This window comes from Hibiscus syriacus, unplaced genomic scaffold (assembly GCF_006381635.1).
Source record: "Hibiscus syriacus cultivar Baekdansim isolate YM2019G1 unplaced genomic scaffold, ASM638163v2 tig00113725_pilon, whole genome shotgun sequence".
In the NCBI taxonomy this organism is placed as follows: domain Eukaryota; kingdom Viridiplantae; phylum Streptophyta; class Magnoliopsida; order Malvales; family Malvaceae; genus Hibiscus; species Hibiscus syriacus.
The window spans coordinates 19,605,773-19,677,861 of NW_024063471.1; the positions used below are offsets into that span (position 1 = coordinate 19,605,773).

At 33.7% G+C, this 72,089-nt stretch overlaps 3 pseudogenes; 1 reads left to right on the forward strand and 2 right to left on the reverse strand.

Annotated features, from left to right (window-relative positions):
• The first annotated feature begins 17,172 nt into the window (after positions 1-17,172).
• Positions 17,173-34,542, forward strand: LOC120187441 (annotated as a pseudogene).
• A 278-nt stretch (positions 34,543-34,820) lies between these two features.
• Positions 34,821-36,900, reverse strand: LOC120187463 (annotated as a pseudogene).
• Positions 36,901-43,702: 6,802 nt separating this feature from the next.
• On the reverse strand, positions 43,703-45,782 carry LOC120187460 (annotated as a pseudogene).
• Positions 45,783-72,089: the final 26,307 nt, after the last annotated feature.

The following is a 72,089-nucleotide window of genomic DNA, read 5'->3' on the forward strand; positions in this document are numbered from 1 at the left end:
CTTGTATACACATTTTATTTCTTTTTATAAAATGGAAGTGGTTCTAGCTAAGCCTTTGAAAAGCTAGGGAGTGTAATGGTTATCTCTTAATCCTGCAAAAAGAAAGAACAAATTAGTGAATTTGTTAGAAAATCCTTAGTATACTTAGTTGAGAAGTCAAACCACTATAAATCATTGTGGCAACTTCCGATCTCTTTTTACTCCTTACTCCCTATACTCAAAAGCAAATTCACCCCACTTGGTAAACCATTCGGTTAATCGAATGAGCTTCACTGTAAATCTCAACACATCTCAAGTGTATCCACCAAAGATTAAAAGGGAGTTTATCAATTTATTCATCGATACATTAACATCTTCATATATCAACCACATGTTAGGGGCTACCACTAAGAGTTTCTATGGCATCATCATATATGGAGAAACGATTGAATGGGTGATCAATAATAGTAAACTGAGGAATACAAACAACACTGACACCGAGGAGGAAGCTGGAATTAGTATGGTGGGAGCCTATTCGGTTGGTCATAAGGCTGAGCGTTATCGGATGATCCGAGAAAAGAGTCAATTTGACCCAATTCCAATAAAGTATGAGGAATAATTCCAATACTGATTGAGAAGAACTTGGTCACTCCAGTCCAATCCAAGCCGAAGGAACCACCATATCCTGAAGGCTACGATGTCAATGTCGTATGTAGCTAACACATAGGAAGTTTAGGGTATTCCACTGAGAATTATGGGGTATTGAAACGGAAGGTCTAGAATCTGATTGATTTGGGGGCTTGAACATTCGAAGAATGATGGGGCATTCTGATATGGATTGAGAAGTCATTGCATATATCATGAAGCTTTCTTGCACTTGCATTAAGAGCATTGTTTTGTGTGAACTCATTTTTGTTTTGTCTTTAATATTTGCTTAAATATTTTTTAAATCTTTTGATAATTGAACTTATGCTACCTTATAAGGTTATGACCAATTGAACGAGTTTTAATCTTGTAATTTTTTTAATATCATTTGAATTAAAAGCTCTGCTGAGAATTAAGGTTATGACCTCTGGGCAAGTGACAAGATTGAACCTTCGTAAAACAAGAACCCTTACTTACTCCAGAAGATACACCAGAACATACCCTTCTCTTGCAGTGACCATGCTAGCCTTCTCCTCTCATGAAGAGAGAATTAAGGGCTTGACATTCAGGTATGTAAGGATGTGGAAAAAATGAGGCATCTTACACATGAGACTGCAAAGTTGATTGGTTTCCACTTCTATTAATGACGTTCAATGATGATCATGATCTTCACAGATGAAATAGTACAGTGGGTGAATTTAGTTTAGGTCAGTTGTTAGAAATTGAACTCTAAGGATAATATTTTATGGTTGAATCAGTATACCCAAAATCTAATTATATATGTATACAATAAAGCTTGAGCTATCCCTCTAGAGCAATTGGTTAAACACCCTGACTTTATGGATAAATTTTTCTAGCCAAATAAAGGCAATCATAAAATATATATGCATAATAAAGTTGATCTCAGCTAGCCAAACAACGACAATTAAATCAAATTTACTAAATAAGAAGTTTCAGTGAAGATAGACTAAGGGAGCTAAGGAACACCTGTTATAGTTAATTTCACACGAGCACTCAAGAATTTCATTTTTAGATCGATATTTCTGTACTGCCTTTGTTAGAGGAGTCTACAAAGCTTGAACAAATGGAAGATTTCAGAGAACTGAAATAAAAGTGTTCTAAAAGGTTTAGCAATTGATTATGCTAGTTGCAATATTTTGTTTGCACCCAATCAAATGCCAAGTCAAAAATAAGAGGCATGTATAACGTTCCAAAGAGTAGGGACAATAAGAATGACTCGATGGCTAAAACCTTAGAAAATAGGAAGCTAACCTAAAACCAATCCCTACTCCTGACACTTGTCAAATACCTATAAGTTTGAAGGATTAAGAGAGTAATTAATTTTTTGATATCCAATGAACTCTTGTTTTATGATTTGCCTCAATTGTGAAACCTAGAAAAAACAATTTTTTTTCAAATTTTTTTATTAAACATTTTTCAAAATTCTTTTAATTGATCTTTTTCAAAATTTGAATATAAAATAAGAAGAAAAACATTTTTAAATAATAAAATCTATCTGGAATAAAGCTTGAAATTTGGCACACATCTCCCAAACATATAAACTCATGCTTAGAATCAGTACTGAAGCATGAAATGATAAATGTTGGGGCATTATTGAAGGCCCATATCATCCAGGAATACAATATCATTGAATTGAGCATACATTTATTTTCAATGAGACAAAAATATGTGAAGACTGAAAATGGTGAAGCAAAGACAGTGGTGCTTACTATATATGATTGTTTTGTCAAACATCACAATATACAGTTGTATCATGCTTATGATTTGCCATGCCTTAATGTTGGCAGGAGCCACGAGAAATGATGAATGTTTCACGTATTAGTAATTATGATACTGAACAAATGACTCGATCTTGTGGGGGTTCTACATTTTGATTTCATCCAAGTGGATGGCCATGTTATGCTTGTACAAATATTAAAAGCGATGAAGTTTTCTTGCCACAGAATGGGCAATGAAATTTTAACAGCAAGAAACTAGTGGAGCCAATTAAACAATGAGTTATCGTTAACTTCTCAACACGATGTGATACAAATAACCTCATTTGAGATTCAATTCTGATAGACCATTTATCCAAGTATGAAGAACCGTACAGAGTTTGGCATAGTTACATGGTGTATTGAATTTGATGTTAGGAATTAAGCAAACATCTTCAATTTTGATTTCAATCGCCTTTAAGGCTCCAAGTACCATCATTGGCATAGATGTATCATAGAGCTTGTCGAGGACATGGATGTCCCATCGATTACTGTGGTGGCTAGCTCTAGATAACGACTATTGATTTTTAGTCATAAAGTAGCAGCACATACACAATCTCCAAAGATTAAAATGTTAGATTATCTTTTAAAAGTAAGGATGAAAGCTCTATTGGATTTCTACACAAGTTCAAACAGGGGAAGCCAAATTTATCAGGGGGAAAATTTGATGGGGCAAGAAGAAATTGACATGAGTCAAGAATTGCAAGTATGCACACTGGTGCAAACAAAGAGTGAAGATAACCGAATCAGGGATAGAATGAAGACTGTTCATGCAACTATTCCATCACAGATAAAGAAAACAAGCATCAACATAAACATATACGTCACATGAATTTACACCTTTGCATCATACATTCATCATCGCATGCAATAAGAAAGGTTTTTCCCCTCTCGTAAGGATGCCTTTATAATTGCTTTTGAGAAACGAATTTCATATTTCTCAAGAATGCTCATCTAAGAACATTAATCTAGCCTTTCTTAATACTGTTTTCCCCTGAAATCCTTATTTCATTTTTCTTAAAGTTCATTTTTCTCCTCTCACGAAGACATCATCTAATTTTTCCTTTCTAAATGTCATTTTCTCTTCTCGTGAGGACAAATTCAAAAAGTAATTTTTTATTAAAATAAAAATCAAATCAAATACATTAAATAAACTTCATCTTGACATCCATAAAAACATCCAAGTAGTCATTCATAAATGCATCATTTTTATAGATATTTTAGGAAAGAAAGGATTGGTGACAACTAGATTTCCTCAACACGAGATAGCAAAATCCCCATCATATTTGACATTGAACAATTCACCCAAAGCGACCCGATCTCTTCAACACGTAGGAGAAGTGTCATTTCCAAAACCAAATTATCTTTAGACAATCAGACTTTCTCAATGCGAAATAACATTGTTGTCTCTATTATCCAAATCCGACCAGATCTCTTCAATGGAAAGGTACAGTGTCATCCAGATAACCACACTTCCTCAAGGAACAAAGTTATCTCCAAATACGGCTAAACATCCTCAAAATGAAGGAACAATACCACCCACCAACCAGATCTCCTCAATGCAAAGGAGCAGTTTCATCCTCAAACAATCAGACTTCCTCAACACGAAGGAACCGTGTTGTCTGCAAATTATCCAAATACGTCTAGACATCCTCAATACGAAGAAACAATGTTTTCCATCGACCAAATCTCCTCAATGCGAAGGAGAATTGTCATCCTCAAACAATCAGACTTCCACAACACGAAGGAACCATGTTATCTTTAAATTATCCAGATTGACCCAACTTCCTCAATGAGAAGGAACAACATCATATGAAAGTGGTCAAAACTCTTCAACATGGATGAGCAGTGTCGTCTTCAACCCTAGATTATCTCCAAATTGACTCGACTTCCTCAACAAGAAGGAACAACGTCATCTAAAAGCGGCCAGAACTCTTCAACATGGATGAGCAGTGTCATATTCAACACCAGATTATCTTCAGATTGACCCGACTTCCTTAACGAGAAGGAACATCGTCATCTTCAACAAACAATTTACCTAAAAGCAGCCACATCTCTTCAGCATGAATGAGCATTTTCGTTTTTAACCTCAAAATTACCTCCAAAAAGAATGTCGTCAACAAACAATGATTATTTGAAGAAATGGGTTAATCGAAGAGAGAGAATAACTCGTCTGAACATAAGAGTGAAAAGTTCATAATAAGAAGAATTCAGAGCTCAAGACTTGTTGACAGTCCAAAAAAATTGATGAATTATGCATTTGCTCTATTTCTGTTCCACATTAACAAGCAAAGAGGGGCAGCTGTAATCACCATTTTTTGTCCCATCACCACGCCATAGCTGTTGCAACACCCATGCCCTGCTACAACAATTGCAACACCATACCCTATTGCCCCATTCAACATGCTTTGTCATATGTCTGCTTCACGCCATGCTCCTCACCAAATCAGCAGATTACATACAGAGAAAAAAACAAAAAAAAATATAATATGATTTATAAAACCCCAAATCAAATTATAAATTTTGGGAAATGAATACAACAACAAGAAAGAAACATTTCTAAAGTATCATTTTCCATTTTCCTTCCAGCAATATCTTTTCGTTTTCGAAGCAAAAAAAAAAGGAAAATGAGGGGGTTCGTACCTTTAGCCTTGGTCGTAGGTGGGGGCACCTCGTCAGTCCGAAGCATCACCAGGGTGGAGCTTCGTCAAGTTCATGAGTCGGAGAGGTCATGGTTTGACTTTAGGCATCAGGGGCTGCTTAGTTGGGTTTTGACTCATTAGATGTCGTCGACCACCTTTGTTGGTGGCCCGTGAGGGGAGAGGCATCGTGGTTCGATGGTGATTGGGGTATGAGTTGGTCAATTTATGGCGTCAATAAGGTTTTTGGTACATTTGGATTTCGCTTAGGCTCACCTGGACTTCTCTTGGTCGTCGATCGAAGCGTGAGGTGGCCGGCCGCGTCACTTGGTTGAGAGCCTTGGAGAGGCGTCGTTTGTGAGGTGTGAGAGATGATGAGTGTTTTTTAGTTTAATTTAGGGTTTTAGTTAAAAATAGAAATGATATATATTAGGGTGTAAAAAAGGTCAAATCATAGTTTAGTCCCTACAATTTAGGCGTGTATTTGCATTTTGGTCACTAGGTTAATCACTCTTAGTAACTTGTAATTTATGGTTTAAATCAATTTAATCCCCTTGGCTTGGCCTTTTGAACTTCCATTCTATTTGTTTTATAATTAATGCATCTGGTTTATAGTTTATTTCAATTTAGTACATTTTTAATTACTTTTGTTTATATTTATGCCTTGCTTTTTAGTTTTTGTTCATTTTCGTCGATAAACTTATTGTTTATTTATTTTTCATTTATTTGCACATTTGTCCTTTATTTTTCAAGTTTATGTTTTAGGCATCTATTATGTTTATTTATTTATTTATTTTGTTTGTTATTGACCATTGATAACCATTTTATCTTTTACCTTGCTTTGATTATGTTATTTCTACCTAGTTTTATCGTAGTCCTTACTAATTTAATTCTTGCATAGTTAGGTCTTGTTTCCTTTCATTTTTACCATGTATGTACATTTTATATTTGTTTAGTGTTATTTATGTATGTATATATATATATATTATGTTATAGATATATATGTATATATTTATGTAATATCCTTACTCTTGTGTATATATATATATATATTACTAATGTTTATTTTGTTTTGTTTGATCTTATTTATTTATTTCATTTTATAAAATGCCCAATTATCAATATTTTATATCACTTGTATTTTGATGTTAATTTTCATTTTAAATATTTTATTTGAATATTTTCAAGAACACTCTATCATAGAATGGGTGTGAAAAGCACTGCCCTATATAGGTAGTGCAATTTAATACAATATTCGAGCAAAGGGAGAACTTGAAATAAATCGAATGATTTTATGATAGCAATATTTTAATTTGTTTTTTTTTATTGTTTTATTATTATTTTATTTTAATTTAAGTATTGACGATTATGATTTTAGAAAAAAAAGTAATGGATTATTTCATGCAAGTCCTGATATTAATTTCTTATTCAATTTAGTATTTTTAAACAATTCAAGGAGGGAACATTCTTTTACAGATAAAAAATAGATGAGATAGTTTTCCCGATGGATGATTGCGAATCTCGATATTTCTTTTTCAGGTTAAAGAATTTCCTCTAATGGTTAATTCGAAACAAATTATTTAATGTTCAATAAAAGGATCGTACTTTAAATATTGATACGAATTCACGATATCCACCATTTATGACAATGTGTAAGCGGCTAAGTACCAAATTTTGGGAGTTTTGGGGTGCTAACGACTCCCGAACCTAAAAGGAATCTTTGACAAGCACAAATCAATTTTTTAACTTAAAAATGATTTTTCTTAAAATTGTTTAAAAAAACGTTTTTAGGTATTCGACCTACCTAATCCAAAGGTCGATGGCGATTCCAAACCAATTTAGTTAAAATAAACAAAAAAATCATTTTTTTTCAAAAAATTCGTAAATTTGAAGTTTTTATCGAAAATTATTCGTACGTAAAAAAACATTACGACAATTGTTTTATTAAGTTTTGGTCACTCAGATGTTGAGTGATGTTAATTTAGTTATGTGACAACTTAATAAAATGGCTTAATTTTTATTTTAACCCCTAAATTTTAGATAAAATATTACTTATGGACTGTTTGTAAATTCAAAGTAGTGTAGGGACAAAATTTCAATTTGCCCTTTTTTAATGTTTTTCTTTCAAAACCCACCTGCGCCGCACATTTTCTCTGATCACCCAAATCTATAACTAGAAACAACTTTTCTTTTGTTCATTCTAAAATTGTAAACAATGACCTATCTACAACGATCATGGGATGATACATCATAACCTGAGAAATATAGGCTGCTGTTTGATCAACATTCAAAGGCTCCAAAGATAAAAATCCCCTCATCGAACCCTGCCCGCATGTTTGGGACTGCAGAGTCCAGATTCAGAATAAATCTCGCATTTGGTTAAGGGGTTTTATATTTTGGTCTGCATCTATGCCATCCTCAACATAACTAAAACATATTAGATGAATAGTTTATCCTACAAATTTACACAATTAGATGATAAAGAAACTAAAATAACATTGCAAGACCTGCGGTCCGTACAAAAATAAGAAGTAGCACGTACACACCTAGTGGAAAGTTAAAAGAAAAACTCTGGGCATTGTTAAAAATATATTAGTATATTGCATCACTTGCATGCAATAGAGACCAGCCCGAATCGCTTCTGCCTCTGCGCAGACAAACAAAAATAACAACCTCTCCATTAACAAAAGCTCTGTTTCTTCATTTCTCCTCTCTCTCTCTCTCTCTCTTTAAATCTTCTCTTCCATTGATCTTTTTTTTGAAAGAAACCGAAGAACACTATGTTTTACTCCATTAACAAATGAACAATAAGCTCTCTCTCTGTTTGGCTTTCTTGTACATGTGATCTGGAGTAATCTGTATTTTGGGGTTTTGTTTTTCTCAAGGTTACTTGGTACTAGGCAAGCTAAGCTCGATCGAAGGAAAGCTAACAAGCTCGACATTGATCGACTCTGGTTTCTATTTCCTTTTCGGTCACTTCAATTTATTTCTGGTGCCCTATTTTTCTTTTTAATTTATATTTGAAGTAATTTTAACAGTGAAGAGATCCTAAATCCTCCAGTTCCCATGGCTCTTCGACTCTCTAGCATTCTCATGGGTAAATCAATTTTATAGGAGCATTGTTTTCTCATTTTTCCATCATTATCCTGTCTTTTCTAAAACAAGTTTTTACTTTTATTTTCTAATTTTCTCGTTATGCTCTTTAGGTAGGGATGGTAATGGGTCGGGTCGGGTCGGGTCGGGTTTTTGGGTCACCCGACTTGACCCGAGAAGAAAGGGCCCTTCACCCGTGACCCGACCTGACCCGACAAAATTAAGGTTTCACCCGACCCGAGTCGAATATATGACTTAGAAACCCGATTCGACCCGACCCGATCCGAAATAAAAAAAATATTTTTATTCAATAAAAACAGTGACTTAATTGAAAACAAATTATATATAGAGGGGTAATATTGTAATTATCCTTAAATATATAAGGTAAAATTATATATATTTTTCGGGTCGTGTCGGGTCGGATTTTTTTCACCCTAAACCCGACCCAACCCGAACAGTGCATTTTATAAAAACCATACCCGACCCAAACCCGAACCATAAATGTTTTTAAAAAAATCCGACCCGATCGGGTCGGAACCCGTCGGGTTTGGGTTGAGTTGTCATCCCTATCTTTAGGTGGTGTTTGTAAAGTAAAAAAAGGGACACCGCCTAAATGGATTTCAACAAAGGGGCACTGAATTTGGTGTACAATTTTGTTGAAAATGATAATAAGGATAATTACAATTTAGTCCCTACATTTTAGGATGTTTTCAAGATTAGACCTTACGCTTCAACTATAAATACCCTTACCCATTTAGCTTCAAAATCATCCCAAATCATTTCTTTCTCTCAATACTATAGAGCTTTATTGTGAGTGTTTTGTAAACACCTATAAATTTTCTCTCTTTAAAAAAAGATCTGCAGCAGTCCGGAGACGTAGACAAAATTTGCTAAACTCCGTTATCAATTTCTGGTATTATTTTTTCGTTTTTATTTCGCATTCTCGCTAATCTGGTTATAGGAAAATTACTCGTTTATTTCCCAACAACTGATATCAAGAGCTTTTGGTGGTTAATTTTGTCAGTTTTTTCTGTGAGGTTACTATTCATGTGAATAGTAAATTTTGTGAATAGTAAAATTTGGTCTGCAATACGAATTTGTCGACGGAGGTGTACTAATACACGGTGGTTCGTAAAAATTATCATAAACGATCCAAAAGAAGCCATATTCGAGTGGGAGCGATGGCTGCAGACGGAGGGAAGGTGAAAATTTAGAAGTTCGATGGTGCGGACTTTGGCTTTTGGAAGATGCAGATTGAAGATTTTCTATACCATAAAAATCTATATCAACCTCTCTCAGGAAAGCAACCAGAGGGCATGAAGAATGAAGACTGGGCTCTTTTCGACAGACAAGCCCTCGGAGTTGTCCGACTGACATTATCTCGCAATATTGCTTTCAACATAGCAAAGGAAAAGACCACGGCGGGTCTTATGGCGGCTCTGTCCAGTATGTATAAGTAGCCATCAGCCTCAAACAAAGTTCACTTGATGAGGTGATTATTCAACTTGCGGATGGCGAAAGGGGCATCAGTGGCTCAACACCTAAATGAACTCAACACAATCACAACCCAGTTGACTTCCGTGGAAACTGAATTCGACGATGAAATACGAGCTTTAATTCTCTTATCATCTCTACCAGACAGTTGGAATGCTACTGTTACAACAGTCAGCAGCTCGTCGGGGAACAGTAAATTGAAATTCGACGATGTTCAGGATCTGGTATTGAGTGAAGAAATTCGACAGAGAGAATCGGGTGAAGCATCAAGCTCCTCAGCCTTGCACACAGAGTCTAGAGGGAGAACTTCGAAAAGAAATTTAAATCGTGGCAGATCAAAATCTAGAAGGGGAAAATCAATAACGGAAAAGAAAGATTTTAACTATTATAATTGTGACAAGAAGAGTCACTTTAAAAGAGATTGCCGAGCACCGAAGAAAGATACCGGTGCACAGGAATCTGCCAACATAACAGAAGAGACAGGTGATGTCATGATTCTAAGCGTCAACAGTCCGATTGAATCATGGATCTTGGATTCAGTGGCATCTTTCCACTCCACCCCATGCCGAGAAATCATGGAGAACTATATCAGTGGTGATTTTGAGAAGGTTCATCTTGCTGATGATGAAACTTTGAAGATCGTCGAAAAAGGAGACATCCGATTAAAGTTGCCAAACCAGACCACCTGGAAGCTGAAAGGAGTGAGACATATTCTTGGCCTCAAAAGAAATTTGATTTTTGTAGAAAAGCTTGATAGAGAAGGATATAGGACAACCTTTTCAGGCTGTGAATGGAAGATTACCAAATGAGCACTCGTCATTGCTCGTGGTAAGAAGACTGACACTCTCTATGTAACCTCAAACTTAGAGAATATCATTACAGTAGCAGATGCTGATGGAAAATCAATCCTATGGCACCAAAGGCTTGGCCATATGAGCGAGAAAGGGATGAAGACACTTTTGTCAAAAGGGAAGCTGTCGGATCTAAAGAATATAGATGTTGGACTATGTGAGGATTGCATCTTTGGAAAACAAAAGAAAGTCAGTTTTGCAAAGATTGGCAAGACACCCAAGGCAGAAAAATTAGAGTTGGTTCATACTGATGTATGGGGACCATCTCCAATTCCATCTCTTTCAGGCTCACTATATTATGTCACATTCATCGATGATTCTACAAGAAAGGTGTGGGTTTATTTTTTGAAGAAGAAATGAAAAGTCTTTGATGCCTTCAAAAAATGGAAGGCCATGGTGGAAAATGAGACTGATTTGAAAGTCAAACGGTTGAGGTCTGATAATGGAGGAGAGTACAGAAATAACAGATTCAGAGATTTCTGCGCAAACAATTAGATCAAGATGGAGACAATAGTTCCTATGACACCGCAGCAGAATGGCGTAGCAGAGCGAATGAACAGAACTCTGAATGAACGTGACAAAAGTATGAGGATATATGTCGGATTGCCCAAATTGCTATGCGCTGAAGCATCAACACTACAGCTTACCTGATCAACCGTGGGCCCTCAGTTCCCTTGGATGGTAGAATAACAGAGGAAGTTTGGAGCAAGAAAAAATAAATCTTTCACACTTAAGAGTGTTTGGTTATATTTCTTATGTACACATAAATTCTGCTAAAAGAAGTAAACTTGATGTTAAGTCCAACAAATGTGTCTTTGTTGGTTATGGTGGTGATGAGTTTGGTTACCAGTTTTGGGACTAAGAAAATCGAAAGATCATCAGAAGCAGAGATGTCGTTTTCAATGAGAATGTGATGTACAAAGATAGGTTAACCATAGAATCAAGTAGCTCCAATACCGAAGCTGAAACAAAGAAATTGGTTGAGTTCGAGGAGATTTCTAGAAATGATGTTCAGATCAGTCCTGAAGCAGTTCAAGAAGAACCAGGCATACCAGAACTCAGACGCTCCTCCATAATTCCTAAACCAACCAACGTTATTCACCTTCTTTGCACTACTTGTTGCTGACTGACAATGGTGAACTAGAGTGCTATGATGAAGCAATGCAGGTGGAGGATTCAGTCAAGGAGTCTTCCATAAAAGATGAGATGGACTCACTTATGTTAAATCAGATGTGAGAATTAGCTGAATTACCGCCAGGCAAGAAAGCGCTCCATAACAAGTGGATTTACAGGATCAAAGAAGAGCACGATGGGAGCAAATGCTACAAAAAAAGATTGGTTGTCAAAGGTTTCAACAAAAGGAAGATATTGACTATAATGAAATTTTCTCTCCAGTTGTGAAGCTGTCTACAATCAGACTGGTGTTGAAAATTGTAGCTGCAGAGAATCTACATCTTGAGCAGTTAGATGTGAAGGCAGCTTTCCTCCATGGTGATTTGGAGGAAGAAATCTATATGAGGCAGCTAAGAAAAACCTGGTATGCAGGTTGAATAAGAGCTTGTATGGTTTAAAACAAACTCCTAAACAGTGGTACAAGAAGTTTGATAGTTTCATGAGTAGTAATAGTTTTACTATATGCCAAGCAGATCATTGTTGCTACATCAAGAAGTTTGATAACAACTTCATTATTTTATTGTTGTATGTTGATGACATGCTCGTTGCAGGCTCAGACATGCAAGAGATTATAAACTTGAAGCAAAAATTGTCGAAGCAGTTTGCAATGAAAGATCTCGGCGCTGCAAAGCAGATTCTTGGGAGTGAGGATTAAGAGAGACACAAAGTTGGGGACTTTGATGTTATCACAGGCTGAGTACATCAACAAAGTACTATTCAGGTTCAACTTGCAAGATGTTAAACCAGTAAGTACACATTTAGGTGTTCATTTTAAACTCTCCAAAGAACAGTCACTAAAAACGGAGGAAGAACGTGCACACATGGTGAAGGTGTCGTATGCCTCATTAATTGGAAGTCTGATGTATGTCATAGTTTGTACTAGACCCGATATTTCTCATGCAGTGGGAGTTGTTAGCAGGTACATGAATAATCCGGGCAAGGTACACTGGGAAGCAGTCAAATGGATCCTCAGATATCTGCGGGGTACTACAAACAAAACACTTTATTTCAAAGGTGGAGATACGATACTGACAGGATATGTAGATGCTGACTTAGCCAGAAATATTGACATTAGAAGAAGCAATGTAGGTTATGTTTATACTCTAAGAGGTACCGCAATGAGTTTGGTTTCTCAACTACAGAAGATAGTTGCTCTTTTCACAACTGAAGTAGAATATGTCGCTGTTACGGAAGCCAGCAAGGAGATGGTTTGGCTCCAAAGTTTCTTGGAAATGTTAGGCAAGAAACAAGAAAATAATACCTTGTATTGCGATAGCCAAAGTGTTATCCATCTAGCGAAGAATCTGTCTTTTCATTCTAGGACAAAGCACATACAATTGCGATATCATTTTATCTGGTCTCTTTTGGAAGATGGGATTTTGAAACTTGAAAAGATTAGTAGAGCTCAAAATCCGGCAGACATGTTAACAAAGACGGTGACTACGGACAAACTGAAGTTGTGTTCAGCTTCAGTTGGCATGCTAGAGTAACAAGACCAGAAATGTTGTTGCATTGATCGATGTATGAAGACAGATTAAAATCAGTCTTCAAGTGGGAGATTATAAAGTCAAAAACGGGGGGCACCGCCTAAATGAATTTCAACAAAAGGGGCACTGAATTCAGTGCCCAATTTTGTTGAAAATTATAATAGGAATAATTACAATTTAGTCCATGTACTTTAGGATATTTTCAAGATTAGTCATTAAGCTTCAACAATAAATACCCTTACCCATTTAGCATCAAAATTGTCCCAAATCATTTATTTCTCTCAATACTAGAGAGCTTTATTGTGAGTGTTTTGGAAACACCTGTAAATTTTCTCTCTTTAGTAAAAGATCTGCAGCAGTTCGGAGACGTAGGTAAAATTGGCTGAACTCCATTATCAATTTCGGGTATTATTTTTCCGTTTTTATTTCACATTCTCACTAATCTGATTATAGGAAAATTACTCGTTTATTTTCCAACAGTATTGTGATTCTTTACTAGAAAAAAGTGACGTTCCTTCATGGTAAATTAATTTCGGACCCTTCGTTTTTATAAGTTTAGTATTTAGCCTTCCACTTTTTACCGGGATTTTAATGCCCCTCTGATGATGCTAATCGGTTTCTGGTCATTTCCTTTCCTTTTTGTTTTAATTGTCTTCATAAATGAGCGTATTTGATTCTGTTGATTCAACTGTATTAGATATTTTAAAAAAGGAACAAGAAAAACGGTTTGATTTTTCTTTTGGGGGTGTTTTGAGGTTGAAATGAGGAACGCATGGCAGGTAATGGAAGAGCGAACTCTACTCCGAAAGGAAAATCAAAAGCCAAGTAAAATCTCTTTTATTTATGTGCCATTCCTTCTTTACGCGTCCTGAAAATGAAGAAACCTCCATGGGGTTCACTAATGCTGTAGAACCTGAAGAAGAAGAAATCTCTATGGGGTTTAAGCAAAACAATCTTAATATGGTAAAGTTTTTTTTATATAAACTCTCCACTCTCCCCCTCATTCTTCATGGTAAGGGCATTTTATTTTATATTTTGATGTGGTTAACTCCTCCCTTGTATTTCAAATGAATTCACTGCTGTTTTCTTTTGAAATGAAGTGGCAAATTGGCTGTTAGGATCTTCAAATCGAAGATACAGTTAATTATTATTTTTCATTAATTTTATTACATATCATCTACCTGAATAAATTCACTGCAAAGCCATACTTATAAACTGTGGTATTAGTTATATATTATAAAATAATAAACTCAAACACAATAAAGAGGAGCCGACCCCTTGAAAGCATGGCTAAATAAGCTTCCCATAATTCATGGGGGTTTAACAATACTCTGTTTTCCAAGATTTTACTAGGCCTGTTAACTCGTTTTCCGGTTGGGTTGGCTTGGCTTTGGTGAAGCTTAAAACAAGTGTGGAGTGCCGACTTTTCCAATCCAGACGGAGCTTACAATTTTGTCCTATAGATTCGCAATGCAATGCTGATAATAAGTGTGGACATTTTCCCTATTTCTGAAGCTCATTTCTCACATTTTGTTCTTCATGTTGATTTCTTCCTTTTGGGGCAAAGTCCAATTTTGCAGTTTATGTATATCATTTTAGTAAATTGGTCCGGTAATCTATCCTATCTTTTTTTATCATTTGGTCAAAGTACCATTCTGATGACTACCAGCCATGTTGGGTGTTCATATCTTTAATTAGATAGCAAAGGAAGAGAACTTTTCTATAAAAATAAGTTGTATTGAAATTCCTTTGAAATTCTGTTTTGGACACTAATCTTGTCACCTTTACTGATGTACAGCAACTTGACCAAGTCGGTGAATACTACATTACCAGCGATCCCATTGAGGATAATATTGCCAATGACCACCATCAAGGTTTTCTTTCATACCTGATTTTACAGTATTTGGTAGTTTTGAACATGTACATCAAGCTCATAATGTTTATCATAACACTATGCTGTACACTAATATGGCTTTCTTCTTTACAGCTACTGACAAAAACATCACCTTACCGATTTATTTCAGCCTAGAACTAGTACTCATGGCCATTTTGAAAGGTAACTTTAAAAGCTTGGTTCCATGCATTGCTGGTAAAGGTTTTAGTTAATAATTCATTAAAGCGTCTGTGGATGTCTAACAATTGTGTCAGATTTGAAGGTGACGAGGGAACACAAGTAAACTTCACTTTAGATGGGCATATTGAGATGCCATCTATTCCTATTCCTTCCCCAGCCCGGCAAGTTGAGTCTCAAAGAGGTTAGAAGTCCTATAATAGCTTTACATATTCAAGACTATCGCAACTCAAGTTTTGTAAGCGTTTAGTTTTTTATATTCTAAAGGAAATAATTTGAGAAATATGGAAAAGATAATGAAGCTTTCAGTTCAAGTTTTAAACATTTCAAGCAGAACTGAATAATCTTTCCAGGTGAACATTTCCACTTAATTTGGCACATGAAAGTTTTCTGAGCATTTATTGTTAAGTAGACAAGAATACTGGAACTCAAGTTTTGTATGCTTTTAGGCTTTATATTCTGAAAGAAATAATTTGAGAAATATGGAAAAGATAATGAAGCTTTCATAAGTTTTCTGAGCATTTGTTGTCATAGGTAACTGCTGTCAAACATGAATTGGGAGTTAAAATGAAGTCCTCATAATATAAGCCTAAGATTTGGCTTTTGTCTTATGAACCCATCAGAAAGTGGAAAAAGAAAATAAAAAGAAACTAAGAACGAGAATGAGCTTAATATTGATGCTAATTTACTGCAGCTGGAGGAAGCCAAGAGCAGTTTCGAGAGAACGAGTTAGGTCAACAATTTAAAAGAAACAAAGTAGCCAGAGTATGCATTAATGATTTTTTTTTCCTAACAGTTATTCCAAAAATCAGATTAAAATACAAATTTTGCTGACCTTAATCTCCTTGAGAAAGGAGGATCAACAGAGGCAGGAGACAATAAAACAAAAAACAAGAAAGCCTAAAGGAATTATCACGGATGAGGAGCGAACTGTTATTTCTAATTATGTTTACCATTCCTGGCTTGAGGAAACTTCAGATATTGCATCAAGAAATCGAGGGAAGAAAAGGGCATGTCTTGAATATTTACAATTTATCTCATTCATATTGAGCATGATAATGGTGTATGTTATGTTGGACACCCGATTTACTTGTTAGCCACTAAACTTACGCAGTAGGTGAATATTTGGAATACATTATTCTAAAGCAAACATCAGAAGATTTCATGGGGGAAACAAATTATATCCCAGGAAAACAATCATTTCAATCATTAGTGATCAAACATAAGGTTTATTTGATATAAATTTTGCAGCGGCCTGCAAGCATTCTGTCTGCTTTGAAGATAGCAAAGCTCGTGGAACTCCCATCTATGGTGCTAATGGATGATATGTTTGTGAAAGGAAACCAAGAAATCCCTTACCCAGAACCGCTTTTGGACATGTGAAAGAAAAGCAATCAACCTCACCATAAATCAGCTGGTTGAATTTCACTTATTCTTGCTTTTTTAAGTCCTTGAGGAAATAATGCAGGGAAGTTAATTCATCTTATACGTGAGCAGTGAGAACCTTACCACATCAACCACAACCTCATGAACCATCTTCTACGGAGAGAGTAGTTTCTGATAATCAAATGGATTATGTAAGTCTTCCTTAGTTTGCTACCTTGAAATGCATATGTATGCCCTATGTCTGACTGATTTTGGAACGTGAAGCCTTTTGAAGATCTTCACAGTGGATTCGGTTCCCCATCTCATGTAGCTGGGTACGAGTTACAGCGAAATAAGGAAACTAAAAGACACCCCACTTTGTCTCGTCAGGAAATTCTGGTATGAAAAATCTCTTGTTTACATGTTTTATCTCTTCTGTTTGGAGACTTAATGTAGTATCAATTAAGCTTCATATACATTTTGCAGGAGATGCAGTAAGATCCAATGGTAGCTCAGTATCCGTAGATGGAACCCCCTTGGGTAACTTAGAAGAAAATATAGAAAGGTAAGTAAAAATTCATCTGCCATAATAAACCAAGAAGAAGAACGTGGAAACAATAGTGGTCTTGACACAGTGCATGAAGCAGCATTCGGTGAAGCGATACCAATTACAAGTTAACATCTGATCCAGGTAATTAAGTCGTCAGCTTCTATTTTGTCCATAACAGTCATTTTAATTGGTTCATCATCTAATATGGTCTTTAACAAATAACAATCCAATTACCTTTTTTTTGGGTCAGATTTCATGGTGATAACTCAACTTACAAGGGAAACTCCTGCGAATGATCCTCCTCCGGACATAATGACTCAGAACATCAAGACGTATGTTGTGTATATGTTGATCGTTTATATAAATTTGAAGTCCAAAATTAACTATTGGGGGGGTGGATGCGGGGATATGAAAATACATTTTGAAACGCCTGGAGCTCCGAATCCCTACATAACTTGGCAGCAGCTTAGCTCTTCTATCAGACGTGGTAAGCAAATACAAATACAAATACAAATCCCTCTGCCTCTGATTGGAATTGCCTTAATTGTATGAAATTTGTTTGCAGTTATTGCTTCTCAAGGTTTCTTGAAAGTGAAACAAGGGGAGCCGTTTGGAGACATTTCCATCTCTAAAGGAGAAAAGATGTGAGGCAGGGATGGATTATTAGTTTTCTGTTTTAATTTTATTTTTGTACAAGCTCCTTTTTTATCCTACAACTTGCAGGCTTTTACTCCTGATTCTGTTGTTTGGATTATTAGGCTCTATAAACCCTAACTTTGAATTTATATATGGTTTTATCCGCTCTCTCTTTTCCTTCTGTTTGCCATAATTTATATTCCATTAGTGAAGTAAATTATAATAATTATATGTGATTTTAAAAACCAATGTCAAGGCTGCAGTAGAAGAAAAATTACGCTTAGACGAATGATAAACGTTTTTCTGAAAACAACACAAAAAATAAATCTAAAAGTCAGATATAGTTAATTCGACGTTTTTTCCAATAAATCACCGGTGATCGGTATATATATCGATCTAACACCGGTTAGTTTATATTTTCCGATTTAACACCCGTAACAGTAAAGCGTGCCCCCTGAACTGCGCTCTAAGCTGATTTGGCGTCACGTGGGTATAGCACGCCCCCTGTCCTGCGATATACGGTGATTTGGCGTCACTTGAGTATAGCGCGCCCCCTGATCCGCGCTATACCTGGGTATCTAACACGTGGGGTATAGCGCGGTGCAGGGGATGCGCTATACCCCTAAATACTCGCCCCTCCACATCCCAATCCTCCCTATAAATACCCCCATCCTCAATCACTTTTATCACACCAAATTCTCTCAAATACTCTCTTTTTAAGGTATATTTTATAATATTTTTACTATTATGTATTTAATTTATTTAAGTATTTTACTTTATTTAATATTTTACTAATATAATTCTTTTGCAGATATATAATGGAAGGCAGTCTACTTCGCTCGGATGGAAATCATATATCTCTACACTTTGCTGATACGATAACATTTTAACGTTTTAATTTAATTTAAATTATTAGTAATATTTAGTTTATTTATTTAATGCATGATTATTAGATTAAAAATTAAATATCTCGACACTTTGCTGATACGGTAACATTTTAAAGTTTTAATTTAATTTAAATTATTAGTAATAATTAGTTGATTTATTTAATGCATGATTATTTGATTAAGAATTAAATATCTTGACACTTTGCTGATACGGTAATATTTTAACGTTTTAATTTAATTTAAATTATTAGTAATAATTAGTTGATTTATTTAATGCATGATTATTAGATTAAGAATTAATTTTTGTAATTATTTATTTTTAGGAGAATGACCGTGTATTAGATCCTTTTATTAGGAATCTTAAGTTAGTGATACCCAGCCGTGTCTTGTCGTATTTAGTAGAGGCTGGATTCGGTTACATAGGTAGATATCAGGGTCACTGTAAGATAGAGCCAGACCTGATTTCTGCCTTAGTAGAGCGGTGGAGGCCAGAGACCCACACATTCCATCTTCCGTGCGGAGAGTGTACGATCACGCTTGAGGATGTTTCTATGCACCTAAGGCTTCCGGTGGATGGAGATGTGATATCGGGGATAACTTCCGGTTCTTGGACTACTTTGTGTCGGGATAGTCTAGGACGTGTCCCGGAAAATTTTATCTGAGGTAAGATACCGTTAAATTGGTTAGATGCCAATTTTTGGGAGTTGAGCGTAGACGCCTCTGAGGATGAGGTTAAGATGTATGCATGGGCATGCATACTGCAGCTAATAGGAGGGTTGCTGATGCCGGACAAATTGCGCAACCTAGTTCAATGCATGTGGTTGCGACATCTTAGCGACTTTCTTCTTGCCGGATCATTCAGTTGGGGCTCGGCAGTTTTGGCTTTGCTGTACAGGGAGATGTGTGGAGCCACTGACTACAGGCGTAATGCTATCGGCGGATGTCTCCTGCTGCTGCAGTCTTGGGCATGGTATCGATTACCCTTTTTATGTCCCTTTGTGAAGAACCCATTCGTATTTCCACTACTTCTGAGGTAATTATAAAACTGATTTTGTATATTAATAATTTTATACAGCGTATAACAAAATTTTTTTCCTTGAATAGGTGATCTACTGATAGGAAAAATCATCAGGAGCTACCTGATGATTTAGAAAAAATTAGGGTGTTAATCGATCAGAAGGTTGGCACACAGGTATGAATTTTAATGTTTAAAAATTGATTTTAGATTATAGTTATATAATTAGATTATTATTTTGATAAAAATTATATATTATTTGTTTTAGTTTGAATGGGTGCCATATTCTACTGATGATGTGAGGGCGGTGATCCCACCTGAGTTGAGGGGTCCATCAGATGTTTGGATGGTGATGGTCCCTTTGATCTGTTATGCGACAGTCGAGTGGCACTCCACTGATCGTGTGCTCTGGCAGTTTGGTTGTTTTCAACCAATTCTGGAAGCACCTAGCAATATGGACGAGTTGCATAGCTTAGATAGACGCGGCAAGACAGATACAGATTGGCTGGTGAGGCATCATGGGTGGGTCATGTTGTGGGACGATCGACATCGATGTCTTCCCCGTAGAGAGCCCATTTTTGATGACCTCTTGATGTATGCTGAGGATTATTATGAGTGGTTCAACAGTAACGGGAAACCGTTTCTACTTCCCGAGGATGCACAAGGGAAGACCTTTCCACGACGTCAACAGAGACGTTCACCGACACAGTACCATCGTCCCCCGACTCGTGGACGGAGAGCAGGTGCTTCCGGTTCATCCTCAGCCGCACCAGCAGGACCTTCCCAGCAGCCACCGGAGCCATATATGATGACGTAACCATATATGATGCCACCATCGCCTTTCCATTACCAGATGCCGCCGCCGCCGCCTTCACCTGGTTTTATGACCCCGCCACCGTCACAGATAACCCCTCATGGAGGCTATTATGGGTCTATGTTTGCAGATCTGACTTGGGGTTTATATGCTAGATATTTGGCAGGTTCAGCCTCATCACCCATGGCCGCAGCACAGACACCTCCTGTACAGTTTTCACACTCAGTGATGCCTGGGTTTTCCCAGTTTTCGCAGGCCTGTGGGATAGTCAGTCATACATCTCCAGGGTCCTTATTCTATGGAGGTGCCTAATCGTCATCAGCTCCTCATCAACCTAATGTACCTGCTCAGGATGATGACGATGACGACGATGACGATGGTGACGACGACGACGACGATGATGATGACAGCGAGGAGTCAGAACCAGTGATACGAAGAAATCCTCCTCGAGATCGACAGCCACCGCCCTGCGAAACACATTCGTGACGCATGCATCGATAGATTTTTTTATTATATTTGTATTTACTTTATTTTGTTTACTTGTAATTTTTTATTATTTCTCATTTAATACTTACTTTATTTTGTTAAATTTATTGGACTTTTTTTTAATATATTTCAGTTAATTTTGTTTATTACCATTTAATATCAGTTATTGTAATTTGGTTATCATTTACCATTTAATTCTTATTGTAAGTTTGTTGTATTTAAATACCAAATTGTTATTAGTTTGATAAAATTTAATTATTGTGTTCGTTTTTTTAATCTTCATCAGCGATTATCAAATGACATTAACTTGAAGTAAATGCAAATTAAAATACAAGAATTATTATTTGATAAACAAATACATCATTTCCTCATCAATTGTTACTTGATGACAACAGAAGTTGACATGTTTTTCTAGTGTGTCATGGGTTTCTACAATGGCCACATCTTCTGTCTTGTCTAGATCTTTCTCGAATATCCATATCGCAATGAATTCGATTGGATTTTGGACGACCACGCTCCCTCAAAAAACTTGGATTTGGTACAATCGAAAGCCAATCTTGAACCTCATCAGGGTCTTTGTCATTACCTATGGGGGAAACTCAAATTCGTATACCTTAAAAACTTCATATAGTAGGTATACAGGATCCACAAAATGGTTATAGTCTTGACGTGTATGCGAGAAAGCTTATATCACATGAGAGCATGGATACTTCAGAGCTTGAAAAAACCCGTAGTCGCACGTTATGTCCCTTAAATTTACTCTTAGCGACACAGCTTCAATCCTTTGAAGAGGTCGCGGTAACTCTGTGACACGAAACATTTCATGCCTTCTAGAGAAGCTTGTTACAGACATTCCATTTGATGCAACAATTTTTTTCTGTAGATCTGTAACTAATCTAGGGTGATAGACATGACCGCCTTGTATCCAGGTTTGAGCTTTTCCCCCGAGCTTCGCAAAAAGCACCCCCAAACGAAAATATGTAGTTTTTACCAAAGCCGCTACAGGTAAGTGACGTGCACCCTTTAAGGTTGAATTGATTGCCTCAACCAAGTTGGTCGTCATGTGTCCATATCGATATCCACCATCATATGTGTTCGTCCACATTTCTTTATCGATGAGGCTGATGTAATTGTATCCTTCCTCGTTCTTCGCCCGCAAATCTTGAAGCATTGATTCAAACGTTTAAGGAAGTAGTTCGTAACATGATCAAAAAATGTATAACTTAAAAACTTGCTTTCTTTGCCAGGACAGGTGAGTTACTACTCCCTTCTAGTCTATCATCTCCCGCTTCACTTCAAGAGCTCTCGTGTTCAGACATCTAATAAGACATAACCATATAACTCTATTAGCAAGACAACATACTCGTTACTCTATCATATCATAAGTTCTTACTATTTTATTAGCATGTATACTTTTAAAAACAGTCTTAACTTCGGTTTATGCCTAGAATCGTCTAAACCTTAGATTTGATACCATTAAATGTAACACCTTAACCCGTACCCAACCCGGATACGAGTTTGAAGTGTCACATTGACTTTTCAAAACTTTTACTCTTACAAAAATCATGAAAAAATTAAACTTTCATTAAAATAAAGTTAACTAATTTACATAAGTATAACCAAAATATTACAAAATAGATCAGAGCATATGTAATTCACAACTTTGTCTACATGCCAACATAATTATTACAATAAATACATACATTATAAATTACTTCTGATTTGATCTTCTGGTAAAGGTATGTTGTCTTGGTAAATCCTAATTCTAATCTTAATGCTTCTTGGTACCTACGTGTGGAACACTCACATGCTAAGTCACAGACTTAGTGAGGCAGAATCTACAATAATGCAATAGTGAACTCATGGAACATGCAATCCCATAATATCATCATATAATAACAATCATCATATATCTATTCAATAATAACATATAAGATCATGCATTGAATAAATAGTAACATGTCATTTCATAATATCAATAATTCTTTTTATATTTTTTATTAGCCCATGTACATTGCTGAGAACATAAGGTATGTGAGTACATTGAGGTTGTACACATATGCTGTCACCACAACTCGTATAAATTTCCACCGAATGACATATAAAATTGTTCTGAAGGACCTCATATATGTCCCGAAGGACCACATATATGTCTTGAATGACCATATATAACCCTCGACTCTTGGCATACCAATTATACCCACAGTTATCATCTCACATAACATGGACTTAAATATTACGTGTTTCATATGTTCATATTATCAACTAATTCATCATATATATAGATGTACTCATATAACTCATATCATTTTTCATGACATTTAATCACTTATCTCATATCATATAGTTTATGTTTTGTTCTCTTATGTTCACATAACCTATTTCATAACATATAAACATATGTCAATTATGCATGTGCTCAAAATGATCACAACCTATGCATGTTCAGAACTATAGAACCATGAAATCAAACCTAGAAAATAGACATATCACAAGTCTTGTTTCCATAAAACAACATCTATACTATGGTATGCACTCACCTTAGCCTCACTGAGTTTGATCTACTCCTATAAGTTTTATCCCTCTTTTGATCGTTCCTAACTCTTCAATTGTTCTAGAAGTTGTTTAGGTTCGATATCTACACCAATGTACATTTGATACGAATATTAGAATTCTAAACTTTATGAATCAATCATCAATAACCTAAGCTAAAATAAGTGTCTAATTCACATTTTTCACTTTGTGTAGTATCGGTACACAAGGTATGGTACCGATACTTCCTTTACTGTGGTATCGATACTGTGCTTTGGTATCGATACTCTTTCCCAATTCTGGAATTCTATTTCAAAAATAGTATCGATACTTGCCTAATGGTATCGGTACCCTTGGTATCGATACTACCCCTTAGGTATCGATACTCATTGAATAACTTATCATATTTTGGTTTATGGTATCGATATTGTTCATACAGTATCGAACCCTACCCCAAATATCACCCATTTCTCTTTCAAGTGTCGATAGTGGATGAATCAGTACCGATACTCTTGCCCAGAAATCACTCATTTAGCTCAAACATTTCCAACACTTCACTTAAACTTCACTTTTAAAACTTCTTTCATACCATTAAACTCAACTATATTCACTTTAACCCTCTTTTATCCCTGTAACACATCATTATCTTCAATTTCTCACCTTAATTCTTTAAACTAAGAACCTTATTAAATTTTCAACATGCTTTAAACTCATTTCTAACACTTAATACTTCTTTTTCTAACTGATGACAAGTCAATTTCAAATTCAGAATCCATTTTGTTTCCTCTTATTCCCAATTTTACTTAGAAACCTCTTATATTCAATCTCTCCTAACTCATCCCTCTTTGAGTTTTAAACCACTTTAAACTTTCCTTAAGCTTTCCTAACCCATCAAGAATCAAAATCTTATCTAAAATGCAAAGATTAACCAACTAAAAACTTTCTTACCTTAACAAATGAGCTCACGAGGAAGAAGAAGAAAGGAATGATGAAGAACAAGAGAAGTCTATGGATATGTTTTCTCTAATAACTCCTTCCCACGTGTATATAAAACACTTAAAATGAATTTTAAATTCATTTACTTGTTAAAATACCTTTTCCCCTTCCTTCTTTCATTTCTTTGCTAAAAAGTCCTGCACAAACAATTTTCTAATTAAGTCCTTGAACTTTTCAATTTATCTAATTTGGTCACGAAATCTTAAAATTTTATAATTTGTTCACTAACCCGGTGTTTGAGATGTTACATAATTTCACTAAAATAAATATGTATTTTGACATATTCTATGTAAAAAAAATTATGAGATGATGAATAGTAATTTATGTTAGACCATATATAATGTTTCTATTATGGACGTGACATCTCTTACTCGGTTATATATATGGATTGGGTAACGTGTGTTACATACACTTTCACCATGTACATGAACACTTTCTTTTTATCTCATAATCTTTCTAGTAAATTTCTCTGTCGAATTCAAGTATCCTTAACATGATCAACACATCACTCCACGACTAACCTTCACCAAAACATTTACTGTCTTAATCATTATTATTCGATAAACTATTTCTTTATGATGTCCTATACATGCAACATGATATTGGTGGTATAGTTTTTCACTGACAGTCACTTATCAATCATATCATTGAGGTATGAGGGTTGACACTTATTAGATTTTGAACTTATAAAATTGGGATGAGAATGATTCAAAAAATTCTCCAATTTAGTTCATTGATACTGAACTTAGGGGAAATCACCTTGTGAGAACTTGGACAAAATACCTTTCTTTTCAATTCACTTAAGTAATTGTCCTTTAAGAATTTTAGGATTGAATCCATCTCAACTTGAAATATTTCTAGAATCTGGCAGACTTCGTCATCTTACATAATCGAACATTTATCTTAAGTTGGAACAACTTGAGTAATAGTACTTTATTCATATTCGAATCCAGCATATCAATCCAAAATTATCAGTGATCATAACCCTTATGCTTCTCATTGGTTCATGACAACTATCAAACCATTAAAACATAAACCAATAAAGATAAAATTCCAGAATGCATCCACAACCATTTATCTAATTAACAACACCAACAAAAATCCATCCATTCCTTAAAAGTATTAATTGATAATGCTTCAGTACCAATAAGTAACTCTAACGTTACTAGAGAGGACTCGATTGAGCCCTAACAAATAAAATATTGAGGTATACTTATTACAAAAGGAGGACTACTCATCATTAGAGTTTCGGTTCATAAGAGTACAATTATAATCTTGGAGCATGTATACACCAAACATTCTATGGCAGTCGAACTACCCAGAAAGGCTTAACCTAAGCTCTGATATCACTAAATGTAACACCGTAAGACAAATACGAATTATCCTATTTGATCTAAGGTGTCACATTAGAACAACCAAAATAACTTACACTAAGAATATGAGAAAAGTTAAATTTTATTAAACAAAATTAAAAACCATAAAATAATTTCTAAAATTAAAATATAAGTACATATGTCATTCGATGATTAAAACAAAATTCGAAAGTACATGTTATAAAAACGAGTTTCAGGCTCTAATATAAAACCTAATGTGACCTACATGCCCCTTGATTACCCTTATTCTGTACTCTGCAAGTGACTCTTAAAAAACTCTTATTACTGATGTCAATAATTATACATGATTGATTCTTTTTACAATAAACTCCCATTATGAATCTTCATATATTTATTTGAAGATCAGAGGGTTTAATTATTTTGCATTTTCAAAGGTTAGAAACCTATTACTAAGACTTTCCAAATAGAACAAAGTTATAATATATGAATCGATAGCTTTATCGAGTCAAGTTTGAGTTCTTAGGTTAATCTCAATATCAAGGGCGATCCTTTTAATTTTTTACACTATAAGGATATTTTTATAATTTCATATCCAGTTATTTCTAGCATTAAATATTTTCATAGGAATAATCAGAGTTGAAGGTTTTGAGGTTGGCTATTTTACCAATTCATCACTAAGCTCAAAATTTCCTATTGGTTAACCAATTTCTTATTAAGTCATCTAAGTCATAATCAATTTACTATCATTTTAACGTAATCTAAGTGGGTTTAAAATAATCAGCCGTAACACATGTCCAAATCATATTCATTCATACGTTGACTAATTACCAACTTGTACCGTAAAGCATGCATATAGTATTAAAGTATTACCTTGACTTCGAGCTATACTGGTCGGTCATTTAAACTCTATTCAATCTTCCTTGAACTTGAATTCGACGTCCTATAATCTATGATACATGGGAAAACGAATTACATCAAACATAAAACTTAAACACAAAAATTGAATTGAATTAGAAGGTCAACTAGTGGAAAATAGTTTACTGAGTTCGAATTTTGTGAAATGAACCTAAAAAATGAACTCAAACGTCAAAAAATATAAGGATATGTGTTTTCGAAAAAAGTAAATGATAATCAACGGTTAACGAAGGCTCAGCTCAGCTCAACGGCTTGACTCGACTCAAGTTGGACTGGATAATTCGATTGGACAGAACTGATTCGAGAAGTCTAGATCGGTTCAGACCAGTCTCGAAGACTTCTTAGATGGCAGTTGATGCCTACGCGTAAGGGGCGGCGCGTGCGGCGATTTTGCTAACTGGAATCTCACCAAAATTTCCAAAAAAATAATTCAAGGGCTCCAGAGTCTTACCTTTGTTATTTCACGACTAAGAGTGATTGAGAGATGTTTTTCCAAATGGTCGAAACTTCCTTAGCCTAACCTTTATACACTCCGGTGACGACTATAGTTTTGAGGACACGATCGACTCAGAAAATGACGATAAATGCGATAATGTCGGTGGTGTAGGTTACTGGCTACTGATTGGCGATAAATCAGAGGTGTAAACCCCTCGGATAAAGAGAAACTTAACATAAAGAAAGAAAGATGATGACGAATTTTTCTATTTTAGGAAAGTGTGTAATGAGTGTTCCAACAAGTGAGGGGTTTATATCCACTTAAAAAATGTATAATTAGTCTTTAAGTCCTCCAATTCTCACCGTATTTGGTTCAAACTTTTTAATGAAACATCAATTAGTCCCTATTTCAAATAAGAAAAATTTTAACCCCTAAATTGGGGTGTGAAAATTACTCATATATTTTATTGGGTTAACTACACTGATGATCCCTTTTCCTTTTAGCATATCTTATTTTGGTCATTGATTTTGAAAAGCTACATTTTGGTCAGTAGCTATTGGCTCGCATTAGTTTGTTGATCTGACATGTTAATAAAAATTGTTTAATTTTAACTTAACTCCTAAATTTTAAACAAATACTAGTTTCAACCTAAACTTTAGATAAAATATTAATTTAACCATTGACTTTAGATAAAATATTAATTTGACCACTAATCAATAGGAAAAATAATCTCTAACTGAATTCAAGAGTCAAATTTATATTTTATCTAAAATCTATGGATTAAATTAATATTTTATCTAAAATTTAAGAGTTAAATTAATATTTTATTTTATGTAAAGTTTAGGGTTAAAGTCCTAAGCCTACATATGCCCCCGCCCTTCAATAACATCATCCAAATCTTGAAATAATGAAATATGAATTCATTAAAAGCAATGCTACACCGTAAGGACAAGTTTAGTGGTAGATAATGGGTATTTCCATGGTTTTTCTAACCCCTCTTATTTAATTTAAAAGTTCTGAACGAACATGAGATGTTATATTTGAAATTCGAAACATAAACAAAACTAAATTAATGATTCAAAGCGTAACTAAATATATAATATAATATATTATTCAGATAGTTTTTTAGCAACTTAAAATTTGAAATAATAACATGTATATTTGGTTGGTTAGTCAAGATTTTCATCTTTATTCTCTCGTGTTCTCTTAAGTTATAAATTCTAGACTTATTAGGAGCATTCACATTCTTTCTCTTACCGTCTTTATTCTCTCTCCCCTCTAAATAAAATTAAAATTAAATTTAGAATTTATAAAAAAAATCGAAAGAATTAATCACTGAATTTGAGAAATAATAATCTATTGGGTTTACTTTACTTGCTTCCATCAAAGTTTTCAATATTTGCTAACATAAGCATCAGAGTTTCTAAGGCAACGTGGCTCTCATCTCATTAAATATCACCCAAGTATTTTTTTCAAAAGAGTTATGTTTTAATTATCTACGAATTGAAACATTAACAACAATTGCTAATTTATGAATTCAATAGGAAAATTAAAGAAATAATACGCATCATACACTTAAAAATCGTAGGTTAGACGCTATATTTCTATCTTTATTTTCTTGATTTATTAAAAAATTATTCATAATTACAAGCAGTTGGAAAATCTCTTAATCCTGAATATGATATGAACATAATATAAAATCATATTATAATTTTTTATATAAATATATCATTTATAAACCGCGTGGCATATAACAAAATATAAAAATATGTATACATAAATTCATATTGGGAGGTAGGTTGGGTGGTTAATGAAAACCAATCAATCTTTTCCACGTACAACTTATGTTATAATATGTTGTTTTTTTCTATCAAACGATTTTAATAATAATATGTATTTGAAATATCAAATTTAAATAGATATTTTTATTTTTATTTTAATTATTTAATATGTTATTTTTTCTATCAAGCATTTTAATGATAAAAATATTTAAAATATTATATTTGAATATATATATATATATATACATACATATTATTATTAATGATTAAAAATAATTTTAAACAGAATCATATATTTTTTTAAAAAAAATAGTGGATGAAAAGGGACACATGGCCTCACCCATGTTCTTACTAGACACTCAACTTTCTTTTTTTCTTCCTTATCACAAAACAAAATATATTAATGTCTGATGTTAACAAATCATTTCTTCAATTTAATGTTTTTATTCATTTCTATTACCGGTTTCGAACTATTAATAATAAATGAGTCATTTACACAATTAATCTTTTTATAAAATTAAAACATTTGACATCAAATTGAAAACCTTATTGAGTAATTTCAAACAATGTCTTAATTTGAATTTTGAATTTTAAAATCGGAGCTGCTTTTAATAAAAAAGGGTAAAGTGCATAAATAACCCCCTAACTATAGGATGACACTTTATCGAGTCCTCTAACTATTAAAAGTTTCAAAATAGTAATCAATAATAGGAGTCTGTTTCGTTGAGTTCTTTAATTATCAAAAGTTACAAAATGGTTATTCAACTGTTTATATGTTCCAAACTCGTAATTTTTCATTGAAAATTTGACGATTGTTTAAGCTGAACGTTAATCTACTGAATGAGATATGATAAATCTGATCACAGAATCATTTGAATTGTATAGTTGTTTGAGATTAGATTTTATCATATCTCATACAACGTGTTGACATCCAGCTCAGACGACCATTAATTTTTAACAGAAAATGATGAGTTTGAAACATATGAATAGTCAAGTGATCATTTTGTAACTTTTAATAGTCATGAGACTCAACAAAACAAAGTCCTATAGTTATGAGATTATTTTGTAACCTTTAATAACCAAAGAACTCAACAAAGTAGTTAGGGGACCATTTGTATTCTTTACCCAATAATAAAATAAAAATATAGGGGTAGATGATGACAAGTAAGCATGGACCCACCTAAACCCATCTTTCTAAGAAATACGTAAACGACCATAAATGCAAAATGCTTGAGGATGGAAGAGTCTCCGCCGGCATCGCCTTCTCCTACACAAAGGCCTCTACCTCCTCACCTCTTTACTTTCTTTTCCCAATCAATAAAGTGCTCAACTCTTTAGTATTACCCATTTAAGGACTTTACTTAATTTATTTATTTATAAATAATATTTTCATGCGTTGGTAATTAAGATTTTAAAAATGAATAATAAAATTGAAAAAAAAAAGTTCCCCACAAATCAAATATCCACATGCATTTAAGACCATTAAATTTCTTAATCATATTCACAATTTATTAGGATCTAAAATGTAAATGGAAACAGATACAAAAAGTTAATTATATTTTACTTGGGTTGAAAATAAGGAGAAAGTTGAAACAGGCAAGACAAAAGGATTGGTTCAGTCTTTCTAGTGTAAGCGTTTTCGCCCTTTTTCTTTCTTTCTTTCATATCTGTAAAAAGTTTCCGAGTTAAGCTCTCTCAAAGAAGAAGATGATCGTGAACAAGAACTGGAAGTTTGTAAGATTAAGACAAGACTTTCAAGTTGTTGCTTTGCTGGTTTTATCATGTCAAAGTTTGGTTTGTTGGTCGTTGAATGAAGAAGGTAAGCTTCTCTTCTCTTCTTTTCAAGTTTTGGGTTTTGTTTGTTTCTGGGGAAATGGAGGAAAGTTGATTGTTTGACAATGAATATGCAGGGTTGGCTTTGTTGAGATTAAGAGAGAAAGTGGTGAATGATCCTTTTGGTGCTTTGTCGGATTGGAAAGACCAAGATGGAGAGATTGACCATTGTTCTTGGTTTGGTGTCGAGTGCTCTGATGGCAAAGTTATTGCTTTGTAAGTTTTCCTTCTCTTTTTATCTCCCTTACTTTTCTCTTGTGATGATGTTTGGTTTCCGAGAAAAGAAAGGGAAAAATTTGAAATCTTATGTCTTAGTAATTCCTTTCTACCTTTTTTTGTTGGGAAAGTTTAATTTAGAATTTTGATGTATGATTGTAAGCATCAATAGAACTTCGATTTCCAATTTAGCAACTCTTTTCTTGTGTTCTTTTTTATTTGTGAAATGGGGATTGAAGTAGATTTGTCGGTCCATGTTTGCAGATATAGACACTTTATGATGGGCTAGTTCTGATAGATTATTTCCTTTAATTTGTAATGGATTTAATAAAAATTGCAGGAACTTGAAAGATCTGTCTTGAAGCATCTTATGACATTCTTCGGATTGTTGATATCGAAATCAATGCGCCATTTCACATTTTACTTTTGTCTACATCCTATTCTGACTGAAGCCATTGTTTTCCTCCACAGTATTTTGCGGAACAACTCTTTTACTGGAACTATCCCCGAAGGGATCAGAGAACTGAAGGAATTAGAGCTGTTAGACTTGGGATACAATAACTTCAGCAAACTACTTCCATCCGAACTCGGCAGCAATCTGTCACTAACAATCAAGTAAGTTGACAATCTCGAATACCTTTGGAGGCTTTCTTTCTCTCGTGCAGTATGATAATTTAATTAGAAATGTTCTGTTTCTTTCTAGTCTTCTTCTTATTTAACCTTTCTTTATGCCTCTAGTAGGAATGTTGGCCAATCTGATGGTGCAGTACAAAGGGGATTGCTGCAACAAACACCTACCAGTCCTGCAATGTCACCTGAAACACCCTTTGTTAATTTTAGTATGCCTCCATCTCCTCATGGACTTCTAGATCCAACTCCTCCCGCGTCTTCTGAACCTCCTGCAAGTAATACATATCTAAGAGATGCTCCTCCTGTTCCACGACCTTCCTCCGCTCCAGCATCTAAACCTTCTCAAAATAATACAGTACTACCTAATGCTTCCGATCCACCGCCATCAATAATCAATCCTTCAAGTTCTCACTCTAGTTCAAATCATCGAGCCGCAATACTGGGCGGAAGCATAGGGGGTGCTGTATTGCTTCTGATAGTAATAATCATTGTGTATCTCTTAAAAACGTATAAGGTATCTACCGTGAAACCTTGGGCCACAGGGTTAAGTGGACAACTTCAGAAAGCTTTTGTAACTGGTAAATTCTTCTTCTCTATTAGATGGTAGATAACATTTAAATCTTTCTTGATTTTCAGACCATATTAATATGTTCAATTGAATTTAATATTGTTGCTGAAAACGGGACTAAGAGCAGTAGTTGAGATTTAGATTTAACTCATCATCCCTAAACACAGTTTTCTTAGAATGAGAAATTGTTTGGCCAAGAGACACTGTTCGTTTTTTATTAGTAGCCTTACATTCTGCTAAATATTTATTAACATATTTTCAATGACTTGAGTTTCAGGTGTACTAAAGCTGAAGAGATCAGAGCTTGAAGCAGCCTGTGAAGATTTCAGCAACGTAATTGGTTCTTCAGCAATCGGGACTGTGTACAAAGGGACAGTCTACCGGAGTTGAAATAGCTGTGGTCTCTGTCCCAGTTAAATCTGCCAAAGATTGGTCGAAGAACTTAAAAACACAGTTCAGGAAGAAGGTACTGTACCGAAAATTTCCATCTAGATGTTCGTATTTGATGTGTTCTTATGGTCTGCTTAACTATTTTTACATTTATGGTTTCAGATTGACTCGTTATCAAAAGTAAACCACAAAAATTTTCTCAATCTTCTTGGATATTCCGAGGAAGACAAGCCTTTCACTAGGATGATGGTTTTTGAATATGCTCCAAATGGCACACTCTTTAAGCATTTACATAGTAAGTACCAGATTCAAGTTTTTGGTTTCCTTTTTGGAAAGACCTCTAACTTATATTGTTCATCGCCAATAATTTTATTTTTTTTTGCTCAGGAGGTTTGTCATATATCTAACAGACTTTTTGCTTTTAGCCTAAAGAAGGCAACCACCAAATTCTGCCACTTTGCATAGAATCTGAAACTGAGTTTCCTTATTAATGTGTTCACAATATATAATTTTTCATTTTCATTAATTTATTATTCTTTTATGTTGGATCATCCTTTCTAGTTTGATCTTCTTCATAAGAAGTGACTTGGTCAGTCCGTGCAACTTGTTGCTTTTAACAAAGAGAAAGGAAACTCATCCCACTCTTTTGACTTCTGGGGTATGAATGCTGTGCTGTTGACTTTGATATGGAATGTTTTAAACAGGATTTGTATGAACGAGCTGTTTGTTTGAAACCAGATATGCTGGAATCCCCTTATATCAGTGGCATTAAGCCTATTAACTTAGTATAGAAAAAACAATGGAAAAGGAACAGGAATAGAAACAATAGTTACCTTCTATATTCATGCTAATGACTTTCGAGATGAACGGTTAATCAAGCATATGGTTTCAAGTTTCCTTTATGCTTAAAATTATGCATGATAGTTTGCCATAGAATTCCTGCCATTAGAAAATCATATGTTTCCTGACTTACCATGAAGAAGCAAATTTTATGTTTTTCAGTTGTAGCAAACATTTTCCATTTATCTTTTCCTTTGAGATTAAAACATCGAAGTAAACGTTTTAGCTTTTCCATCGATGTCGCAGTTAAAGAATCTGAGCACTTGGACTGGGCTATGAGGATGAGAATTGCAATGGGCATGGCTTACTGCCTCGAGCATATGCACCAGCTAAACCCACCTGTACCCCATAACAACCTGTCCTCCTCAGCTGTCAATCTAACAGAAGATTATGCAGCCAAAATCTCGGATCCATGTTTCTGGAATGAGTTGACTTCATTGGAGAGGGAAGCAGACAGAACAAACCTTTCTGATACCACAGTAGCAAGCCTAGAAAGTAACGTTTATACCTTTGGTGTATTATTATTTGAAATAGTAATGGGTAGGATGCCTTACCTGGTGGATGATGGTTCATCTGACGATGGGGCATCGGACTATTTGAGAAGGGAGCAAGCCCTCATAGAGATGGTTGATCCTACACTTAACTCCTTTGACAGGGATCAACTTGACAAGATTGGGGAGGTCATAAAATCTTGTGTCAACCCTGAGCCTGGACATAGACCAGATATGAGACAAGTCAGTGCAAGATTGAGAGAGATTACTGCAATTGCACCTGATAATGCAATCCCGAAACTCTCTCCTCTTTGGTGGGCGGAGCTTGAGATCATGCCGCTGAAGCAAACTAGAGGATGAACATGATTTTGTAAGTACAACGTGGATATTTTCCCGATCTTGTGTCGGTTGAGGCAAAAAGAGGTTTGCCTTGTCAGCATTGGTTGTATTTATTTTAAAGTAATGGAAAGTTTGCTGTATATATTTGAGAGAGAGAAAACCTGGGTCCTTGTTTGGGTTTAAGTGTGAATATACATTAAAGAAAACATAAAGGCGATATTGCAATCCTCTTGATTTCATATTGTTCATTGTTACCATCATTTTTTGCACTGATCAATCAATTTATTGTCCAATCTTGCTGGCTTTCTCTCCGACCTGAAAATGATGCTTGTAACAGAACAAATTATTGTTCATATTGAGAAACAAGATCAAAGCCTTCTTAAACCTGCAACCTCAATAAGTTAGTCAACATCACGCATGTCACTTCAGCTAGTACTCGGTTGGATACTTAAGGCTGTTACATTAAAAAATATATATGCCAAGTAAGCATATATGCACAAGCAAGTTGCTACACCATAGCAATATATCCAAGCTATCAAACACAATAAATTTCTTTATCCTAGAACTCCAGTGGCATTCCAAACATCTTATTTATATCGTCAATTGCTTCTTTGGTAAACACAGTTGGCTCAAATAAATCACTATCATTTAATTTCCCAGACGATTTTGCAGGGGCTCAGGTTCATGATTTTCCAACTCATCAGGAAGTATAGAAAACCCACCAAAATCTTGTTTCTCAACGGCTGCTTTGTCCTGCTTCTTTGTTGCCCTTACAAAATCTATTGGCTTTCCAAACATGTTATTGATATCTTGCATAGCCTCCTTCAAGTTAATTGTAGGGTCTACTAAGCCATGGTGGCAAACATTTCTACCACTGGCTCATCAGAAATTGTCGAACCAACGAACCTGTGAACCACTTTATCCTCTCGAATCTTCGGTCGACATGCACTTTGTGCATCAATATCATCTGAACTTTCAGAAGAAAAATCATTAGGACTTGGAAACACAAAGGCGTTGCAACCTTTTCCTAAATTTTGAACCTTCGACAGTTCTAAGTTTTCTTTATCATTCCCCTCTCCAACCTCACCATTTTCTTCATCATCATCAACGTATATTTCAAATGCTTCCTCCTTAGGCTGGCAAATTCGTGCTTTACTCTGTAATCCCTTTTCTTCATGTTGAACTGATGAGTTGCTTCCTCTTTCTAAATTTTCATCAAACACCTTAAATCCTATGTTCAAACTATGATCTTCTTTCAGCTGCATCTGAGATGATCTCCTCCCAATAGGAGCTATCTCTATAGGTTCTCGAAACATGCTATTGATTGCATTCATTGCCTCTTTCATGGTTATTGTAGGATCAACTAGTCCATGATGGCAGGCATCTTCAGCTTCAGATTTACCAACAATGGCAGTATCAACAAACTTCACGACCACCGTATCATCATTCCTGACCTTCCTGGGTTCATCAGACACCCTTTCCATCAAAGCTCTCCCCCTTTTGCTCTCCACTTTTTTACCATTATGTAATGATGAAGACCTCTTATGACTATTTTCAACTATGCATATTGCTTCACTGTTTTCTTTCGACCCTTTGCATTGGAGAGGCTTTCTAGCTTCTCTTCCTTCCTGGCACCGTGGCACACCAAAGCAATCGTCAGATTGTGAAAAACAAAACAAAGGCAATGAAAAGAAGCATATTAGATGAGCAACAAATGCACAACCTGCATTTTCTTCTTCTTCTTGCGTCTCTCCATACGATACAGGAATTGCTCATATGATTTTTGTAACTCATCAACCGGCTCTGCAAGGCTGTTCAACAATTGAAGGAGATTAAATAAAACACCAGTTCAGGTTTCCAAAGGTATTTCATTGAAAGAAAGGAAAACTTTAACTTCATAATCAAGCAAGAAAATTCCAACCTTCCACACTGAGCAACAAACAAACTTTAAGCGGATTGGTAGATTAATCATTGCAACCATAAAGAAAACTGATAAGAGGAAGAAAAAAAAACCTTACTTTTGAACACCCAAATGGTACATTTTTTCAGCCTCGTCAAATTTCTTGATCTTCTCATAGTAAAGTGCATATGCTTGGTAGAACAATGAACGTTTTGCTCCTATTTGACTCCTCTACATTCTTCTCAACAGCACCCTTGGATCATCCATAAAATCCATCTAACAAATCAACCCAAACAAACAAACAAATAAATAAAACCCAGAAACCAAATTCCATAAAGAATGAACATCGAAGATTCGTTTCGTTAAGGGCAGATTGGCTGTTTACCAACTGTATCCAAACCCGGAGGTAGCGTAGATCGTCGTGGTAACGGCGGTCGGATTCGAACGTTTGCGTACATTTTTGCATAAAGCGAGGTAGCTTCTCTTTTAAAATATGGGGCGGAACCGAATCTTTTATTTTCTTTATCCCTCTGTGGAAACAATGAGTTGATATTAATAGTTCAAAAGAAAGAAAAATGGTAAATAAATAAAGGAGAGGAGAAAAGAGAGTACCGCAGCCAAGGGAGAAGAGGGTCTTTGCCAGAATAAGATTTGATTTCAGATATTATTGAAGAAAATAGATTGCCGTTCATTGTCTCGCTTTTTCTCCCATTTTTGTTTTCCTTTTGCAGTGAGGAAAAGAAGGTTTTTAGCCCTTGATTCTGGGACGATGGTTTTTTTTTTAATTTATGTTGAGGCGCGTATCGGTTCGGGTCATTTTGTGAGACTTGATTGTCGGATCTGAATCATGGTTCGGTTCATCTTTAATGATTTATGATTACCGTGAAAATAACATAGGGTAATTACGAACTTAGTATATAAACTATCGTTTTTAATCCGTTTTGGTATCTAAACTTTTAATTTTTTAAAATCATATCTAAAGTTTAGTTTTTATTTCATTTTAGTACTCATTCGAAATTTAACATTAAGGGTGTGTTTGATAGCTAAAAATTATTTTCTGAAAAATGTTTTCCTCAGTTTCCTGTGTTGATAGCAATAATTGGTTTTATGAAAAACATTTCTAGTGTTTGATAGCTATAATTTATTTTCCTAATATAATTCATTTTCCTAGTTCATTTGTATTTTCTGTAAATTGTTTTACCATCTGGTTTTTTGTAAAATATTTTCCTAATTTTTCACTTCATAGTATAAGCACTCAAAAAAATATTTTTTATACATTTAATATTAAATTAATATTTTTATATCATTTTAACAAAAATATTAATTACAAAAATATTTAATATAAATATAATATAATTTTAATAAAATTATATTTTTAATATATTATTAGTATATACTCATATATATTATAATAATATATGATATTATATTTTTAAATAAATTATTAATATTTATCTATTATTTTTATAATAATATTATATTAAATTATTAATAATGAGTAATATTAATTTATATATTTCATGTTAATATAATAATTTAGTATTATGTTAATAAAATACTTATAATTAAAAATTAAGGGTGTTCAAATGATTAATTCAACCACCTATCGAATTGAATTACCATTAACCAAAAAACTAATTTTTTTTCTTTAATCGTTAATCGAGTCAAATATTTTTGAAAATATTAAAAAAATCGAACTTTATTCCTTTTACGTAAATAATTTTCTATAAAATTAATTATAGTGTATCAAACAATTGAAAATGATTTACACAATAACATCAAAACACAATAAAATAGTTTCCGAAAACTATTTCCCGAAAAATGTAATTTATTTTACATAAAACAGTTTTAGGTAATTCATTTTTTTTAAAATAGTTTTCATATAATTCATTTTACGTAAAACAGTTTTTAGGTAATCTATTTTACGCAAATTATTTTTCAGAAAACCAATTACAGTCTATCAAACAAACTCTAAATTTAAAAAAATTAAAAGTTTAGGCGCTAAAAAAGACTAAAATTGATAGTTTATGTACTAAATATGTAATTTACTCTAAAACATATTTATAACACCTCATTCAAATTATTTATAGAACTTCTAAAAAAGGGTAAACTATGCCAATAGTCATTAATGTTTGGGTTAGTAATCGTTTTTACCACTGATGTTTCAAAAGTCAAAAATCGGTCACTAATGTTATCATGTGTTACAAATCAGTCACTCCACGTTAACAGGCGTTAATAGGCGTAACAGAAATAACAGGTGGATCGTTTTATGATGACCTGGACTATAATGGTGGACCATTTTATGCCTCTAACGGTCAACTCTTCCCTTTAAATAAATACCCAATTTCTAGACCTAATTTTTAACATTTGCATTCATACTTATTCTGTTTAAAATTTCTCACAATATCCCTAGGAGAAAATCTAGCTAAGGTGAAGATAGAAGACTCCATTGATGTTCCACTTTGCGATGTTTCACTTTGCAATTGTGGACAACAAGCTAATGTGGTCATGGCTTAGACGAACGAAAATTATTGGAAGAGGTTATATGGTTATCGAAATTATGGGGGAAAATGACGAAAAAAAATAATTTTTTTTGGATAGATCCTCCGATTACGCCCGAGCCAAAAATGCTTGCTCATGATGCTAAAAAACTTAGGAAAGTGGAAGAGGAAAGAAAAAATGAGAGGATTTTTTGGTTTTTTCTCTTGATTTTACGTCTCTATAAACTTTGGATTAGCAAATGAAGAATGGTATGAATGGTGGATGAACACTTCTTGTGATTTCTAGATGTAAGCTTGTAATGGCATAAAAGTAATTGTGGATGTAAGCTTTGATTTCTAGATAAATTATTAGGGTGTTATGTTTAGGGTTGGTAGTTTTTCTTGCAATGGCAGTTTTTGTAATGGTTGATGAATTATGTATTATGTAATGGTTGACGAATTCTTAGCAAATGAAAAATGAGTTCTTGTAATTGAAGTTTTTCTTTTGCTTTAAAGTAAAAGAATTATGTAATGGTGGATGCAAGATTTGACATCCTTTTACATTAAAAAGTTATCACATAAGAATTTTCCTTTTCCATTGAACTACAAGAATAACCAAAATAACTTCCCATTAACTTTAAATCAATTGTCAAACTGATACAATTTTGGTATAAGTTAAAATAATAAATTTTTGAACATGTTGTAATTCAATATCACATTAAGCCAAAGTGTAATCCAAGTCAAAATACGAACAAAAGAATGACTACACATCAAAGCCAATAAGTAGCAGGTATATGAAAAAATAACTCAAGTTATCAAGTATGGCTAAACTTCAAGATTCTTGAGTGGGAGGGTTAGAAACATAAGATTCTTAACTAGCATACATCACATGTACTACTATAGGTGGTGGAGAGTTTGGTCTTATTTGTTGTCTTATTTGTGTCTTATTTGTTGTTGCCTTGGAGTTGGCTGTTGGAGAGTTTGGTTAGGAGCATGTTGAGGTTGTTGCTACCTTAGAGTTGGTTGTTGGGATGGTTGGTTAGGTGCACGTCGAGCTTCATGTTGGTTTAGTCTCATATTACCACCACCTTCTCCTCTGCTTATTGTGGCCATGTTTCCCACACTTGAAGCAGTTTCTGAGCGAACCTTTATTGGTTAGTTTAGGTCATTGTTTCCTTCTTCAGCTTCATTCCTCTCTTTTTTTAGTTGACCTTTCAGGATGTCGTCTCAATTTTGGAGGCTAATCATGTTCACTAGCATGAACAATTATAACCACATGTTCACTAGCATGCAAACAAGTATAACATGTTCACCAACATGCAAACAATTATAACATTTTACCTTGTTGCTTGTTTAATTATAATGTTCACCTTATTCTAGATATTTGTACTTAATGGTACATTGACCTTTTAGTTGTTTCATATCTACAAACAATTCTCCTCATAATTTCGGTTCTGATCAACTCCATCATAGTAAGGATGGGCTTATCCCTTACTTCCAAAATGATTTACAGAACATCATATTAGTTAGTAGTTATGGAAAAGTAATATATATAAACACTTTTATTGTATGATTACCTTGTTAAAACATTTACAAAGGTTATTGAGGAGCATATCAGACTTGGTAGTGGTGGAAAAGTGTGCTTTGGACCACTGTTGAGGGTTAAGATCCTTGAACCACTCAAATGCATCATTTGATAAAACTTTCAATTCATTTAGTGCATCTTGGAATTATCTTTTGTAAGTTTCTCTAGCAGATTTCCACAATGCATCCTTAAGAGTTTTTCCTTTGTGAACTTTCTTTAAGTTTGCATAAATATGTCTTACTCACCATTAGGGAATAGGTCTGTCACAACTTCAACAAGTCCCTACAAAATAAGGGGAGAAATAAATAAATAATTATGATAAATATGGAAGAAATTTATAATAAATTAAAAGGTTAAGAACATAATCTTCTATCAATCAAACATGAAACACCATCCGTATGAGTTCTCAATCTCCAAGTCTCTTATGAGAATTTCCAAAAAACCATAACCAAGAATACTGGTTCTCACTCTCCACAACAACATAGGTTATGGAATAAATGCCACCATTGGCATCGATACCAACTGCTGATAATAAGTAACCTACATAATAACCCTTCAAGAAGCAACCATCAAGGTTGATAATATTTCTACAACATGCTTTGAACCCCTCTTTGCAAGCTTGAAGATAAAATACTTTCTTTGAAACAATCTATTTGTCTACTTTGCAAATAGTTGTAGTTCCAAAATTGATGTTTCTTAATTCAAGAAAATATTCATAGATCTTTCCATATTGTTCTTTCATTTTACCTTGAATTAGTTCTAAGGCATGATCCCTATCCCTACCACATTTAGTTAAAGAAAAATATGTTCCATAATCATTCATCACATCTTGTTCTAGGGAAGTCAAAGAATAATTCATATCAGATATGAATTTTTGAATATATATAAACCCAATGAACCTATAAGTGACATTCTTATTTTTAACAACTTAGCACAAATGTGTTTAGACTCATAAATCTTGATCTTCCAAGTGTTTCGATCAAAATCATTATAGGAGCATGGGAAGCCCATAATTTCTATGGACAATCATCCCTACCAACTGCTTGTAATAAAATCATTAACCCATAATTACCATTCACCCTCCCATATTTCCTAACTACCCCTTTTAAAATCTGTTTACTAGAAAACAACATACCCTTTCGAAATGTAAGGTTCTCCATATCAATTTGTTTGTTGAATATAGAAAAAGTATGAGTATCCAAGTTAGATTCTTTGTCGCTGTTTAATTCATCTAAATTAACTGTGTCAGAGTCAAACATTTCTTCATGTCTACCCATGTCCCCTAAGTTATTTAAAACATCATCCTCTACTATACTAGGTAATGCCTCTTCTTCATCAAAGGAAGTTTCACCATAAGTTTTCACAAAATCAAAATATGATTCATCGGATCCATTGTTTTCATCTTCTATCACAATTTCTTCAACACCATCACTTTCTGCCCCTATATCTTTTTCACTATCAGACTTATCCATTTCAGTAGCACAACTTTCAACATTATTTATTTTAGCAGCACCACTTTCAACTTTATTCATTTCAGCAGCACCACTTTCAGCTTTATTCATTTCAGCAGCATCACTTTCAGTACTACCCAAACCTAGTGCATAGATATGGATATATTTATTCCTATGTAAACTATGTACCATTGTCATTACATCATTTTCATTTGATAAAGTCTTAATAGAAGATTCATTTAATTTTGCACCTGGTTATAACCAAAATAACTATAGTGGACTAGGGACACATATCTACTCCATCATTTCACAAAAGTCAAGCAAAGAAATTGTATCACAATCATAGAGGTCAAAGAAAGCAATTTTCCCCAGTGAACTTCAATCTAGGTGAATGAATAAATACTCCACCATAATGACACACAACAGTAAATTTTTCATCTTTAGAATAGATTTTTTTTAATTTAATTAGTTTAACTCAAATTTAATTAATAAATTCAACATTAGAAACATTGAGAATATTTTATTATTCAAACAGTACAATATGCATCAGAACATTATAACATTGAGAATATTTTATTACACTAGAAGGTCCCCAATTTTCAAAATATTTTTTTATGATGAGTGGTTCACAACAGTACAATATGCATCATAACAGAACAATACATATTTTTTCATGCTGAGTGGTCCCAAAAAATATACACTCACAATATCATATATCACATATAATTATCATAGAGTCAATATATCACTCATAAAGTCAATATATCATACATATAAACATACACAGTACCATATCAAATATACTTATCATAACATAACAACATGCATGATATCATTTTGGTTATCATTTTGTTAACAGAGCATCCATGACTCAGTTTAAGTTACAAGACAAAATGAATGAAAAATGAAAATCCATACAATCAGCGGTGAATCAACACATACAATGAAAACCCATAGAACAATATGAAAGAAAATTTAATAAAAAAATCCAATCAATTTTATGTCAAAACCCTAGGTTTTTGACATTTCTCTTTAACCCAAAAGAATCTTACCATAAAGCATAGTGTTGTCTCCACTTTGTCGTACCTTTCATGTAAGAACCATCTTCTCTTTAAATCATAGTTTTTCACTCAAGAGAAGTATTATTTGTTTCTCTTAATCCTTCAATCCGTAAAGCAATTTCTTGGGTTCCCTATTTTTCCTCATGATTTCCCTTTTTCTCTTAAACCCTAAAAGTATTTTCTCAAACCCTCTCTGAGATTGATTCATTTGATAGAGGAATAGAAGAAGAAAAGGGTTTAGAACTCTAACTTTTGGGTGAGAAATAAGAACGACAAAACTCATCCTTTTTCATCTTTAATCGATTTAATAATTAAATATTCATTAAATATGAAATTTTATTATAATATTAGATAAAAAGTCGGTCAAAGGTATTTCAACGGTTGTCCACCACTGCAGTAGACAGTCCAGGTCATTATAAAATGGTGCACCTGTCATTTCTGTTACGCATTTTTATGGTTGTTAACGTAGAGTGACCGATTTGTAACACACGATAACGTTAGTGATCGATTTGTGACTTTTAAAACATCAATACTAAAAACAATTACTAACCCAAACATTAGTGACCATTGACATAAATTACCCTTAAAAAATCGATCATTAGATAATAATTTTTACAATAAATGGTTAAAAACTCTCAATTAATAATTTCATTCTCTTCTATGTTGTGACTTCAATATCCAAAAATTCCCTTACCCTTCCCATAGATGAAAAATTATTCAAAAAAATTGATAATTAATATATTAAAATAATAATTCACCCAAATGAAACAAGATCAAAGCCTTCTTAAACCTGCAACCTCAATAAGTTAGTCAACATCACGCATGTCACTTCAGCTAGTACTCGGTTGGATACTTAAGGCTGTTACATTAAAAAATATATATGCCAAGTAAGCATATATGCACAAGCAAGTTGCTACACCATAGCAATATATCCAAGCTATCAAACACAATAAATTTCTTTATCCTAGAACTCCAGTGGCATTCCAAACATCTTATTTATATCGTCAATTGCTTCTTTGGTAAACACAGTTGGCTCAAATAAATCACTATCATTTAATTTCCCAGACGATTTTGCAGGGGCTCAGGTTCATGATTTTCCAACTCATCAGGAAGTATAGAAAACCCACCAAAATCTTGTTTCTCAACGGCTGCTTTGTCCTGCTTCTTTGTTGCCCTTACAAAATCTATTGGCTTTCCAAACATGTTATTGATATCTTGCATAGCCTCCTTCAAGTTAATTGTAGGGTCTACTAAGCCATGGTGGCAAACATTTCTACCACTGGCTCATCAGAAATTGTCGAACCAACGAACCTGTGAACCACTTTATCCTCTCGAATCTTCGGTCGACATGCACTTTGTGCATCAATATCATCTGAACTTTCAGAAGAAAAATCATTAGGACTTGGAAACACAAAGGCGTTGCAACCTTTTCCTAAATTTTGAACCTTCGACAGTTCTAAGTTTTCTTTATCATTCCCCTCTCCAACCTCACCATTTTCTTCATCATCATCAACGTATATTTCAAATGCTTCCTCCTTAGGCTGGCAAATTCGTGCTTTACTCTGTAATCCCTTTTCTTCATGTTGAACTGATGAGTTGCTTCCTCTTTCTAAATTTTCATCAAACACCTTAAATCCTATGTTCAAACTATGATCTTCTTTCAGCTGCATCTGAGATGATCTCCTCCCAATAGGAGCTATCTCTATAGGTTCTCGAAACATGCTATTGATTGCATTCATTGCCTCTTTCATGGTTATTGTAGGATCAACTAGTCCATGATGGCAGGCATCTTCAGCTTCAGATTTACCAACAATGGCAGTATCAACAAACTTCACGACCACCGTATCATCATTCCTGACCTTCCTGGGTTCATCAGACACCCTTTCCATCAAAGCTCTCCCCCTTTTGCTCTCCACTTTTTTACCATTATGTAATGATGAAGACCTCTTATGACTATTTTCAACTATGCATATTGCTTCACTGTTTTCTTTCGACCCTTTGCATTGGAGAGGCTTTCTAGCTTCTCTTCCTTCCTGGCACCGTGGCACACCAAAGCAATCGTCAGATTGTGAAAAACAAAACAAAGGCAATGAAAAGAAGCATATTAGATGAGCAACAAATGCACAACCTGCATTTTCTTCTTCTTCTTGCGTCTCTCCATACGATACAGGAATTGCTCATATGATTTTTGTAACTCATCAACCGGCTCTGCAAGGCTGTTCAACAATTGAAGGAGATTAAATAAAACACCAGTTCAGGTTTCCAAAGGTATTTCATTGAAAGAAAGGAAAACTTTAACTTCATAATCAAGCAAGAAAATTCCAACCTTCCACACTGAGCAACAAACAAACTTTAAGCGGATTGGTAGATTAATCATTGCAACCATAAAGAAAACTGATAAGAGGAAGAAAAAAAAACCTTACTTTTGAACACCCAAATGGTACATTTTTTCAGCCTCGTCAAATTTCTTGATCTTCTCATAGTAAAGTGCATATGCTTGGTAGAACAATGAACGTTTTGCTCCTATTTGACTCCTCTACATTCTTCTCAACAGCACCCTTGGATCATCCATAAAATCCATCTAACAAATCAACCCAAACAAACAAACAAATAAATAAAACCCAGAAACCAAATTCCATAAAGAATGAACATCGAAGATTCGTTTCGTTAAGGGCAGATTGGCTGTTTACCAACTGTATCCAAACCCGGAGGTAGCGTAGATCGTCGTGGTAACGGCGGTCGGATTCGAACGTTTGCGTACATTTTTGCATAAAGCGAGGTAGCTTCTCTTTTAAAATATGGGGCGGAACCGAATCTTTTATTTTCTTTATCCCTCTGTGGAAACAATGAGTTGATATTAATAGTTCAAAAGAAAGAAAAATGGTAAATAAATAAAGGAGAGGAGAAAAGAGAGTACCGCAGCCAAGGGAGAAGAGGGTCTTTGCCAGAATAAGATTTGATTTCAGATATTATTGAAGAAAATAGATTGCCGTTCATTGTCTCGCTTTTTCTCCCATTTTTGTTTTCCTTTTGCAGTGAGGAAAAGAAGGTTTTTAGCCCTTGATTCTGGGACGATGGTTTTTTTTTTAATTTATGTTGAGGCGCGTATCGGTTCGGGTCATTTTGTGAGACTTGATTGTCGGATCTGAATCATGGTTCGGTTCATCTTTAATGATTTATGATTACCGTGAAAATAACATAGGGTAATTACGAACTTAGTATATAAACTATCGTTTTTAATCCGTTTTGGTATCTAAACTTTTAATTTTTTAAAATCATATCTAAAGTTTAGTTTTTATTTCATTTTAGTACTCATTCGAAATTTAACATTAAGGGTGTGTTTGATAGCTAAAAATTATTTTCTGAAAATGTTTTCCTCAGTTTCCTGTGTTGATAGCAATAATTGGTTTTATGAAAAACATTTCTAGTGTTTGATAGCTATAATTTATTTTCCTAATATAATTCATTTTCCTAGTTCATTTGTATTTTCTGTAAATTGTTTTACCATCTGGTTTTTTGTAAAATATTTTCCTAATTTTTCACTTCATAGTATAAGCACTCAAAAAAATATTTTTTATACATTTAATATTAAATTAATATTTTTATATCATTTTAACAAAAATATTAATTACAAAAATATTTAATATAAATATAATATAATTTTAATAAAATTATATTTTTAATATATTATTAGTATATACTCATATATTATAATATATATGATTATATTTTTAAATAAATTATTAATATTTATCTATTATTTTTATAATAATATTATATTAAATTATTAATAATGAGTAATATTAATTTATATATTTCATGTTAATATAATAATTTAGTATTATGTTAATAAAATACTTATAATTAAAAATTAAGGGTGTTCAAATGATTAATTCAACCACCTATCGAATTGAATTACCATTAACCAAAAAACTAATTTTTTTCTTTAATCGTTAATCGAGTCAAATATTTTTGAAAATATTAAAAAAATCGAACTTTATTCCTTTTACGTAAATAATTTTCTATAAAAATTAATTATAGTGTATCAAACAATTGAAAATGATTTACACAATAACATCAAAACACAATAAAATAGTTTCCGAAAACTATTTCCCGAAAAATGTAATTTATTTTACATAAAACAGTTTTAGGTAATTCATTTTATTTAAAATAGTTTTCATATAATTCATTTTACGTAAAACAGTTTTTAGGTAATCTATTTTACGCAAATTATTTTTCAGAAAACCAATTACAGTCTATCAAACAAACTCTAAATTTAAAAAAATTAAAAGTTTAGGCGCTAAAAAAAGACTAAAATTGATAGTTTATGTACTAAATATGTAATTTACTCTAAAACATATTTATAACACCTCATTCAAATTATTTATAGAACTTCTAAAAAAGGGTAAACTATTCCAATGGTCATTAATGTTTGGGTTAGTAATCGTTTTTACCACTGATGTTTCAAAAGTCAAAAATCGGTCACTAATGTTATCATGTGTTACAAATCAGTCACTCCACGTTAACAGGCGTTAATAGGCGTAACAGAAATAACAGGTGGATCGTTTTATGATGACCTGGACTATAATGGTGGACCATTTTATGCCTCTAACGGTCAACTCTTCCCTTTAAATAAATACCCAATTTCTAGACCTAATTTTTAACATTTGCATTCATACTTATTCTGTTTAAAATTTCTCACAATATCCCTAGGAGAAAATCTAGCTAAGGTGAAGATAGAAGACTCCATTGATGTTCCACTTTGCGATGTTTCACTTTGCAATTGTGGACAACAAGCTAATGTGGTCATGGCTTAGACGAACGAAAATTATTGGAAGAGGTTATATGGTTATCGAAATTATGGGGGAAAATGACGAAAAAAATAATTTTTTTTGGATGGATCCTCTGATTACGCCCGAGCCAAAAATGCTTGCTCATGATACTAAAAAACTTAGGAAAGTGGAAGAGGAAAGAAAAAATGAGAGGATTTTTGGTTTTTTCTTTTGATTTTACGTCTCTATAAACTTTGGATTAGCAAATGAAGAATGGTATGAATGGTGGATGAAAACTTCTTGTGATTTCTAGATGTAAGCTTGTAATGGCATAAAAGTAATTGTGGATGTAAGCTTTGATTTCTAGATAAATTATTAGGGTGTTATGTTTAGGGTTGGTAGTTTTTCTTGCAATGGCAGTTTTTGTAATGGTTGATGAATTATGTATTATGTAATGGTTGACGAATTCTTAGCAAATGAAAAATGAGTTCTTGTAATTGAAGTTTTTCTTTTGCTTTAAAGTAAAAGAATTATGTAATGGTGGATGCAAGATTTGACATCCTTTTACATTAAAAAGTTATCACATAAGAATTTTCCTTTTCCATTGAACTACAAGAATAACCAAAATAACTTCCCATTAACTTTAAATCAATTGTCAAACTGATACAATTTTGGTATAAGTTAAAATAATAAATTTTTGAACATGTTGTAATTCAATATCACATTAAGCCAAAGTGTAATCCAAGTCAAAATACGAACAAAAGAATGACTATACATCAAAGCCAATAAGTAGCAGGTATATGAAAAAATAACTCAAGTTATCAAGTATGGCTAAACTTCAAGATTCTTGAGTGGGAGGGTTAGAAACATAAGATTCTTAACTAGCATACATCACATGTACTACTATAGGTGGTGGAGAGTTTGGTCTTATTTGTTATCTTATTTGTGTCTTATTTGTTGTTGCCTTGGAGTTGGCTGTTGGAGAGTTTGGTTAGGAGCATGTTGAGGTTGTTGCTACCTTAGAGTTGGTTGTTGGGATGGTTGGTTAGGTGCATGTCGAGCTTCATGTTGGTTTAGTCTCATATTACCACCACCTTCTCCTCTGCTTATTGTGGCCATGTTTCCCACACTTGAAGCAGTTTCTGAGCGAACCTTTATTGGTTAGTTTAGGTCATTGTTTCCTTCATCAGCTTCATTCCTCTTTTTTTTAGTTGACCTTTCAGGATGTCGTCTCAATTTTGGAGGCTAATCATGTTCACTAGCATGAACAATTATAACCACATGTTCACTAGCATGCAAACAAGTATAACATGTTCACCAACATGCAAACAATTATAACATTTTACCTTGTTTCTTGTTTAATTATAATGTTCACCTTATTCTAGATATTTGTACTTAATGGTACATTGACCTTTTAGTTGTTTCATATCTACAAACAATTCTCCTCATAATTTCGGTTCTGATCAACTCCATCATAGTAAGGATGGGCTTATCCCTTACTTCCAAAATGATTTACAGAACATCATATTAGTTAGTAGTTATGGAAAAGTAATATATATAAACATTTTTATTGTATGATTACCTTGTTAAAACATTTACAAAGGTTATTGAGGAGCATATCAGACTTGGTAGTGGTGGAAAAGTGTGCTTTGGACCACTGTTGAGGGTTAAGATCCTTGAACCACTCAAATGCATCATTTGATAAAACTTTCAATTCATTTAGTGCATCTTGGAATTATCTTTTGTAAGTTTCTCTAGCAGATTTCCACAATGCATCCTTAAGAGTTTTTCCTTTGTGAACTTTCTTTAAGTTTGCATAAATATGTCTTACTCACCATTAGGGAATAGGTCTGTCACAACTTCAACAAGTCCCTACAAAATAAGGGGAGAAATAAATAAATAATTATGATAAATATGGAAGAAATTTATAATAAATTAAAAGGTTAAGAACATAATCTTCTATCAATCAAACATGAAACACCATCCGTATGAGTTCTCAATCTCCAAGTCTCTTATGAGAATTTCCAAAAAACCATAACCAAGAATACTGGTTCTCACTCTCCACAACAACATAGGTTATGGAATAAATGCCACCATTGGCATCGATACCAACTGCTGATAATAAGTAACCTACATAATAACCCTTCAAGAAGCAACCATCAAGGTTGATAATATTTCTACAACATGCTTTGAACCCCTTTTTGCAAGCTTGAAGATAAAATACTTTCTTTGAAACAATCTATTTGTCTACTTTGCAAATAGTTGTAGTTCCAAAATTGATGTTTCTTAATTCAAGAAAATATTCATAGATCTTTCCATATTGTTCTTTCATTTTACCTTGAATCAGTTCTAAGGCATGATCCCTATCCCTACCACATTTAGTTAAAGAAAAATATGTTCCATAATCATTCATCACATCTTGTTCTAGGGAAGTCAAAGAATAATTCATATCAGATATGAATTTTTGAATATATAAAACCCAATGAACCTATAAGTGACATTCTTATTTTTAACAACTTAGCACAAATGTGTTTAGACTCATAAATCTTGATCTTCCAAGTGTTTCGATCAAAATCATTATAGGAGCATGGGAAGCCCATAATTTCTATGGACAATCATCCCTACCAACTGCTTGTAATAAAATCATTAACCCATAATTACCATTCACCCTCCCATATTTCCTAACTACCCCTTTTAAAATCTGTTTACTAGAAAACAACATACCCTTTCGAAATGTAAGGTTCTCCATATCAATTTGTTTGTTGAATATAGAAAAAGTATGAGTATCCAAGTTAGATTCTTTGTCGTTGTTTAATTCATCTAAATTAACTGTGTCAGAGTCAAACATTTCTTCATGTCTACCCATGTCCCCTAAGTTATTTAAAACATCATCCTCTACTATACTAGGTAATGCCTCTTCTTCATCAAAGGAAGTTTCACCATAAGTTTTCACAAAATCAAAATATGATTCATCGGATCCATTGTTTTCATCTTCTATCACAATTTCTTCAACACCATCACTTTCTGCCCCTATATCTTTTTCACTATCAGACTTATCCATTTCAGTAGCACCACTTTCAACATTATTTATTTTAGCAGCACCACTTTCAACTTTATTCATTTCAGCAGCACCACTTTCAGCTTTATTCATTTCAGTAGCATCACTTTTAGTACTACCCAAACCTAGTGCATAGATATGGATATATTTATTCCTATGTAAACTATGTACCATTGTCATTACATCATTTTCATTTGATAAAGTCTTAATAGAAGATTCATTTAATTTTGCACCTGGTTATAACCAAAATAACTATAGTGGACTAGGGACACATATCTACTCCATCATTTCACAAAAGTCAAGGAAAGAAATTGTATCACAATCATAGAGGTCAAAGAAAGCAATTTTCCCCAGTGAACTTCAATCTAGGTGAATGAATAAATACTCCACCAAATGACACACAACAGTAAATTTTTTCATCTTTAGAATAGATTTTTTTTAATTTAATTAGTTTAACTCAAATTTAATTAATAAATTCAACATTAGAAACATTGAGAATATTTTATTATTCAAACAGTACAATATGCATCAGAACATTATAACATTGAGAATATTTTATTACACTAGAAGGTCCCCAATTTTCAAAATATTTTTTTATGATGAGTGGTTCACAACAGTACAATATGCATCATAACAGAACAATACATATTTTTTCATGCTGAGTGGTCCCAAAAAATATACACTCACAATATCATATATCACATATAATTATCATAGAGTCAATATATCACTCATAAAAGTCAATATATCATACATATAAACATACACAGTACCATATCAAATATACTTATCATAACATAACAACATGCATGAGATCATTTTGGTTATCATTTTGTTAACAGAGCATCCATGACTCAGTTTAAGTTACAAGACAAAATGAATGAAAAATGAAAATCCATACAATCAGCGGTGAATCAACACATACAATGAAAACCCATAGAACAATATGAAAGAAAATTTAATAAAAAAATCCAATCAATTTTATGTCAAAACCCTAGGTTTTTGACATTTCTCTTTAACCCAAAAGAATCTTACCATAAAGCATAGTGTTGTCTCCACTTTGTCGTACCTTTCATGTAAGAACCATCTTCTCTTTAAATCATAGTTTTTCACTCAAGAGAAGTATTATTTGTTTCTCTTAATCCTTCAATCCGTAAAGCAATTTCTTGGGTTCCCTATTTTTCCTCATGATTTCCCTTTTTCTCTTAAACCCTAAAAGTATTTTCTCAAACCCTCTCTGAGATTGATTCATTTGATAGAGGAATAGAAGAAGAAAAGGGTTTAGAACTCTAACTTTTGGGTGAGAAATAAGAACGACAAAACTCATCCTTTTTCATCTTTAATCGATTTAATAATTAAATATTCATTAAATATGAAATTTTATTATAATATTAGATAAAAAGTCGGTCAAAGGTATTTCAACGGTTGTCCACCACTGCAGTAGACAGTCCAGGTCATTATAAAATGGTGCACCTGTCATTTCTGTTACGCATTTTTATGGTTGTTAACGTAGAGTGGCCGATTTGTAACACACGATAACGTTAGTGATCGATTTGTGACTTTTGAAACATCAATACTAAAAACAATTACTAACCCAAACATTAGTGACCATTGACATAAATTACCCTTAAAAAATCGATCATTAGATAATAATTTTTACAATAAATGGTTAAAAACTCTCAATTAATAATTTCATTCTCTTCTATGTTGTGACTTCAATATCCAAAAATTCCCTTACCCTTCCCATAGATGAAAAATTATTCAAAAAAATTGATAATTAATATATTAAAATAATAATTCACCCTAATGAAATCTCATTTAAATATAGACTTGTCAAAGGTATCAATTAAATTAAAACTTAATTAATATTTAAAATATTTGTATATTTATTTAATATTTTTTTTATATTACTCTTATAATTATCGGTTGAATCTTAATTTTGATGTCATCATTAATTCAACGCATAAGAAATTATAAATTTGAATATGTTTAAACACGCATTATCGGAAGAATCAAGTGGCCTCTTTGATAAAATAATTATTGTTATTCCTTGAGAATTAATGTTCGAGCACTATAGATGTCATTATCATTTTATTTAGGGTAAATTATGTGTTTTGTACCAAAACTATCAGTTTTAAAAAATATTAACGTTTTGAAAAAATATGAAAGTTTAGTTACTAAAACGGATCGAAATTGATAATTTATGTACTAAACATGTTAAAATTTTAATGATGGTGTACTAAAATGAAACAAAAACTAAGTGTTATGGATAGTTTTAAAAAAATTGAAAGTTTTATTACTAAAACAGACCATTTTAAGTATTAAATATGTAGTTTATCCTTTTTATTTATGGGAGAAGGATAATTTAAATAGTCTAAATTATATTAAAATATATCATAGAACACCAAAAGCCTAGTAAATCAAGAACTAAAGGGTTTTGACATTAAATGATTAGACTTCTCAAGAATTTTGATATTGTAAAACTTTATGATAGCATATACGCTTACAAAATGTTTACCATCTATGTCTTTTATAAGCACATAATTCAAATGAATGTTATATCGTCTGGGGACATTGTTCTTTGAGGAGAGTTTATAATTTATTTATTTTTAGATATCTAAGTGTTTGATTATTTGCTGATAAAAAATAAAGTATTCCATTTATTTTATTTTTTTATTGTCTAGAGACTGACGTCATTTAGGTTTAAAAGGATCAATTGAAAATACATATTACACTGAGCCAATTTATTATGAGAGGTGTCATACGATACACTAATTGTTTTTATGAATTTAATATAAAACTATTTTTTAAAAATAAAATTAATATATTTTAAAAGAATATTAACACCCTTAAACATAAATTAACACTCATTGTTCATTTCCATCCACTTAAAAAATTCTTTATATAATTTTAAAAATTGACACCCTAAAATAAATTTTCTCTAAATTTGACATCTCAAAATAAATTTTCTAGTTTCCGCCCCTAACATATTATGTTCATATTGCATGCAATTTCTATACTACATATGCATGATTGATCTAGGTCATTTGACTATGCTTTGTATATGTGATTATTGATAGGTCTAGTAATGATTAATATGAAATTCTATTTTGATCTTACATAATAGTAAAATTTGAGTTCATAAAAGAAACATATGTTGTCGGGATTTTTAGATTAAAATTGACAATTGTGGACACACACTCGTAAATATAATGCACGATGTTTTACAGAATATGAACAAAATTAAGTGATCAAATATATATATTTTCATAGGTATTAAAGTATTATAAAAATAAAAATGTAGATATCACAAGATGTATTTAAAATTTGATGAGAGAAAAATTATAAATACTTATACATTGATTTAAATATTTAGTTTATATAAAGAGACCGTGATCCCAAAGAAATATGTTAACTTTATTCATGTCAGAGAGATTTTACGACAATAGCAAACATATCTTTTTGAAACAACACAACCACCTTCTTGATGATCTCCATTAATGGATTCAGGTACACTTGAGTGAACCAAGTATTCTATTCTTGATGATTTGAAATGATTATGTCTCGGTTATATTTCATATTTATTAGGCTTAATTAAAAAAATAAGTATCCAAATTATACTTGTTAATTTAGGAGTATAAAGTTTTTTTTTTGTTAATGTAGGTGCCTAACGTTTTTGAAGTTGTCATTTTAAGGTCAATTCCATCATGGTCATTAAAAATAAATTAACCGGTTTTTATTTGACACCAATTTAGTTTAGTTTAGTTTAAAATATCATAAATTATTTTTTTTAATTTTCACAAAACACCTCAAAATTCATAAAATTCTAATTCTTAAATATCTATAACCTTAATTAAGTTTAAAATTTTAAGAGATTTGGGTGACGAAATGGGGATGATCAATAATAGGGTCCAACAAACAATGGGTGGTTGGAATTTTGAAAATGATGTTGATGGCCAATGACATGGAATAGAATTGAATATTTAAAATTTAGAGAGTTAATGATATTTAAGGATTTAGTTTTAGAAATTTAGAAGATCAAGTCAACGACACGAGAAATGGTCGACAATAGGGTCTAACGATGGGTGGGAGTTCAACGATGGTGGTGGTGGTTAATGACGTGGAATGAATTATGGGTTTGAGTATTTAGGATTTAGGGATTTTAGAATAACTACAGATTTAAATTTTGTTTTTAAGTTTTTTAATAAAAAAATATAAATGTAATACTTATCACGTTTTGAGTGGTTGATGTTACGTGTAAAATAATGCATAATTTGCGCAATTATACACGTCAAATAATGTAACAGAGTATACAAAAGTGTCGGACGTCGAACCTACAAAAATTGATTTGGAAACAATTTAATTAAATTATCACTCTTGATACTAATAATAATTATGTGGTGAAGTAAATATAGGATGTGTAAAAGATAAACTAAATAATTGTGAATCTAAAATTAGCTAGCCATCATGAGTACGAGCAAAGGCTAAATAAAGATCAAGGTGACCGAGATTAGTAAGGAATCTTTCCTTAATAACTGAAGAATGCTATAGAAAAGTTACGATAAATCTTATATTTATAGGGGTGTTCTCTTTTCGGTTAAAACTCAATTAACTGATTGAATCAAATTAGTTCAGTTAAACGGTCAGCCATTAAAATTAGATCGATTGAGGAACGATTAATATTTTTTAAGAATTTGATTAATAATTAATTTGATTCATAATTAGTTAATTAATCAAATTAATTGAAATTAAATATATTATATATTTGCCCAAACTCATTTAAAACTAAATTAATATTTTAAGATCCAATAATTTTTAAACCTAAATTAATATTAATTAATTAAAGAAAACTAAACGACTGAACCTAAACCCTAAAATTGTTTGAATAAAAATACTCAAATATCTTTCTTTAACTCTCAACCTCACATTGTTTCTTTTTCAACTGTCCGTCTAGTGTTATTCGACGATTCACACGAAGTCATGGGATAAATTTTCTTCAAAGCTTTTAAATCATCTTAGTATTAGTATTGTAACACTCTAATCCGATTCGACCCGAAGATCGTACGATTAAAGCGTTACAACAACCACCGAAGTGACTAACCCAAAAATTTCCATTCAAAACATTTGTAAAACATCCATAATCGTTTACCATAACATGAATGAAGGATCATAAATTAAGATTTACAAAATATGAGAGTCTTCCAATAAGTACAAAATACAACCACTGAGTTTTAAATAAAATACAGAGTTACGACTCGAAATAAATACAAGGTCCGCATAAATACATGTCCTCTAACAGACTCAATACATACTCTGAAATGATTGATCTAGAATGTATCGGTACGACAGAATCCTTGTTAATCCTCTACTGACCGACGCACGAAAACACATTTCATACGTTGAGCTCACAAGCTCAGTTCCACGATAATAACTATGCAATACTACATGCATTCATTGCATGAATCTATTGGTGCGTAGAGTCATGAATATTCAGAAGTACATCAAAAAATATGAGATAGGCCCAACGATGTGGTCGGAGGAATTTTACGTGCATCTCAAATAACACACTAGCCTATCTTGAGATGGAATAATCTCAGGGTAAGAGCCATAATTTTACGTGCATTAGAACTTATCTCCCTTGTCTATTCCGCCTACTCAAGTGTTTCGGGGTGAGGATCAAAATTTTACATGCATTGAAGCTCACATCCCGAACCCTTATAGGCTCTCAAGTATTGGGTACAATCTGAAATTTTACGTGCATCGGATGCGTACCTAGTCAAAAATATCCAGATATTTCACATAGAAGACGATCGTCATAATGCTAGAGTAACTTAGGTGTCCTAATTATTTCCTGAGCGTCACATAAAGGTCACTTTTATGTCATCCTAACTTGCTTGATTTCAAGGGAGAAATTAGTTACTTTAGTTATTCCCACTTATATTATGGTACGTAAAGTTTATACGATCTCAAAACCCCAAATCTAAATACCTTAATCGATTGGTAAAATTGCCCAATTCATGACGATGGTATCGATATTGTGCCAACAGTATCGATATTAACGCTTGGGTATTAATACTCGGGCATAGTATCGATACTGACCCTTGGGTATAGATACTCAGGGTGAGTATCGATGCTAGAAATAAATTCAATGTTTTGAAAATAACTTTGTATCGGTACCCCTATGGGGAGTATTGATACTCTCATGAGTATCAGTTCCAAAATTGGCTACTGGAATCCTAAACTTGCCACCGGTATCAATACCACCCTTTGAGTATCGAGACCAGACCGGAGTATCGATACTCCTTGAGGGAGTATCATACTACACTCACAAATTACCCTTGTTTTTACACTACATGAAGAATCGATATTGTTCTTCTAGTACCGATACTAACGACCTGAAGTGCCCTATTTTGGGCACGAAATTTGTATCCCAACTAACCCATTCACTCCTCTAAGGCTAGCAAATATTATCAGATTCTTAGTTAGGGTCTTAGAAGTCAAAAGGAGTCATCTTTCATGCTTACAAACATTAAACATAGAATTTACCATGTATTACTCTAGCATTCGTCATGAACTTAAATAACCATTTATGCACATATAATGATCTATATGTTGTATAGACAAGTTAGAAACATGTTACCTTGCTGCTTAGTTTCTGAAAAACGTCTGATAACCGTCGTTTTGCTATCAAAATAATTCATGGCTTCTTAATAAATAAAAATGAAAATGTAGTATAGAGAAGCAGGGTCGATCCACAGGGACTGTGGTGTTTCTGATTTAATAAAACTATTACTTGATTTTAGAAAAAGATAGAATTCCAGATGAAGTTGAAAAGATATATTAAAAGAAAAAAAAGAAAAATAATATAATATTAATAGTAATAAATATAAAAGGGAGATTTTTTTAAAGTTGTGGTTAAAATAAAAAATAAGAATTAAATAAAAGAAAAAAATAATTAAATAAACAAATTAAAGAGATTAAGATAAAGAGAAATTTATTGTGAAAGCAGCATCAGACTTCAGCTTCGTCTCAAATTCCTCGGATCATCGAACCAAATTTTTACTTCAAGATTCACGTAAGCTTACAAGAACAATTCTTCGCTGCCAACTCGAATTGTGTCATTTCAACAACAACTGATTCCGATCTCAGTTTCCTCTTAGAAAACAATTTTGCTAAATGTGTTCTCGGGAAGTTGAATATGCTTCAATAAGCAAATCCTTCTTCAAACATTAACCATAACAATATCTGGACCAATGTCGAAATAGTTTTGATTTGAAAAGTACGCTTCAGAAAACAAAGAGAAAATCCGAAGCGATTTAAGTACCTTACAATTCTCACATTTGGAATTGAGCCTTCGCTTTAGTTTTCGGCTTGAAAGAAAATTAGCTAAGCATAACCAAAGTCATACTTAGCATAATAGAAAAGTATGCAAAAAATAGAGAGAAAGCTAGAGAGAAAAAGAAGATTTTATTCTCAAATGAGAGAGAGATATGTTTCTAGGCTCACTCTTAGAGGGTATTTATAGCCTTCAAAATCCTAAAAACAAGCTAAAACATCTTAAATCCTAATTAAAACACTTAAAACTATTTAAACTAAAATACCTAAAAATAATATAATATTCTAAATCCTAATTAAAATACTAAAACCTATTTAAACTAAAATACAAAGATAAAGATAAAATATAAAAATAAAATCCTAAAACTTAATTAAAATATTAAAGACCTATTTAAACTAAAATACAAAGATAAAATATAATGTTTAAAATATTATCCTAAATTTGAGTTTAATCCAAATCCGAATTCCAACCATCTTTGATTCTGAAAATAAAAAATATGCAGAATTGTGCCATTTTTGTGCAATTTCCATAATCTTGCGTCCTGTACAGAAAATGAATTAAAATGAACAAATAAGCCACAAAAATCAATGATTAAAGAGTAATTTAAAAGTAAAATATGAACTAAATTAAACACTTATCAAATTCCCCCTGACTTATTCAATGCTTGTCCTCAAGCATTCTTCAATTAATATATCAAAATCATAAGTTGACATCTTCAATTTCAATTTATTCCTCAAAATTCCAATCGAATTAAGTCCATGACATTTGTCGAATTCAAGTTACAATCAAGCAAAGACATAACCAAGAAAATTTAAAGTAGGCAAGATATCTCAATTAATTGCCAACTTCAATGAAACATGACTCAATACCTCACAAAGATTCACACATATCCGCTCAAAGTGTTCGGGGTAAATGGAACCGCTCAAACCGAAACTAACCAAAATATTACCATAGGCTTGGAATCCAATCAAGTCTCCACCACGAAAAATGAACATAATGCAAAAATCAAGGGGTCTTTAAACAAGGTGTAACGTGGTTTAGGTTAGGGTAGGGAAAGGCCGAAAAGAAAGATTTAAAATAATGAAACAAGAGATTAAAATAATTAAGAACAATCCACGAATTAACATGAAGTGCAATGAAGAACAAAACAAAGAAAAAGAATATATGAAAGACAACTGAAGCGATTGATTTTTTTCCTTCCCTTTTTTTTCCGAACAAAGGGTCTTTTTTTGCTGTTTGATACAGTGAACAACTAGTTTTTTTTTTGTAACATTGAATTTTTTTTCTGGAACAACAATGATACAAGATCTCAAGTCTCGGTAAGGGTGTGAAAAGAGAGGAAAAAAAGGCTTCGTGTTTAATTATGAGGTGTAAATACAAAGAAAGGGAAATAGGCTCAAATGTGGTACACTAGTGGATATATAAATGGGTAGGTTTTTTGGGAAAAGTGGGTTTAGCCTAGGTGCCCCTATCACATTAAAACATTACGTTCAACATGTAGTCTCGATATCCATTGTGATTACAAGTTCTAGAATATCCTAATTAGTTCGGAACACACAAGTCAAACAATGAGCAAGAAAGAAAATGTATGCTTGTTAGGCTCAAATCTCACAAGAAAAGTTTATATGCATTGAGTCAAGTTCATCTCTATTAACAAAAGCATGAAATATCAATACTCAACAAAATATTCACTAGCTATATCAATCACCAATTATGCAAATTAATTTCGATAAAAACATGGTTATAATCCAAAAGGAAGCAAGAGTATAAAGCGAAATTCAAGACTAGCAACCAACAATTACAATATATCAACATCAGAATGACTCAATTTCAAACGATTAAACAAGTCAAGAAAGTTTGACATATGCTTATCCTTCCCCCCTCACTTATTCCATTTTGTCCCAAAATGTATATCAAATTTAAAAACAAAGAGAGGAAAAAAAAGAATACTCCCCAATCTAGTGGCGATCACAGCCACGTCGAGACGAGCTGTTGTAGAGTAGACTGTCCAATGATGAACTGTTCTGTTCGAACTTTTCTGCACAGTTCGAACCAAATCTATTTTTTTTCTTCACTGTATTGTTTGAATCTGCTGTGTATTTTTCTGCACTGTTTGAACCAAATCAGTTTTTTCTGCACTGTTCTGTTCGAATTTTTCTGCATAGTTTGAACCAAGTCAGTTTTTCTGCACTATTTTGTTTTCGTTAAATATTTGATCGGAATTCAGATATGTTCAAAAAAAATAAAATTAATCAAAATTAAATAAATAGAATGAAATAAAGTTCGCTAAAAAAAGGGAAAATAAAAAAACAAAAAACCAAAAATATAATGAAATGGGTTGCCTCCCATCAAGCGCTTTTGTTTAACGTCGTTAGCTCAACGACCTGATTTTTCAAAGCATGGGTTCCTGTAAACGGTCTGAGCCATTTTGATTTGAGTTTTCATGTAAAAAGTTTAAATTTGGAGTTAAATAATAAAACCTTTTGACCGACAAAAAAAGTTTTAAAAGAAATTCTACTATCATGAAATTCTTTTGTTTTTACTTTAAATATCGGAGCATTATCATAGGCATTTCTTCGGATTTCCTCAAGTTCTTGAATGTGTAATTTCCGAGCTTCACCAATTGCATCCATGTCCATGTTACATTGTTTAACGACCTAATAAGCTCGATGTTCTAACTCAACCAGTAAATGGCATGGTTTACCGAAAACAAGTCGGTATGGTGACATCCCAATGGGACCTTTATAAGCAGTTCGATATGCCCAAAGTGCATCGGTTAATTTTAAACTCCAATCCTTTTGGTCTGGTTTAACAATTTTCTCAAGAATTGTTTTAATTTCTCGATTTGATACTTCTGCCTGTCCATTTGTTTGTGGATGGTAAGCGGTAGCAATTCTTTGAGTTACTCCAAAAATCTTCATTAACGACTCGATTACTTGGTTGATGAAATGTGTCCCTCTGTCGCTTATTACAGCCCGTGGCATGCCAAACCTGAAAAAAAATATTTTTCAAAAAATTAACTGTAGTTTTAGCATCATTATTCCGAGTGGCTTTAGCTTCCACCCATTTAGAAACATAATCCACAGCTAACATAATATAAGTATTTCCAAATGACGAAGTAAAATGACCCATATAGCCGATTCCCCAAACATCAAAAATTTCACAAACTTGTATAGAATTAAGTGGCATTTCATTCCTACAGCTTAAATTACCTATACGTTGACATCTTTCACAAGTTTTATAAAATAGATAAGAATCCCGAAAGATGTTAGGCCAATAGAAATCGCATTCAAGAATTTTATGAGCTGTACGCTTTGGCCCAAAATGACCACCGCAAGAGTAAGAATGACAAAATTGTAAAATTGAGTTTACCTCACTTTCGACAATACATCATCGAATTACCTGATCCGAGTAGTACTTCCATAGATAAGGATCGTCCCAAATATAGTATCGGGATTCTCGCTTAATTCGATTGATTTAAGCTCTCGTCAAATCTAATGGTAACTTACCTGTGGCCAAATAATTAACCATGTCTGCAAACCATGGAGTTATGCTTTGCGCCACCATCAATTATTTTTTCAGGAAATTCTTCTCTAAGTGGTGGTTCGGATGTGGAAAGGGGAATTCGACTCAAGTGATCTGGTACTAGATTTTCGCATCCCTTTTTGTCTTTAATTTTCAAGTTAAATTCCTATAAAAGCAGGATCCACCGGATAAGCCTTGGTTTTGCTTCCTTTTTGCTCATCAAATACCTTATAGCTGCATGATCAGAAAAAACAGTAATTTTAGTACCAAGCAAATAGGATCTAAATTTTTCTAAAGCAAAAATTATAGCAAAAAGTTCTTTTTCCGTTGTCGAATAATTTTTCTGAGCCGAGTCCAAAGTTCGGGACGCCTAGGCTATGACATGTGGCTCTTTCCCTATTTTTTGGCCGAGAAAGACTCCAACGCTAGTGTCCGATGCGTCACACATAAGTTCAAAGGGATGATTCCAATCTGGCGGATTAACAATTGGAGCTTAAATAAGCTTTTCCTTTAATGAATCGAAAGACTCTTTGCATTTTGAATTAAAGTCAATGTCTTGATCCTTTTGAAGTATATTGCATAAAGGTTGTGCTATCTTTGAAAAGTCATTAATAAACCTGCGGTAAAATCCTGCATGGCCAAGAAAAGAATGAATTTCCCTCACAATTGTGGGGTAAGGAAGTGAGTGTATAACATCTGTTTTAGCTTTATCAACTGCAATCCCTTTTGAGGAAAAAATATGACCTAAAATTAACCCTTTATCAACCATAAAATGACATTTTTCATAATTCAAAACAAGGTTATATTCTAAGCATCTTTTAAGCACATTAGTTAAATTATCAAGACATTCATTAAAAGGATTACCATAAACCGTGATGTCATCCATAAAGACTTCGATGCCCTTCTCCACATAGTCGGAAAATATACTTAGCATGCATCTTTGGAAGGTGGCTGGTGCGTTACAAAGACCAAAAGGCATTCGTCTATATGCAAATATACCGAAGGGACAAGTAAAAGTCATTTTTTCTTGATCCTCTAGCGCCACTGGGATTTGGAAAAAACCTAAAAAACCATCAAGACAACAATAATGAGTTTTCCCAGCTAATCTTTAAATCATTTGATCTATAAAAGGAAGAGGAAAATGATCTTTTCGAGTAAGAGAGTTTAACTTCCTGTAATCAATACAAACTCGCCATCCATTTTGAACTCTTGTTGGCACTAACTCCCCTTCTTGATTTTTGACCACTGTGACTCCCATTTTCTTGGGAACCACATGAATCAGACTTACCCAATTACTATCCGAAATTGGATAGATTACGTCAGCGTCAAGGAGTTTCTGAATTTCTTTCTTTACTACTTCCATTATCAGTGGATTTAATCGACGTTGTCCTTCACATGATGGCTTTTCTCCTTCTTCGACTTTGATCTTATGCATGCAAGTTGAGGGACTTAATCCTTTAATGTCAGTAATGGTCCATCCTATGGCTTCTTTGTGAGAGTGCAATATCGCTACCAAAGTTTCCTCTTCTCCTTTGGATAATTTACTTGAGATGATCACTTGTAAAGTTTCATTTTCGCCCCAAAAAGACATATTTCAAATGCTCCGGTAATTGCTTTAATTCTACCTCAGGTGCCTGCAAAACAGAAGGTAAAATTTTAGTTTTAGAGGAATATAAAGTTAAATCAGAATTGATTGAATTAATATTTTCAAACTCCCTTTCTTCATCTTCGTGGCAAAGTTAAGGATCCTTAAAAAGATCATAAGAAAAATTAGATTCAATATATTCATCAATTAAAGGATCTATAATATCAACAAAATTAATTCTTTCAACATGATCAGGGAATTTCATTGCTTTGTAACATCAAATTCAACGATCTCACCATCAAATTCCATGTTTATACCTTCTAACATCGATCTTTATATGTGCTGTGCTTAGGAAGGGTCGGCCTAAGAGTACCTCGGAATAAGAATCCGACCTATCATGTTCCATGTTAATGACATAGAAATCTGCAGGAAAGAATAATACATCGACCTTTACCAAGACGTTTTCCATTACTCCCACTGGATAGATCACAGATCGATCAGCCAACTGTATGGTTATTCCTGCTTCCTTCAAAGGCTCGGTAGTAATCATTTTATATATAGAAAATTTCATAACATTAATTGAAGCTCCTAAGTTACACATTTCACATTTAATTTTGAAATTACCTATTTTGCAAGGTATAGAGAACATACCTTGATCATTCATCTTTGGTGGGGGTTTTCGTTGAAAAATTACAGAAACATGTTCTCCAAAATTTACCTTTTCCTGTCCCATTAATTTCCTCTTTGTAATGCAAAGTTCTTTTAAAAATCAAGAATACCTTGGTACTTGTCGAATTACTTCAAGAAGAGATACGTTGACTTGAACTTTTTGGAAAACCTCTAAGATCTCCCTTTCTTAAGCTCTTTTATCTGCTTCATCAACCTTGATGGGAAGGGTGGTGGCGTGATTTCATGAGAAGAAAGAGAAGGATGTGAGTCAGACGTACCTTGTATTTCTGGAGGTGGCGTTTCCTCTTGTTCTTCCTGATATGTGTCTTCCTGATGTGCGTCTTCCTGATGTGCATCTTCCTGATGTGCGTCTTTTTTTGCTGAAACTTCGAGTGAGATAAGTTTTCCACTTCTGAGTGTGATGGCACTAACATTCTCTCTCGGATTTAACTCCGTTTGAGAAGGTAGTTTTCCTTGTGATTCCAATTTTCCCATAGTTTGAGCTAGTCGGCATACTTGATTATCTAACTCTTGAAGATGTATTTCGATTTGGTTTTGGAATTTTTATTGGGATACAATGAACTTTTCTTGTGAAATTGCTAACTTTCCTATGAGTTCCTCCATTGATGACTTTTGCGTTTGTTGTTGAGGAGGAGGCCTTTGTTGATAAGTTGGTCTCTGATTTGCCGCATAACTGAAGTTGGGTGGTCTCTCCATCTTGGATTGTAAGTATTGCTGTATGGGTTGTATTATCTTTGTGGAGGACCTGGAAAGTTCCCTACTGTATTGATTTCTAAATTGCCTATTTCTTGTATCAGCGGGCAGCAATCCGTCGGATGGTTTAGCTTTGTGCATATCCCACATGCTCTTGTTACTCCAGATTTTCCTGCAACAAGTGAATTAACTACTTCAGTTAATTTATCTAACTTATTTTCAAGGGAAAATGTATTTATCTCGTGAACCCGTCGGCTGGGTTCACTCGAAAACTGTTGAGAGTTGGCTGCCATATTACTGTTGTTGGGGTCATGTTAACTAATGCTCCTCCACTGGCGGCATCCACCATTTTCATCTCCATTCGTAAAAGACCTTCATAAAAGTATTGAAGTAACGTTTGCTCACTTAATCCGTGTTGCGGAAAACGTACGCAAATCTTTTTAAATCGCTCCCAATAGTCATAAAGACTTTCTTCACTCTTTTGCTGAATGGAAAGAATGCTCATTCGCAACTCGTTTGCTTTAGCCTCTGGAAAGAACCTGTCAAGAAAAATTCGATTCATGTCAGCCCATGAATTAACTGAATTTGGAGGTAAATAAAATAACCAATCTTTAGCCAAGTCAGATAAAGAGAAAAGGAAAGCTCTCAATTTAATTTGATCCTCAGTAACTCCTTGTGGTTTCATGCTAGTGCAAACTATGTGGAATTCCAACAAGTGTTTGTACGGATCTTCAGTGGGAAATCCGTGGAAATTGGTAAGAAGATGAATGAGTCCAGTCTTTAATTGAAACGGAGTCCCGCCACTAGGAAAATTAATGCATAATGGCGTCTGAGTGACAGGAGCTGTAACTAGCTCTCGGATCGTTTGTTCTTCTTCTGCCATCGGGATGTTGTATGCGTCTGCTTCAGAGTCTGTCTCTAGAATTGATTCTGCTTCTGAACTTTGCTCTTGTTCTTCTTGTCTTTTTCTCTTTTCTCGAAGCGTTTGTGCGTGGATTCTTCATGCTCGTGCTTCGATCTCTGGATCTAGATCTACTAATTCACCTGGGTTACTTCTGGTCATAAATCAAAAACTAGAAAAATAAATCAGTACTTACCGTTAGTCCCCGGCAACGGTGCCAATTTGATAACCGTCGTTTTTCTATCAAAATAATTCCTAGCTTCTTAATAAATAAAAATGAAAATGTAGTATAGAGAAGCAGGGTCGGTCCAGAGGGATTGGGGTGTTTCTGATTTAATAAAACTCTTTCTTGATTTTAGAAAAAGATAGAATTCAAGATGAAGTTGAAAAGATATATTAAAATAAAATAAATAAAAAAGAAAAATAATATAATATTAATAGTAATAAACAAATTAAAGAGATTAAGATAAAGAGAAACTTATTGTGAAAGCAACCTCAGACTTCAGCTTCGCCTCAAATTCCTCGGAACATCGAAACAAATTTTTACTTTAAGATTCACGTAAGCTTACAAGAACAATTCTTCGCTGCCAACTCGGATTGTTTCATTTCAACAACAACTGATTCCGATCTCAATTTCCTCTTAGCAAACAATTTTGCTAAGTGTGTTCTTGGGAAGTTGAATATGTTTCAATAAGCAAATCCTTCTTCAAACATTAACCATAACAATATTTTGACTAATGTCGAAATAGTTTTGATTTGAAAAGTATGCTTCAGAAACCAGAGAGAAAATTCGAAGCGATTTAAGTACCTTACAATTCTCACGTTTGGAATTGAGCCTTCGCTTTAGTCTTCGACTTGAAATAAAATTATCTAAGCATAACCAAATTCATACTTAGCGTAATAGAAAAGTATGCGAAAAATAGAAAGAAAGCTAGAGAGAAAAAGAAGATTTTATTCTCGAATGAGAGAGAGATATGTTTCTAGGCTCACCCTTAAAGGGTATTTATAGCCTTCAAAATCCTAAAAACAAGCTAAAACATCTTAAATCCTAATTAAAATACTTAAAACTATTTAAACTAAAATACCTAAAAAATAATATAATATTATAAATCCTAATTAAAATACTAAAACCTATTTAAACTGAAATACAAAGATAAAGATAAAATATAAAAATAATATCCTAAAACTTAATTAAAATACTAAAAACCTATTTAAAATAAAATAAAAAGATAAAATATAATGTTTAAAATATTATCCTAAATTTGAGTTTAATCCAAATCCGAATTCCAGCCAGCTTTGATTCCGAAAATAAAAAATCTGCAGAATTGTGTCCTTTTTGTGCAATTTCCATAATCTTGCATCCTGTATAGAAAATGAATTAAAATGAATAAATAAGCCACAAAATTCAATGATTAAAGAGTAATTTAAAACTAAAATATTAACTAAATTAAGCACTTATCAACGTCTCTAACTCACCCAATGACTAGCTTTTCCATGCCTCTTGCCTTAGAGATTTCCCCCTTTTATTTCACTAATCAAAATAATGAAATTGAGTTGTTAACTCATTTTGGAACTTAGAATAATACTAGAGCGATTTCTACAACCCAGAACTCCCCAAAAACATGCTAAAATCTCAAGGTTCCATAAACCCCACTAAAACCCACCTTTTGTTAACTTAATTAAAACTTGTAAATAGGGTTTAAATTAAAGCTTGGAAGGTGTAGATTATAGTTCTTATCTTAGAAGATTCAAAGATTTCTTGGAATCCTCAAAGTTTAAGTCTTTTGTTTGATGTTTGGAGAGGAAGAGGAAGACAAAGAAAAATGAAGAAGATAAAGAAATATATGGGGAGAAAAAGATGCCTCAGATGTGAGATCATCCCAAATTAATAGGATTCATCTTTGTTTCAAATAAATAGTTTGAATACCCCTTTTAGTCATTCTTCCTTTGGTTTATGACTAAATACATCCTTTTTATCTCCTATTGGGCTCAGCCTAAGCCCAAATTAGGAGCCATTTGGGTTAAGTACTTCGTAACTAGGAAGATTCATCCTATGGTCCATCTAAATATACCCGAAGCTCTTAACCTGAAATTTAGGGGGTTATAACTCTCCCCTCCTAAGAAAAAATTTCATCCTCTAAATTTACGTGAATAGCAAAGATGTGGATATTGAAGTTGCATATCTTCATCGACTTCCCAGCTCGCTTCCTCTGTACAATGGTTCATTCATAAAACTTTCACCAATAGATTTCTCTTACTTCTCAATTTCTTAAATTCTCTAGCTAGGATCATGATCTGCTCTTATTCATAGGCCATGTCCTGACTCACCTTAATCTGCTCCAACGGTATGACGTGGGATAGATTGGATCAGTATCTCTATAGCATGGACACATGAAACACATTGTGGATGCACTCTAATTCTGGAGGCAAGGCCAGTCGATAAGCGACTGGTCCAACTTTCTCCAATACTTCATAGGGTCATATGAATCATGGAGTTAATTTACCATTTTGCCTAAACTGAAGCATCTTTTTGCATGGGGAGAATTTGATAAACACTTTGTCTCCCAATACGAACTCTTTATCCTTGTGTTTCAAGTCAACATACAAACTATTCTATTAAAAGCCTCTTTCAACCGACTCTAAATAAGTCGAACCTGCTCTTTGGTTTCTTGGATCAAGTCAGGACCCACGATCTTACCCTCACTGAGCTCCGTCCAACACAACAAATTTCTACCCTTACGTCCATACAGAGCTTCATGAGGAGCCATCTTCATGATCACCTAATGAATGTTGTTGTATGCGAACCCCTCTAATGGTAAGTGATCATTCCAACTGCCCTCAAAATCTAAAACGGTGCACCTAATTATGTTTTCCAAGATCTAAATAACGCGTTCAGATTGCCAGTCTGTCTAAGGATGGAAGGTGGTGCTAAAGTACAATTTTGTACCCAAGGCTTCATGCTGGGCCTTCTAAAATCGAGAAGTGAAATGTGGATCTCTGTCAGATATGATCGAGGTAGGAACTTCATGCAACCTCACTATCTCGCTGATGTATAACTGCACCAATATCTCTAATGTGTAATCCATCTTGATCCACCGGACCACTAAAACCCACACTACATCATGTTAAATCTTTTCATCGGTATACTAATTATGAAATCTATAGTCATTCTTTCCCACTTACATTACGATATCTAAATTGGTTGCAGCAATCCTGAGGGAACCTGATGTTACACCTTGACTTGCTGGCACACTAAGCATTTTGTAACAAACTCAGACACTTCTCTCTTTATGACTGGATACCAATACAATGATTGGAGCTCTTACATTTTGTTGTTGCCCAAATAGACTTTAGAGGATTACAATACGCTATGTGTAGGATGTTATCACACAGTTGATTACCTTCCACTACACATAACCTCCCTCTAAAGTATAACACACTCTCATCGTGTAACTGATAACTTAAGGCCTCACCTCAAAGGACTTGCTCTACTCGAGCCTTCAAACGATTATCCATACCTTACAACCTTTTAATCTCACCTATTAGCTCATATTCAACTCGTAATTTGGCTAACAGACTACCCGACTCATTCAAGATCAAACACGCCAATACAACTCGTAAATCTATAACTAATTTCCTGCTCAACGCATCTGCAACAACGTTTATTTTGAACGGGTGCTAGTCGATCACTACAATCATGGCCTTTCAATAGTTTTACCCATCTACGATGCCTTTTGTTTAACTCCTTCAAAGTGAGTAAGTACTTAAGGCTTTTTTTGGTCTGTAAAGATATGACACATCTCTGCAAATAAATAATGCCTCCAAATATTCAATGTAAAAATCACCATTCCAAGTTCCAAATCATGGGTATAATAGTTTCATTCATGAGATTTGAGCTGATGGGATACATATGCCACTAATTTTCCCTCTTTCTTCAAATCGCATCCTAAGTCATTTAGTGACGCATCACTAAACACAGTAAAGTCTTTCCCGTCTGTAGTAAAGTCTTTACATGAGCCAATAAGGATTCACAACCTTGATTTAACAATCTTTGAGCTATAACCACAAAAATGAATTTGGTTGAACAACCCAACATCTCACTAGTTATCACTACCTTGGTCTTATCATCTTTACAAAGATTAAGCTGTTTCGCCTTGCACCTCAAACTAGCTTCGTGTTTCGAAAGCTAATCTATGCCTAAGATTGCATCTAACTCCCACAATGGTAGATTCATTAAGTCAACTAAAAATATCTGACCTTATAGTTTTACGGGGCATCGGTGGTGAACCTTGTCAACCAAGACGTCTAACCTAGGGGATTAGATACTATGACCTCTATCTAGAAGTCTTCAAATAAGATATTTCTTACCCTGACTAAATCATGACAAATGTAGGAGTGGGTGGAACTCAGATCTATTAATACGATAACAGGAGGAGATAATACTTTAAATATACATGAAATCACATCTGTGGCGTAATACTCCTCATGTTCTCATATGGCATACTGGCGTGAGGTCACTCTGGGCCCCTGACCAGTCTTTGATCTAATAGTACACCTGTTGTATTAGCCTGAAACAGCTCTACCACCCCTTAAGGATCCTCGACCCTTGTTGCACGAATGATATAGATATTTGTGATGATACGGGGGCCATGTTTTGAGCTTTAGGATAGTCTCTGAAAAATGATCTAAGGACCCATAACTGAAGCAACCTCTTGTTGCCTGATAACACTCTCTAGGGTGTCTCCTACTATAGGTCGAGCACATCAGTAGAACTGGTTCCCACTCTATCCTACCGGAGCTCGAACCAAAAGGTAACGATAAGGGTCTCCTACGAGAGGTAGACCTACCCTCAAAGTCTAAACTCTGAGATTCTTTTCTAGATGGCCCTGTCATTGATATCCTAGAATTCTAGGGTCTCTTACCCGCTTCACCAACGAATGAGATTGTTTGGCTGTCTCTAGAGCCCTCCGACTCTAACCCACAAAATCACTCGTCACTTAAGTAAAGATACGAGGAGGGTCAACTACCATGTGGGTGAAGATGTCCAAGTAGAGGCCCTCATTGAACCTCCTACAATGGTGAGCCTCGGTCGAAAAAAACTCTGGTGCATAGAGACTCAGCGTAAGAAACTCCCTCTCATACTCTAGCAAAATTCTATTGTCCTAGGTTAGATGCAAAAACTGGTCTCTGAAATCATCCGTGTGGGAATCTCCGATATACATCTCCCGAAACACCGATAGAAAGTACTCCCATGTAGGTCTCTCTAGCTCCATCACCATCTCTAATGTCTCTCACCATTAGTTCATGTCACCCTTCAAGAGGGTTGTGACGCACTCTAATTTTCCCTTAGGAGTGAGGTGCAACTGATACAAGGTACGAAATGTCTTTTTAAGCCACTGATCTGCTGAAATAGGGTCGTTGTCCTCGGATCCATAAAAGTTAGTAGTCTTGTACCTATAGAGCCTATCAACCGGGGACTCCTGAGGTACTATCACAGGCTATACTAGAGGTGAGGGTGGGGGAGATGGCATGTCAGATACATTTGGAATAGCGTGGACTATCAACCTAAGGGTAAAGTCAGTTCGTGGAAAAAGGTCACCTTTTCGATTCTTGCGTCCGTCGGTATCTCATAGTCAGTATCTTAGACAAAATCATCACTGGTATAACCAGTGAGGGAGACATGACTCTCCTCCCAACCCTCATGACTAGGAGCATTAATATTGACCATGATCTAATCCTATATTTCGAAAGAAAAGAAAGGTCACTACCGCCATTCTAGAAACTTAGGTATCGTTGATACATTATGGGTATGTGCTCACACAAATGCTTACTGGCTCTAACTCACGAGTCCTAGGAACGAATAAACCATGACACTCTGATATCATTAAATGTAACACCCTAATCCGATCCAATCCGAATATCATACGGTTAAAACGTTACACGGACCACCAAGTGGCCAACCCAAAAATTTCCATCGAAAATATTTATTAAACATCTATAATCATTTGCCATAGCATGAATGAATGGTCATGAATTAAAGTTTACAAAATATGGGAGTCTTTCAATAAGTAAAAAATATAACCACCGAGTTGTAAATAAAAAGCAGAGTTCTGACTCGAAATAAATACAAGGTACATATAAATACATGCCTTCTAACAGACTCAAGACATACTCTAAAATGACTGATTTGGAATGTATTGGTATGATAGGCTCCTTGTTGATCCTCTACTAACCTGTACATGTAAACAAATTCCGTAAGTTGAGCTTACAATGTCAGTGCCATGATAATAACAATGTAATATGCATTCATTACATGAACATGTCAGTGCGTAGAATCATGAATATACAAAAGTACATCAACAAATATGATATAGGCCCAGAGATGCGGTCAGAGGAATTTTACATGCATCTCTAACATCACAATAGACTATCTTGAGACGGAATAATCCTGGGGCAAGAACTAAAATTTTACGTGCATCAGAACTTATCTTCCTTGTTTATTCTGCTTACTCAAATTTTCAGGGTGAGGATCAAAATTTTACATGCATCGGAAGCTTATATCCTGAACCCCTATAGGCTTTCAAGTATTGGGTACGATCCAAAATTTTACGTGCATCAGATGCGTACCTGGTTAAGTAATATCTTGATATTTCACATAGAAGACGATCATCATAATGCTAGAATAACTCATGTGTCCTGGCCGTTTCTCGAGCATTACACAAAGGCCATATTTATTTCATCATAACTTTCTTGATTTCTAGGGAGAAATAAGTTACTTTAGTTGTTCCTAA